Here is a 72,089-nt window from a genome sequence, read left to right on the forward strand (position 1 = left end):
ACAACCAAACACCTACGATGCTGTACAAGTTGAGAGGAACATCACAAGAGCGTGAAGGAAGTGCTGTGAGAGCACAGCCCAGAAGAGCTCAGTATAGTCCATGCAGGTGGAGTCGTGCAGGTGTACTGGGAGGAGGAGGTGGAAATATGGGACCATGTGGGTAGGATTTGGGGAGGAACTGGAAAAAATGAGTATGAAGTTCACCTGGAGGAATACGTCTGTGTCAGACATAGAAAGTTTGAAATAGAAGAAGAACAATGAGGCAGGAGGTACTGATCTACAAGCAATGTTATAAGGAATTAGATCATGGAGAAAGAAAATAGTCAGCCAAACAAAAGGTTTTACATGGGATTTAGCTTTGAGGGAAAACTATACTACATATACTAGAAAGCTCTAACATGTAGGATAAAGAACAGTGAAATTCTCTCTTACTCTTCATGAACACACAATAAACTTTTAAGAACAGCTCACTTGAGTGTTGAATCATCCAAATCAGCTAATACTATGTTGGAAACTTTGTTAATTTTCAAACCAACCAGGGTAGAAAAACAGGTAATTTGGGCATAAAGGCCTTTTACAGGAAATAAAAACTAACACGTTTCATTAGTACTGGGAGCATGTCTCTCTCTTTGTCCTTAGGTGACCTTGGAACTAGAATAATAAGGCAGTTAAAGCACTTTACCTGAGCAAGAAACTCTAATGTGCCCATGTGTCTTCTCCCAAATTCCTTCCTAACCTGTTTCTGCAATGTTCACTATCTTGCGTTCAACCACCCCCACCATTGGTACATACACACACACAGGTCAATATTAGTCTCCTATCTGCAATAAATTTAAAACCCAGGAAGAAAGATGGAAGAGAGAGAGAGAGAGAGAAAGAAAGAGAGAGAGGGGAAGAAGGAAAGAAAGAAGAAAGAAAGAGAGAGAGAAAGAAGGAAGGAAGGCAGGAAGGCAGGAAGACAGGAAGGAAAATGATTCCTTTAAATCAGCTGACTTTTTGTTCTAAGAAAAAACAACCAACAAAAACAAAAGTGAAACCAGTTTTTCACTTCCTGCTCAGAGGATAAATTCAGGCCTCTCTGCCACAGAGGAAGCAGTCTGGGCTGGAGCTGTGAGTCAGCAACCTACCAGACTCAGGGGAAGGAACCAACACTGCCTTCTCTCTGGTCTCTCTGGAGCAACCTGAAGACAGGAGTGTGGCCTCAAGGAGACAGGTAGGTGAAAAGAAAGGAGAGAAATGAGGTAGACAGAGAGATACAATGACAGAATCAGAGACTAAAATAGAAAACAGAAATTGGTGGCAATAGCCATAGGGAATTGTCAGAGACACAGGCAGATTATGACATGTTAAGAACACAAATATGGGCCGGCTCCGTGGCTTAGCGGTTAAGTGCGCGCACTCCGCTGCTGGCGGCCCGGGTTCGGATCCCGGGTGCGCAGGACACACCGCTTCTCCGGCCATGCTGAGGCCGCGTCCCACATACAGCAACTAGAAGAATGTGCAACTATGACATACAACTATCTACTGGGGCTTTGGGGGAAAAAAAATAAAAAAAAAAAAAAAAAAAAAAAAACACAAATATGAATCTGGCATTGTCAATGTTCCAAAAAACGGCTACAAATCAGGGGGAAAGGGAGTACAGTATCTAAACAGACAATTAAACAATTTGGTAATCTGTATTATGAAATAAAAATAACTCCAGACTGAAGTAAAAAGGGACTTTATTTGCAAGGATTATTGCAATAAGGGGAAGCAGACTATTGCAATAGGAAAAACAGTCCACCCATAGGGCTGCCAGGATCTCAAAGGCCAGGCAGAAAGGAATTTTCTTTATGGAGAAATGTCAGCAAGGTTAGAAAGAACAGGCATGGAAGCAGTGGGATAATCAGGGAATATTTTTCCTTGAGGTTTGCGGATTCTAGGACAGATCACTAAGTGGGGATTGTAGGCTGGGTCAGGAGGAGGGTGGGTCAAAGTTCAGGGGCCCAGAGAAAGGAAAGAAGCTTAACTAAGGTTCAGTCAAGTTACAAGCACTTTGTTTCAACTGATCAGTGGGACAAATAGCTCAGCTAATATTTTAGGGGGCAAAGAATGGGAATTTAAAGGGTCTGTGTCAGCCTCATAAGTAATAAAGGGAGACATTTGTGAGTCTTACCCAAGTCAATCATACAAGGAAGAGTGGTTCTTTGCAGTCAGCCATTTCTCAGAACACATAAGGGTGGATGGATTTCTTTATCCATCACTGTTTTCCAAGAGTAAAGACTCAGGAAAAGCTTAACATTGTTATGATTCATGCAAGTAACAGGTGCTATTGTAAGCATAGAGAAGAGAGGTATTATCTCCACCTGGAAGATGAAAGGAAGGCTTCACAAGTAAGGAGAAACTTGCACTGGGTCAGGAGTAATAATTGGCTGGTCTAATTATTAAATTGACATAAGACAGATTAACAAGAAAAAAACAAATTTAATTATCTATATACCAGAACCCCATAAAGGCATGATGACTCACAGGCAGTCAGGCAATTGAGGCTTGTATGCCATCCTGAGATAAGGAGAAGAGGGTAGCAGTCTGGGCTTCAAAGGGGAGGAAGATGAGAAGAGCAAATGTTTAGTAAACAAATATTTGCCATGCCATACAGATGAGTCTTTCTGATATAAAAGTTCTCTCTGGTAATAGCTCTCTTCCAGGTGCAGGCCCCATATCTAAATTATTTTAAGCACTTAAGGGAGAAGTAAAAAGCTTTTCCTGAGTCTGTCAGCTCTTAATGTTACCGTCCAACGTGGGGCCTTCTGCTCGCAGCAAGACATGCCAATAGTCAAGAGACAAGGTGGTAGGAGGAAAAGGACTTTTTATTACTTCTTGCTAACAAGAGGGAAGATAGACGACTGATGTCTGAAAAGAAAACTATCTTAAGGGGCACAAAGTCTCACAGCAATTATATAGGCTGGTGGGTAACAGGGGAGGAGGTTAGGAATGTTGACCTTCTGGTGTTATAGACTGGGAGATGCCCCACCAGATCATTCAGCTTCATTGTTGACGGCTATCAGCATAGACTCTCTGTTCAGGGGTCATCACATTCCTAAGGAACTCAAAAGAACAAAGTTATCACCTTATCGGCCAGGAGGTACATGCACAAGCAGAGGTCGTAAAATCAACATAGCAGTTAGATCTCCTGGAGGGTGCGTATCTAGCTGGGTTAGTTTGTCAGAGGTCATTCAAAGTTACAATAGAGCTTCTTTTCTACAATGGCTTCCCTCATGTCAACCTTGTCTTGCGCTGGTATCATTAATTGCCTTCACCTCAAACAATCCACATACCAAAGTGGCACATTTTTGGGTGGCATACTCTGCTCCCCCTCAATATGCAGAGTTCAGAAAACTATGAGGTTCAGGAAAGATGGCAGAGTGTAGTTTCTAAGGAAAGAAAGTGAGCTAGAAGGTAGGAAAAGGAAAAAGAGTGGTTGTGAAAGGAATTATGTTGATTGTTGCCACATTAGGAGGGGTCTTGAAGGTCAGGGCCAAGTAATTTGATCGTATCATAAACCAATGAAGAGTTTTCAAAGTTTTGTAAGCAAGTAGATGACATAAATATGAGTTTCAGGATGCAACGTGAAAATGGACCACAATAGGGAGACAGACAACAGATTCAAGAGCTTCTCACAGAGAGCAGTCAAATAAATAGGCCAACTAATGTCCAACATTTAATAGGTATCCAACAGGGACCACAGTTTAGGGGAAGAAATAGGAAAAATGGGCTTCCAAGAGATCAAAGTTGCCCATATCATCATTTCCTTATCAAAGTTGGATGGATACCCAAAAATGGCTAGAGCCAAGAAGTTAGGATGAGTTTCTAATTGGAGAAGCCATTCTACGTAGTTAATCAAGCAAGTCCAAAGAGCAGCTCCAAATACAAAAGGAATAATAAGACCTAGGATAAGAGGCAGACTAAGAGGCAAGCTAAAATTTTTTACATTTTTTTCTTTTTTTATTGAGATATAATTGACATGATATTATATTAGTTTTAATTGTACAACATAATGATTCCATATATGCATACATTGCAAAATGATTACCACAATAAGTTTAGTCAACGTTCATCACGACACACACATATAACTTTTTTTCTTGTGATGAGAACTTTTAAGGTCTAGTATCTTAACAGCTTGCAAACATACAACACAGTATTATCAACTACAATCACCATGCTGCATATCACATTCCAAGGACTCATTCATTCTATAAAAGGAAGTTTGTACTTTTTGACCACCATCACCCATTTTGCCTGCCCCTCACTCCCCACCTCTGGCAAATACCAATCTGTTGTCTGTATCTGTGAGTTCAGTTGATTTTTTTTGTTTGTTTGTTTTTTGTTTTCCACATACAAGTGACATCACATGGTAATTGTCTTTTTCTGTCCAACATTTCACTTACCATAATGCCCTCGAGGTTCACCCACCTTGTTGCAAAAGACAGGATTTCCTTCTTTTTTATGGCTGAATAATATTCCATTCTATATTTACCACATTTTCTTTAGTCATTCATCCATTCATGGACACTTCGGTTGTTTTCATGTTTTGGGACTGTGGGCTGATATCTTCAAGACCTCTATCAAGCAGGGGAGGAGGGAGGACCAAGGGCAAGTAAAAGGCCACAACAGTCCCCTCCCATTTTTAAGTTGCTCTTTTTTTGATTCAGCATTCGTTTGGTTCCTATAAACTTTTTATTATTGTCCCAAGTTCCAACAAGGTTGATTCTGTTGGTTTTTCTCTTGCTCATTTATTGTTTCAGTAGTAGGAGTTATTCATCCCGTTATATTTGCTGATGACTTCTATAATATTCATTTTTCATAATGGCTGTGCTTAATAAATGGGTTACAAAATTCCTGAAAATGTAACAATTGGTTCTCATCACCCAGTACAAGCTGGTTCCAGCATACCACTGAAATATATGGTCCCTGAGGGTGTAACAGAGGTTTCTAGAGGTCACTGAGAAAGCATTGAGATGGTGTTTATAGGAGAGGTCCCCCAACACAGCCAAGATGAGATGACCCATGACTGAGATTTTATTCCTCCCTAAAAAGATTCTTGGACTCTTTTCTATCCCTCTTATCAACTATTCTCCTCTCCTACACCTAACTAGCTTCTCAGAGAAGATGCACCCACACCCACTCTAACTCCCCGTTATCACAGTTCCTCAAGATCTTAGGCACCTTTTAGCAGGCAAAGTAATAGAAGATTTCAGTGTTCCCATATGATAGATTTCCAAGAATATCCTAAACCAAACTTTTGTGGAAGAAAATGCAAGCACAAAAATTTCATAGGCTCTATTGTAATGTTAGACAAGTATAATTATAGTCACAATTAGGATCATATTATGTAAAAAGAGTACTGACCAAGCAAAAATGTTTATTTCTAGGAAGTTAAAAGAAACTTAGAGAGATAAGATTGAAATTCTATTTGAAGAATGAAAGCCAGACAGTATTCAAAATCCATTGCGACATTTCCTTATGAAGAAAAGTTTTCTATCCTTCCCAAAGCATTTCTCACTGAAAATTAAAAAAAAAAAAGTTTCTGGAAAACAAGACAGATGCAGAGAAATAAACTAAAAGCCTTTCCACAGCAGTGGGTAGAAAAGAAGGAGGAGGTGACACAGCCAGCTGGGTGATGGAATGGGCTTATATATGTTATGCCCCACCCAGGGGCACATGCACACACACGCATACACACATACACACACAGGACAAACCACTTTATAATTAGTAGTCCTCTTCTTGTGATCATTTATTTTTTTATTTTTTTTATTTTTTTTATTGCAGTAACATTGGTTTATAACATTGCAAAAATTTCAGGTGTACATCATTGTACTTCTATTTCTGCATGGACTACATCATGTTCACCACCAAAATACTAATTACAACCCATCACCACACACATGTACCGAATTATCCCTTTCACCCTCCACCCTCCCCCCTTCCCCTCTGGTAACCACCAATCCAATCTCTGTCCCTATGTGTTTGTTTATTGTTGTTATTATCTACTACTTAATGAAGGAAATCATACGGTATTTGGCCTTCTCCCTCTGACTTATTTCACTTTGCATTATACCCTCAATGTCCATCCATGTTGTCACAAATGGCTGGATTTCGTCGTTTCTTATGGCTGAGTAGTATTCCATTGTGTATATATACCACAGCTTCTTTATCCATTCGTCCCTTGATGGGCACTTAGGTTGCTTCCAAGTCTTGGCTATTGTGAATAAGGCTGCAATGAACACAGGGGTGCACGTACCTTTGCAAATTGGTGTTTTCAAGTTCTTTGGATAAATACCCAACAGTGGAATAGCTGGATCATATGGTAGTTCTATCCTTGATTTTTTGAGGAATCTCCATACTGTTTTCCATAGTGGCTGCACCAGTTTGCACTCCCAACAGCAGTGTATGAGAGTTCCCTTCTCTCCACATCCTCTCCAACACATGTTGTTTCCTGTCTTGTTAATTATAGCCATTCTGACAGGCGTGAGGTGATATCTCATTGTAGTTTTGATTTGCATTTCCCTGATAGTTAGTGATTTTGAACATCTTTTCATGTGTCTGTTGGCCATCTGTATATCTTCTTTGGAGAAATGTCTGTTCAGGTCTTTTGCCCATTTTTTTTTTTTTTTAAAGATTTTATTTATTTTATTTTTTCCCCCCAAAGCCCCAGTGGATAGTTGTGTGTCGTAGCTGCACATCCTTCTAGTTGCTGTATGTGGGACTCGGCCTCAGGATGAACGGAGAAGTGGTGCCTCGATGCGCACCCGGGATCCGAACCCGGGCCGCCAGCATCGCAGCGCGTGCACTTAACCACCAAGCCACAGGGCCGGCCCTTTTGCCCATTTTTTAATTGGGTTGGTAGTTTTTTTGTTGTTGAGATGCATGAGTTCTTCATATATTTTGGAGATTAAGCCCTTATCAGATGTATGGTTTGCAAATATCTTCTCCCAATTGTTAGGTTGTCTTTTCGTTTTGTTGATGGTTTCCTTTGCTGTGCAGAAGCTTTTTAGTTTGATGTAGTCCCATTTGTTTATTTTTTCTATTGTTTCTCTTGCCCGGTCAGATGTGGTGTTTGAAAAGATGTTGCTAAGACCGATGTCGAAGAGCGTACTGCCTATGTTTTCTTCTAGAACTTTCACAGTTTCAGGTCTTACATTCAAGTCTTTAATCCATTTGGAGTTAATTTTTGTGTATGGTGTAAGGTAAGGATCTACTTTCATTTTTTTGCATGTGGCTATCCAGTTTTCCCAACACCATTTGTTGAAGAGACTTTCTTTTCCCCATTGTATGTTCTTGGCTCCTTTGTCAAAGATTAGCTGTCCACCAGAGTTTTATTAAACATGTAATTCAAGATCCTTGGGCCTTAACAAGATAGTAACAAATGTTAAAACACGGTGAAACCAGTTTTTTAGCTTCCTGACCTTACTTAAACTCAGGCCTTCTGCCACACAGGAAGCCAGAGCCTGGACTAAACCTGTGAGTAATAGCTCTAAGAGACTCAGGGAAAGAACACGCTCTATATCCTCATCTCTCTGGAGCAACCTGAAGACAGGAGGTTGGCCTGAAGGAGAAAAGTAGACGAAAAATAAGAAAAGTGGAAGAGAAAGAGGTATAAGACCTGACACAGAGACTGAAAAAGAAACAGTGATGAAAAAAGTCAAAAGTAGCAGAGACTAAAACAGAGACACAAGGATAGAGTGTAAGACTTATTGAGGACAAAATATGAATTTGACGTGGTCATTGACCCATAACAGCTACAAGTATGACAAGAAGGGTAGTACATGATCTAAACAGATATTTAAGAAACGGTTTGAAAATCTATATAATATGTGTATAGCACAATACATACAAAAGTACAAGGTACTATTGACAGCACAGAAAAGAGAGGTACTAACTCAACCTAGAAGATTAATGGAAGGCTTCACATGTAAGGAGAAATCTGAAGTAAGTCAAAAGGAATATGGAGTCCCATCAGAGAAGGTGGGGAAAGCCTAATGCAATGTAATATTTAGAGTCAAGAGATGCCATGAGAATGAAGGAAGATGGCAGAGTGTAGTTAAGGGAAGAGAGTGAGGTAAGCATTAGGAAAAGGAAAAGGAGTGGTTGTGAAAGGAATTGTCAAGATTGATTGTTGTTAAATTATAAAGACCTTGAATGCCAGGCTAAGTAGTTTAATTGTATCAAAAGGCAATGAAGAATTTTCAAAGTTTTGTAAGTAAAGCAATAAATGATTTAAATTTGGATGTCAGAATGTTGACTCTGGATTCAATGTGGAAAAGGAATTACAAGAGAGAAAAGGAATTCCAAAAAAGAAAATTATTGAATACACCAAAGCGGAAAAGATGAGAGCCCAATGGCTGTGTGAATATAGAACAGGTAACAGATTAAAGAGCAAATCAATATGGTCAAATATATAGGAGAACTTATGCCTGATATGTAGTAGCTGCCCAACAAGAAAAGTTATAGATGGAGAACTAAGAAATAAGGTATCCAGAAAACAAATGTGCCCATATCACCATCCCCCCAATTCTAATTGGGGGATATATGCAGTCTTAGAAGGGAATCTGGACAGGAATCTAGAGCCAGAATCGAGAATGAGTAACTAAAGTGAGCCATCATCCTACCCAATCCAATAAGACCCACTACCCACACCAAGTTCAAAGTGAAAGAATAGGATCACAGATAGAAAGTGGGCACCAAAAACAAAACAAAACTCTAATAGAAACTAGAAAAGTTAGAAACAACAAGGTAGGCCTCAAAAACCTCCCCTGATCAGCACGAGAACTCCAGGTCATGACTCCAAAGTCAACTTCTCAAACAGGCATTCACTATTCACTTAATCTAAAGTGCTCACATTCCCTCTCAAATTGCTGTCCATCATATCATTCTTTTCACTTCCTTCATAGCATGAATCACAGACAAATTATTTTGTGTATTTATTTATTTGTGCATGGTCGGTCTCCCCTACCCTGTATGAGCATGTAGCATCTCAGTCTTACTCAGCAGGCAATCCATAGCACCTAGACCACTACATGGCATAAGGCAAGTATGGGTAAATACTCCGGAATAAATGTTGGAACTCCTTGGTATATTTTTGCTATCTCTGATCTATGATAGTTAAATGTATAAGACTAGCTTAGGTGATGATGTTGGGGTGGGGAAAATCCCCTTTCTTCCCTTCTTGTGTTCTTATGACTGGACTAATAATAAAATTGACACAAGACTAGATTAACAGGAGAAAAACCCGGTTTATTATGCATATATTGTAGATCATAGAGAAATGATGCTCAAAGAGTGAATAAAGCAGGCAATATATATGTTTTTGATACAAAGAAACATAAATTCGTGAGGAATTGACAGGACAAAGAAACCTAGGTTTGGGTATGTAAATAGTGAGGAATTTAAGCAGAGTTTAGGCTGTAGGTAGTAAATTAGCAAAGTTTCTTTATGCAGGTTTCTCAGCCCTGAATTTCCAACTCTGGTGATAAGGATGCAGGGAGAGCATGGGAGACTTATTTCCTGCTTTTAGGGGGCACAGAGACAGGAGAGTCAGAATGTCCTTTTTGCTTCTCAAGTAACTTTAATTCAAGATAATCAATACACTATTGTGGGATATTTTGAGGTGGCTTGCCCCAGGCCCCAACAATGATGAACACAAGAAAGGAGGAAACGGTGGCATTTGTCTTAAGCATTAGTAAGACGAAGACAGAGTACCAAGAAAAGGCTAGGTAACTTGGTAACTAGAACTTGAAGGACAGGACTGTGGAAAGACCTTTTAGAGAATATGGAAACAGAAGTCATACTTCACAATGAAAATTTATGAAGAAATAGAGACAGTGAACATTCATTAGCTAAATAAACTATAAACTATAATCATAGAGGCATATTTATTGAGGCAAGTGTTTAAATTTTTCAGAAATCTTGTAGTGATGGGAATAAGGAGATTGAGAGCCTAAGGAAGAGAGAAACTCCAGCCTGCATTTATTTAAAATGGGGATACCTGAGCGTGTTTGGAGGCTGCTGTGAGACAACCAAGGGAACCAGATAGATGCAAGCAAAGAAAGAAAGGATAAGTGAGAGAACAAGTCTCAAGGAAGGTGGATGGAGCTTCTGCATTTTCTAGAGAATCAAGAAGTGAAGTCATCTAGTGAAGATTATAGGATCTCCAATTACAGCTTTGTTTCTCCCTCCTCCCAGACTACTCTTATGTTTTTCCTCCCTCCTAGACACATGCGTGACCCTCTCTCATCATGTCTTTTCCATGCCTGTAACCCCATTTCCTAGCAGACCACCTGGCACATGTTGCTGTTATGTGCTGCCAGGTCTGCTCTGACTCCTGGAGACTCCATAAATGAGTGATATCCTCAATGTCCTGTCCTTAACAGCCCTACTCAGCTTCTATAGACTCATGCCTATGGCTTCCTTCCTTTATGGAGTCAAACCATCTCATATTTGTTCTTCCTCTTTCTTGTTGCCTTCTACTTTCCCATTATTGTGTCTTCCAAAGAATCCTGCCTTCTCATGATGTGCCCCTCCAGTGATAGTTCAGGCTTAATTTGCTCTAGGGCCCACTTGTTTGTCTTTCTGGCAGTCCAGGGTCCCTGTAGAGCTCTCCTCCAAACCATATTTCAAATGAATCAATTTTTTTCCTGTCAGCCTTCTTCACTATCCAGCTCTCGCACCCATACATATTAATAGGAATACAAGGCTGTGAACAATCTTGGCCTTGGTCTCTAATGACCATTCCATACACCTGCTGATCTTTCCTAATTCTTTCATTGCTGCCCTCCCAAGTCTCAGTCTTCTCTTGATTTCTTGGCTACAGTCTCCATTCAAATTGATGACTGAACCAAGGTAAACAAAATCTTTAATAATTTCAATGTCTTCATCATGTACATTCAAGTTGTGTAGTTCTATAATCATGATTTTTGTCTTCTTGATGTTAAAAAACAGTTCCTGCTTTGGCATTTCCTTCTTTCACTTTTGTCAGCAGTCGTTTCAAGTCATTGCTGCTTTCTGCCAGTAAGATGGTGTCAGCTGTATATCTTAGATTGTTGACATTTCTTCCACCAATTTTCACTCCTCCCTCATCTGAGTCTAGCCCAGTTTTTCATATAGTATGTTCTGTGTACAGAATAAGCATATAGGCACATAGTCTATGATAAATACATGTGTTTAAATTGGATGAAATATTTTGAGAATATAATGTCTGATGATAGGGAGTGAAAAAGAGACAAGTCAAAGATGACTACAAATAGTCATCTTTGTAGACACCGGAAAAATTGGAATAGGGTGAATGTGATGGAAAAAGAGCAAGAGGTTTGGAAAGCAGGTAATGAGTGCAATTTGGGACATCCTACTTTGATGCACCCTCATGAGGAGTCCTGGGTGGTGAAGACCATACCTCTGTCTTACGCTGATCCCCAGATTGGCTCTCCAAATGCATATCTTCATGCCCTCACCCCAGGTATTCAACTCTCTTCTCCCCTCTCCTCAACTGTCCACCAACAATCCCCAAACACTTGGCTGTCCCCTGCCCACATGCACAGTTCCTTTGTGCCCAGCCTAAAGGTTTTCTATAAATCATTAGAGACACAATGACAACAATGTTGTGTGCAGTGTTCTACATGTGGACATTAGGTTGGATTGTTAATCATACTGTTCAAGTGCTTTTTATTTTTACTGATTTCTTTGTTGGATTATTTTATCAGGTACTAAAAGACATACTAAAATTTTCCTGAAGTAATTGTAGATTGTCAATTTCACCAAGTAATTCTGTAAAATTTTCTTTATTTTAATAGACTTTGTTTTTTTAGACGAGATTTAGATTTATACAAAATTGAGCAGAAGGTACAGAGATTGCCTGTATACCTCCTGCCCCCACACACGCATAGTCTCCCCCATTATCCACATCCGCCAGCAAAGTGGTACGTTTGTTGATGACAATGTGTTGCACTGACACATCAATATCACCCAAGGTACATAATTTATATTAGGATTCACTCTTGGTCTTGCATGTTCTTTAGGTTTTGACAAGTGTATGATGAAGTATAACCAATCTTATAATGTGTCAAATAGGTTCACTGCCCTAAAAATCCCCTGTGCTCTGCCTACTCATCCCTTCCTTCCCCTACCCCTTGGCAACCACTCGTCTCTCTGCTGTCTCCATAGTTTAGTCATTTCCAGAATGCCATATAGTTGGAATCATACAGTATGTAGCCTTTTCTGTCTTGCTATTTACACTTAGTAATATGCATTTAAGTTTCCTCCATGTCTTTTCATTTCATTTCATTTCTTTTTAGAACTGAATAATATTCCATTGTCTAAATGTACCACAGTTTATTTATCCATTCACCTACCAAAAGACATCTTAGCTGCTTTCAAGTTTTCAAAATTATGAATAAAGCTGCTCTAGATATCTGTGTGCAGTTTCTTTGTGAGGACATAAGTTTTCAGATCATTTGAGTGAAAATCAAGGAGGAGCGTGAATGCTGGATTGTATGGTAAAAGTATGTTTAGTTTTGTGAGAACCAGCCAAACTGTCCTTCAAAGTTTTATTTCTTCCTTCCCAGTCTGTATATCTTTTGTTTTCTTTTCTTATCTTAATCCATTAGCTAGGATTTCCAGTAGGGTTTTTGAATAGGAATAGTGAGAAGGGATATGCTTGCCTGTTCCTGATTTTAGGGGGAAAGTTTCTTTCTCAACAATAAGTATGATGTTAGCTGTAGAATTTTTCTAAATGTCCTTATAAAATTTAGGAAGTTCCCCTCTTCCTAGTTTGCTGAGAGTTTTTATAATGAATGGGCGCTAGATTTTGTCAAATGCTTTTTTCCCATCAACTGATATGACCATGTGATTTTTATTCTTATTGATGTGATGTATTACATTAGTTGATTTTCAAATGTTAAACCAGCCTTGAATACCTGAGATAAATCCCACTTGGTTGTGGTGTATAATTCCTCTTGTACGTTACTGGATTCAATTTGCTAATATTTTGCTGAGCCTTTTTTACGTCTATGTTCATGAGAGATATTAGCCCGTAGTTTTCTTTTCTTGATATGTCTTGTCTGGTTTTGCTATTAGGGTAACATTGACCTTATAAAATGATTTGGGAACTATTCCTTCTGTTTCTATCTGAAAGATACAACTAATCAAAGTCCACTTTCAAATAGCACTACACTGCTTCATGACTAGTGTAAGTACCTTATAATAACAAGACCATCCTAATTTCACTCTTCTGGCCCTTGTATCATTGCTATCATTCATTTCACTTATCTATAAGCATACACAGCATATTTATACACACATAAGATATATACATAGCATACATATTCAAATATATTGTTGCTATTACTATTTTGAACAAATCATTATCTATTAGGTCAATTAAGGCTAAGAAAAATACATTTTTATTTTACTTCTACTTATTCCTTCTCTCATTCTCTTCCGTTCTTTATGTAGATCTAAGTATCATTTTCATTTTCTCTAAACTTTTCTCTAAACTGTTAAACTTCTCTTAACCTTTTTTGCAAGGCAGTTCTACTGGCAACAAACTGCCTCAAAATTTTTGTTAGTCTGAGAGAGTCTATTTTGCCTTAACTTTTTTGTGTGTGTGTGAGGAAGACTAGCCCTGATCTAACATCTGTTGCCAATCCTCTTCAGTTCTGCTGAGGAAGATTGGCCCTGGGCTAACATCCGTGCCCATCTTTCTCTACATTATATGGGATGCCACCACAGCATGGCTTGACAAGTGGTGTGTTGGTGCGTGCCCAGGATCCAAACCCGCAAACCCCAGGCCGCTGCAACGGAGCGGGTGCGCTTAACCACTGTGCCACCGGGCTGGCCTCTCCTTCATTTTTGAAGGGTAATTTTTCAGGGTACAGAATTCTGAGTTGGTGAGGTTTTTTCTCTCAACACTTGAAATATTTCACTCCGGTCTCTTCTTACTTGCATGGTTTCTGAGGAGAACTCAGATGCAGTTTGTGTATTTGCTCTTCTATAGATAAGGTGTTTTTTCCTCTGGCTTCTTTCAAAATTTTTCCCTTTCTAATTTTTGGCAGTTTGAATATAATATGCCTATGTATGGTTTTGGTGGGCATTTATCTTGCTTGGCCTTCTGGTTTCTGGATCTGTGGTTTAGTGTCTGATATTAATTTGGGGGAAATCTCAGTCATTATTGCTTCCAATATTTCTTCTGTTCCTTTCTGTCTTTCTTTGCCTTTTGGTATTCTCATCACACATATGTTACACCTTTTGTAGTTGTCCCACAGTTTTTAGATACTCTGTTCTGTTTTTTTCAGTCTTTTTTCTCTTTGTCTTTCAGTTTGGAAGTTTCTGCTTAAATAGTCTCAGGCTCAGAGGTTCTTCTCTCAGCTGTGTCCAGTCTGCTAATGAGCCTATCAAAGGCAATCTTCATTTCTGATGCAGTGATTTTATCTCTGGCATGTCTTTGTTATTCTTTCTTAGAATTTCCATCTCTCTGCTTACATTGTCCATGTGTTCTTGCATGCTTTCTACTTAGTCCATTAGAGGCCTTAAGATATTATTCATAGTTATTTTATATTTCCAATCTGATAATTCCAGCATCCCTGCCATATCTGAGTCTGGTTCTGATGCTTGTTCTGTCTCTGCAACCTGTTTTGCTTTTGTATGCCTTATACTTTTTATTAACAGATATGATGTGCTGTGGTAAAAGGAACTGCTGTAAATAGGCCTTTAATAACAATGTGGTGGTGAGGTATGGGGGAGGAGAAGTGTTCTATAGTCCTACGACTAGGTCTCTCTTTCAGTGAGCCTGTGCCTCTGGACTGTGAATTCACAAATGCCTCTCAGTTCTTTTACCCCCTTTGGTGGAAGATAATGGCTCGAGTGGGCTAGAGTTGGGCGTTTTCCTTCCCCCGGTAGAATGGTAGAGTACACTGGCCTTGGATAGTTCCCTTTCCCCAGGTCAGTCTGACTCTGAACAAAATCTCAATAACTCAGGTACTGGTAAAATAGTTTCTCTTCAGGGTAGGCCTTATTAAGAAGAGAATACTCTGACCTATTTCAAAATGGTTACTTTCCCCCTCCTTCTCCATGAGGGGATTTTTCTCCAATATTCACTGTGAGAACCTGGTTAAGCTCCAGGAGGTAAAACTCACAAAAGCATGAAGGCCCTCTATGACTGGGTCCTCCTGGAGTTTTTGATGCTCAGACTTGTCCACAGCCTGCAGTGATTTTTCAGTTACTTTAGGTTTTCCTGCCCCAGCACTAGGTCCCATGGAGGTTTCTGCTCTTGTGTTTCTCCCACAGTAAGTTGTGATTCTTGGTATTCACCTGTCTGTCTCTCCAATTTTGGGGGCAACAGATTGCCCTGTGAGCTCACTTATCTGATGGAACTAAGAATTGTTGATTTTTCAGTTTATTCAGCTTGTTACTTGTTGTTAGGATGGAGTGATGTCTTACAAGTTTCTTACATGCCAGACTGGAAACCAGATGTCTTGCTTTTTATTCTGGGGTCACGTTATTAGATGATACTAATGTAGGATTGTTATATCTTCTTTGTGAAAAATCTTTATCATTATAACTTAAGATGTTTCTCTCTCAGGAGGCTTTTTTACTTAAATTCTACTTCTCTTTTATTAATATAGCTGGCTACTCCAGCTTTCTCTTGGTGCTTGAATTTTCTCTCTTTACTTGCACACTCTCAGTATCTTTATGTTTTAGATATGTTAGAGTTTTGTACCAAGTTTTGTTACTAATTCATTCTTATAATCTTTGTCTTTCACTGAAGCATGCAGTGTACTTATACTTAATATGATTACTCATATATTTGTGTTTGTAATCTTACTATGTGATTTCTATTTGAACCACCAATGCTGTGTATCTTTTTCCCTCCTTACTTGACTACTTTTGGATTAATAAAGTATTAAAAGTAGAAATTAGCAAAGTATTAATTAATAGATTTTATTTTTAGAGCAGTTTTAGATTTACCAAAAATTTGAGTGGAAAGTACAGAGAGTTCCATATATCGCCACCCCACACACAGTTTCCCCTATTATAAACATCTTGCATTAGTCTTGTTACACATGCAAATGTTACACATTTGTTACAATTGATGAGCCAATATTAATGCACTATTATTAACTGAAGTCTATAGTTTACACTAGAGTTCCCTCTTTGTATTATACATTCTATAGGTTTCGAAACATATATAATGACATGATCTACTGTTACAGTATCATAAAAAACAGTTTCACTACCCTAAAACTCCCCAGTCTCTACCTATTCTCCCCTTCCTTTGCCCAACACCAGGAAGCCACTGATCTTTTTACAGTCTCCATAGTTTTCCTTTTTCCAGAATGTCATATAGTTGGAATCATAGATATGGAGCATATTCAGACTGGCTTCTTTCACTTAGCAATATGTTTTTAAGGTTCCTCCTTGTCTTTTCAAGGCTTGATAGTTCATTTATCTTTTTACTAAATAATAATCTATTATATGGATGTGCCACAGTTTTTTTTATCCATTCGCCTGTTGAAGGACATCTTATTTGCATCCAAGTTTGCAATATGAATAAGGCTTCTGTAGACATTATGTGGAGGTTTTGTGTTCATGTAAGTTTTCAACTCATTTGAGTAAATGCCAAGTAGTGCGGTTGCTGGATCATACAATAAGAGTATGTCTTGTTTTGTAAGAAACTGCCAACGTGTCTTCCAAAGTGGCTGTAACATTTGCATTCCCACCAGTAATGAATGAGAGTTGTTATTGCTCTGCATCCTCAACAACATTTGGTGGTGTCAGTGTTTTGGATTTTACCCATTCTAATACATACATGGCGGTATATCCTTTTAATTTGCAATTCTCTAATAACAAAGATGGTGAGCATTTTTTCATATGTTTATTTGCCATTTGTATATGTATTTGGTAACACATCTGTTCAGAATATTGGCTCAATTTTTATTTGGGTTGTTTCTTTTCTTATTGTTGCATTTTAAGGGTTCTTTGTACATTTTGGATACCAGCCCTTTATCAGATATGTATTTTGCAAAGAATTGCTCCCAGACTTTGGCTTATCTTTTCCTTGTTTTAACAACATCTTTCACGTAACAGAAGTTTTTAATTTTAATTAAGTCCACTGATCAATTTTTTCTTTCATGGATCATGCCTTTGATATAGATAAAGAGTTATCATCAATACCAATGTCACCTTGTTTTTCTCCTGTGTTATCTTCTACGAGTTTTATAGTTTTGCATTTTATATTTAGGTCTATGATCCATTTTGAGTTAATTTTGTGAAGGGTTTAAGGTCTGTGTCTAGATTCATTTTTTTTGCCTGTGGTTGTCCAGTTATTCCAGCAGCATTGGTTAAAAAGACTATCCTTTCCCCCATTGGATTGCCTTTACTCCTTTCAAGATCAGTTGAATATATTTGTGTGGGTCTATTTCTGAATCTTCTATTCTGTTCATCAACTCTATTTGTATATTCTTTACCACTACCACAATGTCTTGATTACTTTAAAGCTTTACAGTAAGTCTTGAAGTCTGGGAGTGTCAGTATTCTGACTTTGTTCTTCTCCTTCAATATTGTGTTGGCTATTCCGGGTCTTTTGCCTGTCCTTGTCAACTTTGGAATCAAGTTATTAATATCCACACAATACTTGCTGGGGTTTTGATAGAGGTTGCATTGATTCTATATATAGGTCAAGGTGGGAAGAACTGATGTCTTAACAATATTGATCCTGAAATATCTCTCCATTTATGTAGATCTCCTTTGATTTCTTCCACCAGAATTTTATAGTGTTCCTTGTATAGATATTGCACATATTTTGTTATGTTGATACCTAAGTATTTCATTTTCAGGCTGCTAATGTAAATTATATTGTGTTTTTAATCTCAAACTCCAATTGCTGATTGTTTGTATATAGGAAAACAATGATTTTTGTATGTTTACCCTGTATCCTGCAGCCTTGCTATATTCAATTATTAATTCTTGGAGACTTGTTAAATTTGGGGGTTTTCTACATAGACAATCATGTCATTTGCAAAGACAGTTCTCTTTCTTCCTTCCCAATTTGTATATTTTTCATATTCTTTTCTTATCTTAATCCACCAGCTAGGAGTCCAGTAGGATGCTGAATAAGTGTTAAGAGGGGATATCCTTGTCTGTTTCTGATTTTAGTGGAGAAAGCTTCTAGCTTCTCACCATTAAGTATGTTAGCTGTAGGGTTTCTGTAAATGCCCTTTATCAAGTGTAGGAAGTTCCCCTCTATTCCTAGTTTGCAGAGGGATTTTATAATCAACAGGTGTTAGATTTTATCAAATGCTTTTTCTCCATCTATTGATATGATCATGTGATTTTTTCCTCTTAGTCTGTTGTGATGTATTTCGTTAATTTCTTTTTGAATGTTGAACCAGCTTTGCATGCTTGAGATAAATCCCTCTTGGTTGTGGTCTATAATTCTTTTTTACATCGTTGGATTCATTGTCCATGAGAGATATAGGTTTATAGTTCTCCGTTTTTGGAATGTCTTTCTCTGGTTTTGGTGTTAAGGTAATGCTGACCTCATAGAATGAATTACAAAGTATTCCCTCTGCTTTTGTTCTTTGAAAGAGATTGTATATAATTGGTACAATTTCTTCCCTAAGTGTTTGGTAGAATTCACCAGTGAACACATCTGGGCTTGGTCCTTTCAGTATTGAAATGTTGTTAATTATTGGTTCATTTTTTTAATAGATATAGGCCTATTCAGATTATCTATTTCTTCTCATGTAACCTTTGGTAGATTGTGTCTTTCAAGGAATTGGTCCATTTCATCTAGGTTATCAAATTTGTGAGCATAGAGTTATTCATAGTACTCCATTTTCTCCTCTTAATGTCTATAGGATCAGTATTCACAATCCCAATTGATTTCTGATATTTATAATTTGTGTCTTCTCTCTCTTTTTCTTAGTTAGCTAGACTTATCAGTTTTATTGATCTTTTTAAAGAACCAAATATTGGTTTCATTTTTTTCTTTACTGATTTCTTATTTTCACTTTCATTGATTTCTTCTTTAATTTTCATTATTTGTTTTCTCCTGCTTATTTAATTTTTTCTTCATTTCCTAAGGTGAAAGCTTAGGTTATTGGTTTCAGATCTTTATTCTTTTCTAAAGCATGGATTCAATGCTATAGATTTATCCCTAAGCACTATTTTCACTATTATCCCACAAATTTTGATACGTTGTGTAATCAAGTGTTTTTATCATTTTGTTTTTCTTTTGTTAGTTTGACAGTTACACATTCTTTTAATGTGCTACTTCGAGATTATTCTAGAAATTGCTATCCTTGATTTAACAAAAGATACCAAAATCAACAGACTATTTGACCCACCTGCCAAATACTGCAAGGACCTGGAGGCACTTTAAATCAATTTGACCACACACTCCACCCTGAATGCAATTGTTGTTATGTATTTTAAACCCCACTGTTTTATGCATTTATTTAGATTTATCTATATTTTTATTTGTTTTGTTGCTCATTGTTTCTTCCTGCATCTCTGACCTTCCATTGGTGATATTTCCTTCTCCTGAAAAACACGCTTTAGTAGTTCCTTCAATATGAATTTCCTAGTGACAAATTCTGTCAATTTCTTTTTTGTTGTTGTTGTTTTTTGCTGAGGAAGATTCACTCTGAGCTAACATCTGTTGCCAATCTTCTTCATTTTTCCCCCTAAAGGCCCCAGTGCATAGTTGTATATTCAATTTGTAAGTCCTTCTAGTTCTTCTATGTGAGCCGCTGCCACTGCATGGCTAGTGACAGACGAGTGGTGTCATTCCATGACTGGGAATCAAACCTGGGCCACTGAAGCAGTGAGAGCGCCAAACTTTAACCACTAGGCCTTCGGGGCTGGCTCTCAATTTCTTGTTTTTAATTTTGTTTTTTCCTCCATAATTCTTTCAGGATGCCTCACTCTGTATAGAAACCTAATTTGTCGGCTATTTTCTTTCAATGGATTAAAGAGAGAACCAATGGGTGATGAAAAAGAAGTGAGACTGAAGAGATTTAAATGGGTAAATTGAAAAGACATGGTGAACTATGTTCATGTTAGTAGGAAGAAGGATGAGTAGGACCCCTGTTGGCCTGGAAGTATGGTAGTGCCATTCAGTAGGATAGGAATTATAGGAAGAGGGGAAACCTGAGTAATGCTTAAAGTTGAGACGTGAAATCTCATCTTATCTACTGTGCAAGGACATATCCTGAAGGCAATGGGGGGGTGGGGAACAAAACATTGATGAAACATTGAATACAAGAGAGCATTTGGGTCTACATACACTGATTAGGATGACATCAGTATATAAACAGTGGTTCATAATACATACACAGTTCATAATACATACAAAGTGCACAATACACACACGGTTATTCATAATACAAAGATGATATTAACTAGGGGCAGATGAAGAGTAAGAAGAGAGTGACAAGCTTAAACCAGGTTAGAAGTGCAATTTATTTAGTTATGTTTATCGAGATATAATTGACATATAACATTGTGTAAGTCTAAGGTGTACAATGTGTAGATTTGATACATTTATATTTTGCAATATGATTACCCCCATAGAGTGGTAATAATTCTTTCCTGTCACATAACTATCATTTCTTTTTTTGTGGTGGGAACAACTAAGATCTAGTTTATTAGCAACTTTGAAGTTTATAATACAGTATTATTGTTTACAGTCACTATGCTGAGCACTACGTGTCCAGGACTTATTTATCTACTGATTGCAAGTTTGTACCCTCAAACAACATCACTCTAATTCTCCCACCTGCCAGCCCCTGGTAACCATCTTTCAACTGTCTGTTCTTAAGATTTTGTTTTTTTAAGATTCTACATATAAGTGATATCATACAGTATTTTTCTTTGTCTGTTGTATCTTACTTAGCATAATACTCTCAAGGTCCATCCATGTTGTCACAAATGGCAGGATTTCCTTCTTTCTCATGACTGAATAATATTTTGTTGTGCATGTATATGTGTTTATATATATATATGTATATCACATCTTCTTTATCCATTCAGCCATTGATTGACACTTAAGCTGTTTCTATATCTTGCCTATCGTGAATAATGCTGCAATAAACATGGGATATATCTTAGATATCCTGTTTTCACTTCCTTTGGATATTTACTCAGAATTGGAATTGCTGGGTCATATGGTAGTTCTATTTTTAATTTTTTGAAGAACCTTCCTACTGTTTTCCATAGTGGCAGAACCAATTTACATTCCCACCAACGGTGCACAAGGGTTTCCTTTTCTCCACCTCCTCACCATCACTTGTTATTTCTTTTTTTCTTGATGATAGCCATTTAAGAGGTATGAGGTGATATCTCATTGTGGTTTTGATTTTCATATCACTGATGACTAGTGATGTTGAGCATCATTTCATGTACCTGTTGGCCATTTGGATATCTTCTTTTGAAAATGTCTGTTTAGTTCAACTGCCCCTTTTTTAATTGGATTTTTTGATGTTTTTTGTTATTGAATTGTGTGAGTCTTTTATATATTTTGATATTAACCTCTTATCTAGTATATGGATTATAAATATATTCTCCCATTCTGTAGGTTACCTTTTCATTTATTTTTTTGATTGTTTCTTTTGCTGTGAAGATTTTCAGTTTGATGTAGTCCCACTTGCTGATTTTTGCTTTTGTTGCTTGTGTTTTGATGTCATGTTGAAAAAAACGATTACAAAGAGCAATGCCAAAAACCTTCTTTCTTATGTTTACTTCTAATGTTTTACAGTATTAGGTACTATATTTAACTCTTTCATCCATTTTGAGTTAATTTTTGTGAGTGGTATAAGATAGGGGCCTAATTTCATTTTTCTGCATGTAGTCATCCAGTTTTCCCAGCACCATTTGTTGAAGAGACTATCCTTATCTCATTGAGTGTTCTTGGCTCCTTTGTCAAATATCAGTTGACTGTACACACAGGGGTTTATTTCTGGGCTCTCTATTCTTTCTCATCGGTCTCTGTGTTTTTTTTTATGCCAGTCCCATACTGTTTTTTATTTTTATTTTTTTTTAATTTTTTGTTTATTGCAGTAACATTGGTTTATAACATTGTAAAAATTTCAGGTGTACATCATTGTACTTCTATTTCTGCATAGATTACATCATATTCACCACCAAAATACTAATTACAACCCATCACCACACACATGTACCCAATTATCCCTTTCACCCTCCTCCCTCCCCTCTTCCCCTCTGGTAACCACCAATCCAATCTCTGTCCCTATGTGTTTGTTTATTGTTGTTATTATCTACATACTGTTTTAATTGACATAATATTGTAGTATAGTTTTAAGTTAGAAAATGTAATGCCTCTGGCTTTGCTCTCCTTTCTTAGGATTGCTTTGTCTATTTGGGGTCTTTTGTGGTTCATACAAATTTTAGGATTCTTTTCTCTATTTCTGTGAAAAATGCCACTGGAATTATGATGATGATTACCTTGAATCTATAGATGGCTTTGGATAGTGTAAATATTTTAACAATATTAATTGTTCTGATACATGAACATGGGATATCTTTCCATTTGTTTCTGTCTTCTTCCATGTCTTCCATCAAAGTCTTGTAGTTTTTATTGTATAAATCTTTCACTTTCTTGGATTAATTTATTCCTAAGTATTTTATTGTTTTTGATGCTATTGTGAATGGATTAGTTTTCTTTATTTCTTTTTCAGAGGTTTCCATTGTTAGTGTATAGAAAGGCAACTGATTTCTGGATGCTGATTTTATATCCTGCCACTTTACCAAATTTATTGATTGGTACTAACAATTTTTTGGTTAGTCTATCATCTGCAATAATGACAATTTTACTTCTTTCTTTACAGTTTGGATGCCTTTTATTTCTTTGCCCTGCCTAATTGCTCTAGCTAGGACTTCCATTACTATGCCAAATAAGAGTGGTGAGAGTGGGCACCCTTGTCTTGTTCCTGATCTTAGAGGAAAAGCTTTCAATTGTTCACCATAGAGTATAACATTAGATGTGGGTTTGACATTTACAACCATTATTATGTTGAGGTATGTTCCTTCTACACTCAATTCGTTGGGGGTTTTCATCAAATTCTTTTCCTGCATCTATTGCAACAATCAGTTGATTTTTACCTTTCATTCCATTAAGGTGATGTAGTACATTTATTGATTTGTATATGTTGAAATATCCTTGCATCTCAGAGATACATCCCACTTGGTCATGGTGTATAATCCTCTTTAATGTGTTCTTGAATTTGATTTGCTAATATTTTGTTGAGAATTTTTGCATCTATATTCACCAGGGATATTAGTCCATAGTTTTCTTGTAGTCCCTATCTGGCTCTGGTATAAGGGTAATGCCTGCCTCATAAAATGAGTGTGGGAGTATTCCCTCCTCTTCAAGTTTTTGGAAGAGTTTGAAAAGGCTGGTGTTAATTATTCTTTAAATGTTTGTAGAATTTCCCATTGAAGCCATCTGGTCATGGAGTTTGCTATGTGGAGTGATTTTTGATTATCAATTCAATATCCTCACTCATTATTGGTCTTTTCAGGTTCTTTTTTTTTCTTCCTGATTCAGTCTTGTGTTGGTTGTGTGTTTCTAAGAACATATCCATTTCTTCTAGGTTATCCAATTTATTGGCATATAATTGTTCATAGATGTCTCTTATGATTCTTTGTATTTATGTGGTATTAGTTTTAATGTCTCCTCTTTCATTTCTGATTTTATTTATTTGAGTCTTCTGGGTTTTTTTTCTTATTCTAGCTAAATGTTTGTCAATTTTCTTTATCTTTTTGAAAGACCAGTTATTCATTTCTTGGATTTTTTCCTTTGCTTTTCTTATCTCTCTTTCTTTTATTTGCGCTCTTACCTTTGTTATTTCTTCCTTTGTGCTAACTTTGGGCTTAGTTTGTTCTTATTTTTTTAGTTCTCTGAGGTTTAAAGTTAAGTTGTTTATTTGAGATTTTTCTCTTTTCCTAATATATGTATTTGTCACTAGAAAATTCCCTCTCAGAACTGGTTTTGAGGCCCAGTAGGTTTTGGTATGTTGTGTTTCCATTTTCAATTGTTTTCAGAAAATTTTTGATTTCTTTTTTGATATTTCTTTGACCGATTGCTTGTTCAGGAGTCTGTTGCTTAATTTCCACAAATTAGTAGATTTTCTAGCTTTCCTCTTATTGGTGATATCTAGTTTCATACCATTGTGGTCAGAGAAGGTATTTGGCATAATTCCAATCTTTCTAAATGTGCTGAGACTTGTTCTGTATTCTATCATATGCTCCATCCTGAAGAATATTGTGTATGCATTTGAGAGGAATGTATATTCTGCTGCTATTGCATGGAATGTTCTATAAATGTCTGTTTGGTCCATTTTGTCTAATGTATGTTTCAGATCCAATGTTTCCTTGTTGAATATTCTTGTACCTAAAGAATAATCTCGGCTGACAACTTTTTTCTTTCAATACTTTGAACATATCCTCCTACTCTCACCCGTTCTTTAGAGTTCCTGCTGAGAAATCCACTGATAGCCTAATGGGGGTTCCTTTGCAGGTCACAATTCTTTTTCCCCTGGCTGCTTTTAAGATTCTCTCTGTGTCTTTGATTTTTAACAGTTTCATTATAATGCGTCTTGGAATCAGTATTTTTGCATTGAGATAATAGGGTGATCTCTTAGCTTTGTGAATACGGATGTAGAAGTCTCTCCCCAGGTCTGTGACATTCTCAGCTGTTATTTCTTTAAATAAACTTTCTGCACACTTCTCCTCCTCTTCTCCCTCCAGAATCCTGATTATTCTAATTTTTGTTCTATATATGAAATCTCATAGATCATGTAGGCTTTCGTTGCTCTTTTTCATTCTGTTTTCTTTATTCTCCTTTAATTGGGTTATTTCAAAATTCCTGTCCTATAACTCACTTATTCTGTCTTCCATTTGCCTTGCTCTGATTCAGATGATTTCTATTGCATTTTCCATTTCATTCATTAAATTCTTCAGCTGCAGAATTTCTGTTTCTTTTTATGATTTTTATCTCTTTGGTAAACATCTAATCTTCTCATGTATTTTTTCCCTGATTTCATTGAATTGACTTTCTGTATTTTCTTGTAGCTGAGTTTCTTTAAAACAGCTGTTTTTAAATCTTTATCAGCCATGGCACAAAATTCCATGCCTTTATGTAAGGTTATTGGAGAATTATTATTATCTTTTGGTGATGACAGGTTTCCCTGATTTTTCTTGCCCTTGTAGTTTTGCCTTGCTGCTTTCACATTTGAAGTAGCAAACACATCCTTAAGTCTTTACTAATGGCCTTCAAATGGGGTATTCTGTTTGTTGGTGCTGGGGTTTCCTCTGCCTTTGTATGGGTATGCCTGCTCCACTCTTCCAGCTCTCTCTTGTGGCAGAATTCTTATGCTTTTATATCTTCTCTGGTTCTTACAACTCACCAGGCTGGCTACCGGAAACTTCTCTTTTGTTTTCCAGATGGTGGCACTATACTTCAAGTGTGTGGTTTCTCCCTTATCCACTGCTCTTGGTCTCTTTTTCTAATATCGCTCCATTCACAGACTGGCTCTTACTACTGAAATCAAGAGTGCACACAAGGAGCCAGCCACAGACTGAGGGGAGTTGTGGGTTTAGCACTCGGGGTGATGGGGTTGCCCACTGACCTGGTTGGGAGATCTGTGGGTGAGGTTCTCCCACAGTATCATGGGAGGACTTGCTGCTGAAGTCCTGAGTACAAAAAATAGGGACTGTGTCTCCTTAATGTCCTTTGATATTCTTATCTGCCTCTTTCCCAATCTCTTCCCTCCTCCCAGTCATGGACGCCCTGCTTCAGCATTCTGGGTGCTTCTGGAAAGAAATGGGTTTCTCTAGCCATGTCCCAAACAACTAGGATAACCAGGCACTCACTCACCACTCTACTTTTCCCCCATTGGAGAGGTCACAGCCACACAATAGTTTAGCCCCATGAAATGTCATCAAATCTGCTGGAATCTCCATTCTGGAAGGCTAGACTTTTGCAAATTTTCTCCCATCATTGGGTGTCTGCCCAGGTCAATACATTCTAGGTTCCTTCTGACCATGGCAGAAGGGATTGGGGCAGGTTCGTCAGCTCCACTGGTTCAACTCCACCACTTAGGTCTTCTGCCTTTTTACCAGATGCACAGGTCTTCTGCCTTTTTATCAGACTCCTCTCACATCCTTTGACATATGGTGCCAGATACCACAACACCCACAGAGGCACTTCTGTTTGTGGATGGATGTCTAATTAGTTGTTTTAAAAGGTGCACAGACAAAAAGGAAGAGTATCTTGTGTCACCATGACGCTGACATCTAGAAGAGCATTTTAAAGGACAGCAGACTAAATAAATATCATGCAATGGCCTAAGAGGAAGTGACAGAGAGACAGGAAGGAAATCATTCAACAAAGGTGTGCAAGAAACTAATAGAGGAAAGACGATGGGTAGTACCACTCTTGATTTTAAAGGAAACATCAAGCTATCAAACTCATGCACACTTTCAAACTCCAACCCTCAGCTTATGCTCTCCATGCAACTGATTCTGTGTAATAGGAAGTGCCAAAAAGCCAGGCTATTAAGTTGCAACTCACCATGACAACTAAAAAAGGCAATCCATGCTCAGAACACCTACAAAGATGTCTTGCACACAAGAAATTCAAAGATGGTGTTAACAAATATATTTGTTGAAACAGTGAAAGGAGGGGAGGAGAAAGCCTTGAACACTTACTTCTTTAGTACACTCACACTTTTGGCCATGAGGCTGACACTTCCAAAGTTCATGACAGGCTAACTATGTGTCTTTTTTTCCCACAGCCATGGGCACAGCAGAGTCCATCCCTGATAAGCCCCTGCTCAGAGGCAAAAGGAGGCAAGATCTCCAAGAGATGCTGAGAGAAGTAGGACTGGAAGTTGAGTACTGGATACCCAAGCTGCAGGAACACCTGGGTGTGACCTGTGCCCAGGCCTTACAACACCTAGAGGAAAAAGACCTCCAGAAGCTGAAATCCCAGGCACAACATCCCTGGGAGAAAAGGGCCCTGGAGAAGCTGCTTAACCTGTCGCACTCAGATAGTATTGCAGAGTTACAGGACTCTCAGGTGGAAATGATACAGAAAAAGCAGAAGCAGGCAGAGCAGGCACTGCAGGAGCTAAGAGACTTGCTGTCTGAAGGGAGGCAGCAACAGGAAGAGGCAGTGAGGAAAAAAGAGGCAGAGCTGAGGCAGGCAATGGAGATCCCCAAAGAGTACTGGCCACCCCCTGAAAAGTCCCTAAGAGAAGTCATGGAAAACATGCAGAGACAACTCAACCTCATGGGGGAGACACTGTCTCACAGGCAAACCCTCCCAGATAGAGATCTGGTGAGATGGGCATCTGGAGGGCTGGCCCTGCGGGGAATTTACAAAACAACCTACCAAAGGGACCTAATAGAGAGGAGAGAGGAGTTACTCAGTGTCCCCAAGGAGTTCTCACTCTCTGGACCTGAGCAGGGCACACGGATGGAAACAAAGGAATTTACATCTTCTCAAGCAGAATCTGTGTTCACCCAGACCATAGAGAAGCTGGGCTTCAGTGTAACCACCTCTGCCAAGGGCAAAGCTTGGGGATTTAGCCTGGAAACTGGTCTGGATCACAGCACACATTCAGAATCCAAGGGGATTGGACAATCACATTCTGAGAACTCTTATTTCTGCTCAACCAAGTTTAGCTATGTCCCGCTGGCCTCCTGCAACTTTCCCATTGATCAGCTCCAGCTCTCCAAGGCTGCTCTCCAGGAATTGCAATGCATTGAAGACCTTCTGGCTCAGCCTGCAGGCTCAGACAGACTCCCCTCGCTGAGGGACAGGACCGCAGACTTCTTCCAAAGGTTTGGTTCTCATGCTAACCAAGGCCCTCTGCACCTCGGAGGAATCTACTGGTGGAAAGCCATTTCAGAGGGCTTCCGATGTGAGCAGCTGGCAGAAGTGAAGCAGCAGTCAGCAGAGGCCCTGGACAGTTACATAAGGGGCAACTACAGTGGCTTTGGAGTGACAGTTGCTACAGGTGTGGATGTGTCAGGTTCTCATTCAGAAGCCGCCTCTCAGAGCACAAACTTCCAAAATCTCCAAACCAGAGTCCAATTATCTGTGGCCCAGACAGGTGGCCCACCAGAAGCAAATGGCCTTTTGCAGTGGAAAGTTGGCCTAGTTGCCAATAATCAAACCTGGTGTGTCATTGACCGGGGATTTCAGCTAGTGCCCGTTTGGGACATCATCCTCTCCAGCCACGGAAGCAATTTTAAGGATCCTTTTCAGGTAGCTAACTGCCTGAAAGACAGCTATGTTTCTCTGACTGGCCTCACTGCCCAGATCCAGGATGGAGAAGAATTACTGAGCGCTCAGAAGGAGGCTAGGGTTTTCCTAGATAATGTGAAATCCTGGGAGGTATCTGATCCTGAAGGACAGCTTAAAATACTGATAAATTTCATGCAAATGTTGATAGAAAAAACAGAAAGTTATGACACTTGGATTAACATATGTCTCACAGATTGGGGTCTGCAGAATTTTCTGGTAAACACTGTCAACTTTGGCAAAAAGTCTTCGATTTATAAAACTGAATTTATTAAATCTCAGTTGCGCAGCCTTCTGGATCCTCACATCTACAGAGTGACAAACTTTCCTCAGGCTCATTCCATCATGCAGTGGATCTTCCAATCAGAGTCAGACCAAGAGCACGTCAACATCTCCCACTTTTCTGAATTAATTAAAATCTTAAAAGAAACCCAGAATGACCTCATGGCAGTGCAGGCCAAATCTGAGTCCCCAGAAACAGTGGAGGAAGCACAAAGGAAAGCAACTTATGAAGTGAGCTTGTCTCTTGGCTGCTTCTTGAATTACCTCCAAGTAACAGAGCAGCCAGACACACAGGTCTTGCTACTTTCCATTGCTGCTGGTGCAGGATATCATGTCGTAAACAATACCTTTCAGTATCTGCTGGGGTGTGATCAGTTAGACTACCTACTGGATGAAATGCAAACTGCCCAAGATAAATACCAGGAGCTCAAAAATATTTGCAGCTACAGGGCTCAAGCATTCCTGGTGCTCACAGGTCTGACAGCTACTGTTGGAGTCACAGCTGTTTCTCCAGATGAGAAAACACAACGCTTGGCATTCATAAGACATCATATGGGGCAATCTTTGTCTAAAGAAGTTGTACATGTCCTCACCAAACTCGGAGCAGATCATGACTGGGAAAACCTAGAAAAAGACTTGCGATTGCTCATTGATGGGAATTATGAAGCCACCGTGTCTTCGTTGCAAATGGATGAGGTGAGAAAACAATTACAAAGTCTCTTCCATGAAAAGAAACGGCTCCATAAACCACATGATAAAGAAAATAGCAAATCGGACGTCATAGAAAATGGAGCCTTCCTAGAATTACTACAGCGTCTAGGCCTAGAGCATTATTACCCAAAAAGGATGAGCAAAGCTGACTTCCATCTGATCTACAAGACTTCTGTGTACAACACCCAGCCTAGCTCTGAATGTGAGCTTCCCTTCTATTTTCTGCAGAAACTACTGATGCTGGATTATGGGCTGAGATACCTGGTCTTCAAAGGTGATGGAAACACAGAGAATCAAGTCTGTTCAAGAGCCTCAAATCAGGAAAATGAGGCTTTTGATCCATATGAAGACTTTTTGGAAGACAGTGATAGCCCCACTAATCCTGCAGCCACAAAACCCAGGCCCCATATTCACCCTATGGACATTCAGATGGCAGTACTTCACTGTGCAGATGATTTTGCCAGACAATATATTTTGACCAAACTTTCCATTTGTCAGTTTGCCCTCCCCCTTCTCATACCTAATCCTTGTAATTCTCAAATTGAATTCTCTCTCTGGTCTCTCAGTCAAATTAGAAGAAGCTGGCAGCAAGCAAAGAAATCACCAAAAGAGGAGAAGGACAATTACAACAATCAGCAGATGAGTCGTGTCTCTACCCCCATTGTGTCCTTTATTAGAGTTGGAAATGGCTTCTCTGCTTCCAAATCTCAGATCATGAACTGTCTTCTCAGTAATCGTAAACATGATGTCTTTTTTCACCGACACTGCAGAGAGAGCAACAAAGACTGTCTCCTGATGGAGGGTGTAGTGGAAGTCTGCTGGTTCTGTCCTGGGGGGGGCGATGAGGACAGATTTGGCACTTGCTTGACTTTCACCAATCTTCATGGAGATGCAAAGGATCATGAGAAGCAACTCACTTTCCTCCATGAGGTCTCTTCTCTCATTGTGGTCCTCATGTCAACTTCTGATGACAATAAAGAAAACCGAAAAGTTGTCCATGACCTGTGTCAGTCATCAAAACCTTTGATCTGTTTGCTTGATGACAAAGAAAAAACCATGGCCAATAATTCTGGCCTAAGAGTGAGATTTGGGATCAGGAACAGAAATGAGGCAGAATTAACAGAGGAGCTCACAACTGCAATCCGACGTTTGTTAGAGCTCTCTGGCACTGCTCTCAGCTTAGAGGACTGTGCCCGGATTGCTTGCAAACAAGGGTTCCTTATTGATGAAGATCAGAGTGATTGCAGGGAAGCCAAAGAAAAGGCAGAGATTCTAATGGCCCTGTTAAAAGAAACACAGATATCTCAGATGAAGGAAAACTTACTACCCCTTCAAGGAGAACTGTGGCACCTTTGGTGTAAAAAGGACAAAGAACTCTACCATCTGAGAGAAAAGGGGAATCGGAGCATTGAACAACACAAGAATGAGATTGAGACAGATAAACAAATAATACGGCACCGACAGTTGACCAGAGCCTTTCCTCTCAATGATTTAATGCGGTCTGTCCTCGAGACTCTAAAAGAACATTCAGAAACTCACATCAAACTGTACTTCTTGCAATGGCTGAGTGTGTTTTTGGACAACCTGACCACTGGACACTTGGAAAAACTGAATGAAAAGAAAAAGTCTTTATACAAACAGGTACAAACAGAAAAGCAAAAGGCACCAAAGAGCAGCAACATAAAAGACTGGCAAAATCAGATAGAAGCTCTCTCTGCAGAGATTAGTAAGTGTACCTTGGGAATTGAGCAACTTCTCAGAGAAGTTGGCCAGATCTATGAAGCTCTAGAAGAATCTTCATCCACCAAAGATAATCTTTTTCTCTCCCTTCCCCAGATTGCCGCAGATCTGATGATATCTGGTGTTCATGTTGAACTCATGGATGGGGATGCTTCCTATGTGCCTCTAAAGTGGGTGGCTGCTGTGTTTGACAAGGTCGCTGAGAAACTTGGAGACAAACGGCTGTTTGTTCTCTCTGTCCTTGGCCTGCAGAGCTCAGGGAAGTCCACCCTGCTGAATGCCCTTTTTGGGCTGCAGTTCACTGTGAGTGCTGGGAGGTGCACCCAGGGGGCCTACATGCAGCTCCTGAAGGTGGAAGAGACATTCACAGAGGAACTTGGCTTTGACTTTATGCTTATTGTGGACACAGAAGGACTTCGGGCCCCAGAACTCGGCAACAAATCCCAGAATCATGACAATGAGTTGGCATCTTTTGTCATTGGACTTGGAAACTTGACTCTGATCAATATTTTTGGGGAAAATCCATCAGAAATGCAAGACATTCTACAAATTGCTGTTCAAGCCTTTCTGCGGATGAAACAAGTAAAAATCTCCCCAAGTTGCCTCTTTATCCATCAGAATGTGGGGGAAGTTACAGCTAAAGACCAAACTATGGAAGGACGAAGGCGGCTAGAGCAGAAACTAGATGAAATGACAGCAACGGCGGCTGAACAAGAACAGTGCTCAGATGTAACCCACTTTAGTGATGTCATCAAGTTTGATGCAAATACTCATGTCTACTACTTTGCTCACCTCTGGGATGGCAATCCCCCAATGGCCCCTCCCAATCCTCGCTATAGCCACAATGTCCAGGAACTGAAAAGTAGAATTCTTGAGATTGCCAAAGAGGAACCTAGGGGAAGGATCATGAAAATATCAGATGTAAAATTCCGAGTTCAAGACTTGTGGAGAGCTCTGTTGAATGAGAACTTTATTTTCAGTTTCAGGAACACCCGAGAGGTGATGGCCATGAGCAAATTGGAAACCATGTATAACTACTGGACCTGGGAGCTAAGGAGTCATGTGCTGGGCTTGCAGAACAAGCTGATCAATCAGATTCAGAATGGAAAAATCCAGATGTTCAGAACAAGCAGATTCGAGGCTCCAGTTACAGAAAAATATGAAGCCATCAAGCAAGAATTGGAGAAATATTTTAATGAAGATCCAGATAGTGAAATACTGGTTCAGTGGAAAGCAAATTTTGAAAATAAGCTGATAATCCTTAAAGAGGCACTTATTTCAGACAGCCAAAGAAAAGCCAATGAACTTATTAGTTTTAAGAAAAGTCATGAAAAACTGGACAACCAAAAGTCAGCTTATGAAAAGGAATTATTGGAAAAAAGCCGAAAGTTAGCTTTAACTGTGAAGGGCAAAGAACTGAGTGAGGAAGAGCTACATGAGAAATTCGATCAACTTTGGAAAACATGGGTCAGTGCCGTGTCCTCAACTCTCCCTCCAATCACAGAGCCTAAAGTTGATGTGGATTCTGAAGACATCCTTTTGAATTATTTCAAACAGGAGAAAAACATGGCGGACATACTGAAGGAATATTCTGGAGACAAGTTTCAAATCAACTATGACAAACATGTAAAAATTACTAAGAAATTTCACTTATTTAAAAGGGATTTAGAAATCCGTGATAAAGAGTCCATAAATATGAGTACTGAGCACATTATTTCAAAATTTGATGAAACTCTTAATAACATTAGGCGGCAATGGTGTGATTACAATCCCAGTTATTTCCATGAAATTCTGAGAATAATAGATGAGGAGGTGAAATCTGCACCCACTAATGAAAGATACACATTTACAAGTAGATATAAAATTGACTTAACTCTATGTTTATTCCAAAGAGCATCAGAGAAATTTAAGGAGATGCACATGGCATTCAAGATAGCAAATGATCCTGTAAACTATCTGGAAAGCAAGAAAGATGATTTCTTCATGAGTTTTAAGATTTCTTGTCAGGGAGCAACCTCAATCAAAACATTTGTCGATTTTCTGTGGCAAAAACTCGCTCCTGCTGTTTCCACCACCATATGGGAAAAAATGACCCTTAACATTGCTGGAGACATACGAGCTACCTGCCCGACATTCAATGGAAACAGGGCTAACCTGGAGAAACACATTCTCATATCTCTAGCAGAAGATGAAAATTTTGATAATTACTGGCATTACATTCATAATCCAGAATCATTTTTTAGGAATTACATTAAAAACCATGTTGAAAGATATTGTTCAAACAAAGGAAGTGAAAAAATGAAGTTTTTTTTAAAAATAAGTTTAGGTGACATCAAGAGTGCCATTCTCTCAGCTATTCATGAATCCACAGCAATAGCCAAAGATAAAAACAGCACTGCATCTAAGTGGTTGGATTTGTTCTGTGATCATCTAGGGAGTAACTTGATCTTTCCACGAAAAGACTTGATAAGCATTGAACACCAGGAGATTAAAGATATTGAGTTTCTCAAAGAAGCCATGAGTGAAGCTTTGGATCCTGCAATGGAGAGAGTAGAAAAGAACGATTTGAGTATGTCTGTAGAAAAAATGTCTCCTAAAATCCAGAAAATGCTCTCTGAACATCTCTCTGGGTGTTGGAAACAGTGTCCCTTCTGTAAAGCAGTTTGTACAAACACATTACCTGCGCATGACGGAGACCACAGTGTTCCCTTCCACCGTCCTGAGGTTGTCAATGGAATAAGCTGGTATAAAACAGACCACTTTGCGATCGAGTGCTGTAGCAGTCTGGTAGCAAGTGATTGTCTTCTTGTTTTGAGAGATGACTGGCAAATCCCATATAAGAACTATCGACAGGCAGGAGAGGAGTATGCCACATGGAGCATCACCCCAGACTCATCCACCCAGCCATACTGGAAATGGTTTGTCTGTCACTTCAGATCAAAGCTAGAAGAAAAATATCAGAAAAAATTTATAGGTAAAGGTGAAATCCCTGATGCCTGGACCAAAATCACGAAACAGAATGTGCTTGATGACTTGAAAAAACAATAATATTCAATGACCACAAAAGAGCGCCAGTGTCTCAACAAAAAGGTCACAGTACCTGAACAATCCTAAAATACCTGCTCCTCACGATGAGAATCCTCATTATTTTCACTTTTCAAATGACATATCTAAAAATACATCAAGTAACATTTCAAGAGTTGAAGATTTCCTGTGAAAGGACTTCGTTTTTCTTTGCTTCTATTCCTCCTGGTTTAAAAACAAATTACTAAAATATATGAACATATAATAAAATCAAACAGAATCCACTTAAAATAATGACTTCATATTTTAAGCTATTATTCAGAATGTTGGTTTTAATTTTAAATTATATAATGTTACATAAAGCCTCAGAGAAAGTCATTTTTATAGAGGGAAATCAAAATCATTGCAGACTGCTACAAATTTCTATAGAATAACTATATGGATATCTCAACCAGTATACAGTTCTTAGCTGGAAGCTACAAATTGCCTTTTTTTTTAAGTGTATTTTTTCACCCTCTGAAATTATGTGGAAAAGTTACTAACCGTTGATTGGAAAACATTCATGGAAAGTTCCTGATTCCCAAGCATAGTGATATTTAGGCATATTCTGTTCCAGGAAACAATAAAAAACAGAATTGGCCAGGATAGAGCCTGCATCAGTTCAGGAAGTGTTATCAAGCAAATATAGAAAATAGAAATCAAATAACTGTTTTTTTCATTTAACCATCGCTCACTTCTTCCCTGGCATCTTGGCACTTTCCTGTGCATGTTTAAAAGAAAAAGGTTCACAAGAGCTTAGGTATTCAAAGCCTAGTGCTATGTACAAGTCTGAAAAGAAGTGGCTTTTGGGAAAAGATTTGTGACCAGGTCAAAAGGGCCAGTGTAATCAAGGCTGTGGACAAGGTCAAATTTGATTAAGCCATTATTGATTAAAAAGACTATTTCTCCAAGAATAAAATATCAAAAAGTATACAGTTTTTAGCTTCTGATATTTTAATAAGAGATTCTTCTTTATCTATTAAAATGTCAGGAAATACTTGTCTCCAAATCAGGCGCCCTTGTGACTTCACACTATTTGAGCCATAGAGTCATGATCCGAATAAAAATGAAGAACACTCTAATGCCAACCAAGGACCTTAGAGGGAAAACAAATCATCGTTCTACAAACCTGCATCTTCTGAAACAATGACTTATATTAGGTTCTCAACACTGATGATCTAAAGGAATTCTGATACAAAAAGGTGAATTTCTTCATTTTGGACATAAGGGCATGCATTGGCTTCCATTTACAGGCACACTCTCTACCCCTCAATAGCCAGTGAAAACAGACAGTCCAGGGAACAGCAGTCCAAGGATTTGGATCTTCAGAGCTGGGAGACAGGAGTGCTGACTCTGCTGTCTTTGTCTCCTCAAAGGGCTTTGAGAATAATCTCAGTTTCAGGTAAAATGACCCATGACTCCAGAAGAAATCCTGAAACAGAAAAATTGCGAAGGCAACAGGTGTTCTTGAACAGTATGGTTTTCTTTTTGTTCTCTGGAAAATAGTCTCTGTGAGAGTTGGAAGGACCTCCTAGTATGATAAAGTTGAAATGGAAATAGAACACCTGCATAGCCTGGTGCCTGTCTCTCACATCACTGCATCCTTGAAAACTGCACTGTTCAGTTAACATTTGCTGAGTGTTTTTTGTATTTGTTTAATGAATCCATAATGGCCTTTAACTAAGAAGTATCATATATCACATATTAAATTTGATTTTCAAGCCAAAATTGTTGTATATAAAGAAAAAAGATCTTTCATAAATTCCTCAGTCATTTAAGCAGTCTGATTATTAAATGAGATTCAGAGGCTGTGCCCAATAGATCCCAAAACCAACTGGCAAGAGGTAAATTGGGATAGAGAGAAGATGACTATGTACGAACGGGGTTTTCTCTGATAGTAGTGGAGAGTAATACTGCCATCAAGATGGGGTCAGGATTAAGGAGATTATGGTGTCAGTGAGTTGTGGTCACTGAGGGAGGAGACTTCAGGAACAGTGGAGTAGGGCGGAATGGAATCAGTAGGGATGAGAATCACATGATCATCAAGAGTGTCAGACACTGGGGTCCAGCTCCGGTGGCCTAGTGGTTAAGTTCAGCGTGCTCCACTTCGGCGGCCCAGGTTTGGTTCCAGGGCACAGATCTACACCACTTGTCTATTAGTGGCCATGCTGTAATAGCAGCTCACATACAAAATAAAGGAAGATTGGCAACAGATGTTAGCTCATGGCAAATCTTACTCAGCAAAAAAAAAAAAAAAAACAGTTGGGGACACTGGGCCCAGGTGTAGGTCACAGGATTAGAGGTGGCCAGATTGTAAAGTCAGTAGAGGTAAGGTTCACATGGTCAGTGGAATGGGTCTCTCAGAATTAGTGAAAGTGAGAAACAAGAAACACAGGAATTGGGGGTCACCACCTCAATAGATTTAGGGGATTTCTAGAATACATTAAGTAAGAGATTCCAAGTGCAGTGGGAAAGAAGGCGTCATAAGGCCTGTAGGGATGGGGCTAGGAGGATGTGGATTCTAAGACAAGATCAAACCACATGATCAGATTAGTACCTTTATAAGAAGAAACACCAGAAAGAACTCTCTTTCTTCATGTGCATGAACCAAAAGAAGGCCATGTGAGCACACAGCAAGCAGGTAGCCATCTGCAAGCCAGGAAGAGAACCCTCACCAGGAGCTAAATCAACCAGCTCCTTGATCTTAGATGCTCCAGAACTGTGAGAAATAAATTTCTGTTGTCTGACACACCCAGTCTATGGTATTTTGTTGTGGCAGCCTGAGCGAAGACAGGGTGTGTCTAAAAATTGACCCCCTTAAGTTTTGGCATGCTCTTTCCTTGGACCATGGGGAAAAACACAGGAAACATACAATTTTTATTTTTTCCCTTCCCTCAAGATTGTAATTCTCTTTAATCATTCTAACCCTTCAGTAAGTTCTGAAAAAGCCAGTCAGCCCTTTATGGTAGTGCTGTGGTGCATAAGTAGACAAAGCAGTGAAGGGAAGAGTGCATACTACACCTGATACTGTCATGATAATTAGTAATACTGCTATCTTTGTAGTAGTGGTTCCTATGAGACCTTGGGCGTGTAATTTAACCTCTCTGTTATCTGTGCCCTGTCTGTAAAATAGTACATTTGTCATGCTGTTGTTGGGAAGAATAACTGAATTGCTATACATAAAGCATTTAGGACAGTGCCATACATAGAGTAAGTACTCTAGAAATGTAGATTATTATGAGGTTATACTGCCCTCTCAAGTTCCTTCTTCCTTTGTCTTTGGATAACACTTGATTAGAAACACATCAGTAGGTTAAGATAGTCTCATCTGAGGTTCATTGGCAGGAATATTCAACAAGGACTCTTTGGGAATTCACAATTGAGAACACAGTATGTTCTCAATAAATGTTATCATAACATGTAGCTCAAAATGCACCTCAAGATATGGATATCCTTTATCAGTTGTTACCCTTTTTCAGTAGTTACAACTATTTCAAATACTAATCAACCAATCAAAGGCATAGAGAAGTCACGGGCACAATTCTTTAGCAGAGTGGAAGATAATATGTCTCAAGTTCCTCAGAAGCAGGCGTCGGACATAGATTCACATGCAAGTGATTTATTAGAAAAGTTATCACAGTGAAAATTAATAAGGGAAAGCAACAAGGGGAAGGTTATTTAAGGTGAGGGAATAAATTACTAGGTCTAAGTCAAGTTTTGAGAGTTAGAGAATGCCAGCTTGCAGTTGTAGTTAAGAACAAACTCGGAAGTTAGAGTGCTTGGCTTTGCATAGTGCCTCCACCATTTGTATTTGTCATACAACATTGTGTAAAGTTTTTTGCGTGTGTGAGGAAGATAAGCCCTGAGCTAACATCCGTTGATAACTCTCCTCTTTTTGCTGAGGAAGATTGGCCCTGGTCTAACATCCGTGCCCATCTTCCTCTACTTTATATGTGGGACTCCTGCCCCAGCATGGCTTGATAAGCGATGCGTAGGTCCGCACCCAAGACCCTAACTTGCGAAACCGGGGCAGCCAAAGTGGAGCTGATGAACTCAACCGCTACACCCCTGGGCCGGCCCCAACATTGTGTAAATTTAAGGCATATAACACGTTAATTTATTACATTTATATATTGTAATATGATTACCATTTTAGCAATAATTGCTAAAACCTCTATAACATTACATAATTATCATTATTTTAGTGGTTAGAATAATTAAGTTCTAGTCTCTTAGCAGGTTTGTTGATATAATACAATATTGTTGTCTATATTCACTGTGCTGTGCATTTGATCCCAGGGCTTATTTACTACTCATAAGTTTGCACCCTTGAACTTCATTTCTATTCACTTTCCACATCAACCAACATATTCCAGTAATACTGAGTTTTATTCAGCTCAGCAAATGAGGAATATTTTCTTCACAAATGCAGTTACCTCTGTTAAGCCTTTTTCCTCTCTTCCTTCCCTTCATAAGAAAATTTCCTTTAATACTTCGGGTCTCATTCCATCTTTCAAGAAACCTTCCCCAAAAATCTCATGTCAGAGTTAAGCCTTTCTCCCTAATTATTGTTTATGGTAATGCAGAGACAAATATGTAAACCCCTGTGATATTGGATTAACTCTTGACTTAAAGTTCTATATACTCCTTATATTTCTCTGACTAATAAAGTCATTTCTGAACTCAGCATATAATAATAAATTGTTAAGAAAAACTTTGGAAAAATAAGAGATATAGATTCATGATGCTGCTAGGAGATAAGATTATAAGCTATATAAAAATTATAAGCCTGATAGGTAAAAATAAAATCTTGGAGTATATAAAAGACACTGTATGTCTTTTTTGTATTTCACAAACATCCTGATATATTTCCTGACATTGAAAAAGTCTACTTGACAGTTTTGAATACAATCTCTCCCTCTCAACAAAAAATCAAGATTTCAATGAATATAATCTCTTATGTAAGCTTTAATTTTAATGCTATACCTATACTTGGTCATCACAAAAAACTCTATCACTCCAGTGTTTTTATTTTCTATAAATAGTTGTTATACCTTCATTAGGGTGAAAAATAATAGTACTTTTCCAGTTTTTCTGTCTTAAAGCTTGATTATATTAACAAGTGATGAGTATGGTCTGCATGTGTCACCTCCAAATCCATATGTTGAAATCCTCACTCTCAAGGTGACTGTATTGGACTCAGGTCCTTGGGAGGTAATTAGGTCTGCGGGCAGAGTTTTCATGAATGGGATTAGTGCCCTTATAAAAGAAGCCCTAGAAAACTTCCTTGCCCATTGTTGGGGAGGAAAAAGTTTTCCTTGACCCTCTTAGGGTCTCTGGCTGGGTCTGAAAATTAAACTGACAAACACTGATTGACAGGAGAAAAGCATACAAATTTCTTTAATATAAGTTTTACATGACAAGGGAGCCTACATAAGGAAATAAAGGGCTGAGGAAACAGTCAGACCTGAGTACTTTAATGCTAGTTTTGATGAAGAGTGGACAGTTGTGGAGGAATATGTAAGTCAAGTAGAATGAGGTAAATGCAGTAAACTTGGGGAAATTTAGCAAGGCCTGTTTCTTCAGATCCTTCTCTGTGTCCCTTGTCCTCAGAGATAAGGATGCTGCTTTCCCCCAAGTATAGGGAGGACACCTCTCACAGGAGGGTTTTATGACCTGTTTCAGGGGACAAGGGTGGGAGGAACATCAAAGCAACCTACCTACTTCTGCCATTTTCTCAAACTCCTTCAGCTTAAATTATTGAATATGTCAAGGTGCTGTATTTTTGAAGTAGCGAGTCCTGAACCCCATCACTTTCCACCATGTGGGGTTACAGTGAAAAGATGGCCGTCTAAGAAATGGGCCCTCAACTGATACCAAATAGGCCAGGCCCTTGATCTTGGACTTCCCAGCCTCCAGAACTGAGAAAAATATATTTCTGTTGTTTATAAGCCACTCAGTTTATGGAATTTTGTTATAGTGGCCCAAAGGACTGAGACAATAATCAATTCCAAAAAAAAAACACCAAAAACATAACAATTTCTTTAAGAAACAGTATGAGACAAGTTCTAAAAGAAACATAGTCAAAATAACAAAAGCTTGAATCCTTTGGTTATGGTTATCCTGTTTTCTACTACAGGCTGCTTTTATTACCTCATTCATTCCTTGTACCAAAACCAAACCAAGATGCGTCATAATCATCTTTCTTCTCTACTATCCCTTTCTTAATTACATCAATTACCACTGAGACCTTTACATACGGGTATCCCTCACTAGCTGAAATTTTATTATCTGAAGCAACGTGTATGGAACTTCTTAGCACTTGCAACTTGCTCCACGTTCTGGCTGAGCATGCCCAAGTTGAGATTGCTGGTGCTTGAAACTGAAAGCTGGTGGCATGTGTATGGGAAGAGGGTGTGTGTCTAGGGGTTATGGGTTGGGCACCAATAGCCTCTGCTACAATGGGAAAGGGGTGGCCATTTTATTACTGTCTACTTTTGTACAAGTTTGAAATTCATCATAATAAAAAGATTTTTAATTAAAACAAAATAAAGGCCTTATGTCATTGAGGAGGACAGGCTAATCGATGTTGAGGGAGAAGAAAGATGAGGGAAAATTTTGAGGGAAATTAGAAACAGAGGAAAGATTCAGGTGCTCTAAAAATTACTGTGGCAGTATCCTGACATGGTAATAAACCTCAGAGAAAACAGCTCTTGATGAACAAAAGATGCCAGATCTTAAGAACTGGATTCCCAAACTGTACAAGGATAATTTAGTCCTACTTGATTCAAGGGATCCAGAGCCTGAGAATTCAGAAGCCATAGACCTTGCAAAATTGGAGATTTTAAAATGGTCTTGATGAATGAAGAGTAGAGGTCCTTTACCCTTTATCCAGAATTCATATAAACCTTCTGTATTCTGGTGAGGCCCAATAATACCTGATATTAAAATACTAGACCGCCTGCTGGAACCATGGCTCAGGCTAAATTTATTTAATGAAAATTTTAAAAAGAACATTTGCACATACGCTTTTATGAACAGTTTCAAGTATGTCATACTGTAATTCAAAAATCTTTGGTGTTATTTGTTTAATGTTCATCTCTATCATTAAATACTGAGCTCCAAGGGGATCAAAGGTCACCTCTAATGTTTTCATCCTTGTAAACTCCATTCTCCGCAAAGTGCCCAGCATAGAATAAACAATAATTATCATGGGATAAATAAATGACTCTTAGAAGTGCTTCTCTCATTAAGCTGGGAAACATAGAAAAGAAACAGGTTTGAGAAGAAAGATCACGATTTTTATTCTGGTCATATTAAGATATATAAGAGACATCAAATGTGGAGTTGCTAACATACAGGGTGCCTATATATCCTAGTTTTCACAAAACAGTCGGGATCTGCTCTTCTTGTCCTAGGGTCCCGAGGACTTCAGCATTTGCCCCACCATCTTTCAATCTCAAAAGTGCCCCCATTTTAAAAGCAAATTATGTGGTCACCGAGTTATATGGGTCTGGAACTCAAGACTTCCAGTGGCTGTGTCCTGTGTCCACTTAGCTAAGCTGAAACTACCTTTCCTAGAATTTCCTTCCCTGTATAGTTCAAGGTTAGTGTAGACAACAAGAGATATTTTGTGTGAGATTTGGAAGGCAGAGGTGAAGCAGTAGCTGTATTCTTTTTATGTGGAGAAAGCTGATAAGGGGTACTATGGCAGCTCACAGATGTTTTCACTGACTCACCTTGTAGATGTGGGGCAGTGCTTCAGCTGAAAACTCCTTCAGCTCCCACCCAGATCTCCTCCTTCATCTTCTCTGACTCTTGGGCCAGGTAGGAGTATAACATTATGACAAAGGGCAGCAGCTTCTTTTGCAGATCACTTGCATCATCAAAATTGGAGGACTGGATGATTGGATGCAGTGAGAGACCAACACAGTTTTCAGCTCATCTCATGGATTACAGTCATGCACCACATAACAAGGTTTAGGTCAATGATGGACCACACATACAACAGTAGTCTCATAAGATTAGTACATATAGCCTATGTGTATAGTAGGCTATACCATCTAGGTTGGTGTAACCACACCCTATGATGTTCACACAATGACAAAATCACTCAATGATGCATTTCTTAGAACATATTCTCAGTATGTCTGACTTAAAAATCCTTATTTCTCTTACCATTGAGGATTCCACACCAAAAGAGAGGGAGACAGAAGGAAAAAAAATAAAAAGCAAAGCCTGTTTATTGAGGCCTTTGCTAAGCCCATTATACTATTTGTTTCCTTTCGTGAAACAATTTGGGCATTATTATTCCAATATATAGCTGCAGAAACTTCAATTCAGAGAATGTTGGAGAGAAAAATCATCACTCCATTCAGCAATCATTTCCAGACCACCTATTATAGTCCAAGAACTGTGCCAGCTGCCAGCAGAATGAAAACGAATATGATAGCATCCCACCCTTAGTGGGAGTGATAATGGGAAGATAGACAAACAAAAGTTACCAACAAGATCATGTAGCCACTTATAACATTGTTAAATAGATGATGTCAGATCAGAGAGGGAAAGAGAGAGAGTCTATAAGTAGTTCCCTACAGGTGGATCTTTGGCTAGACAAGATACTAAAAACTATATTCAAAATTCATATGAAAATTTGACCAAAAAATTATAAAGATTACCTGAAAGAATAGTTTTATAAGAATACCCATTAAATAACAATTAAAAATTAATGATGATGGGAAAATTGCCATTTTATGCTATATTACACTTATTTATAGAGCACAAGCAATTAAAATAGTATGCTACTAGAGCAGAAATAGAAAGACCAAAGGAATCAATGAAAAAGACCAAAAACAGAAATTTGATATAAAGCAAGCACTTCAAGTAAGTACAGGGAAGACAGGTGTTCAACAAATGTGACTAGAAAAAAAATGGCATATCATTCAGAAAAATATTTGTTAGATCATTACCACATACTTTACACAAAATGAAAATGCAAATGTTCAAAAATCTCATAGCAGTGCAAACTATTTGGAGTAATTTATAATCTTTCAGTGAGAAAGACCTTGTAATAAAAACAAAGTCAGACAATATTAAGGAAAATATTAATAGATTTTATTTCACATAAATTTAAAATGTTTGCATAGCAAAAATAAAATTAAAAAAAATCAAATTTAAAGATATGACAGACATCTTTCAACATCTTTTCAAACACCACATCTGACCGGGCAAGAGAAACAATAGAAAAAATAAACAAATGGGACTACATCAAACTAAAAAGCTTTTGCACAGCAAAGGAAACTATCAACAAAACGAAAAGACAACCTAACAATTGGGAGAAGATATTTGCAGACCATACATCTGATAAGGGCTTAATCTCCAAAATATATAAAGAACTCATGCATCTCAACAACAAAAAAACTACCAACCCAATTAAAAAATGGGCAAAAGACCTGAACAGACATTTCTCCAAAGAAGATATACAGATGGCCAACAGACACATGAAAAGATGTTCAAAATCACTAACTATCAGGGAAATGCAAATCAAAACTACAATGAGATATCACCTCACGCCCGTCAGAATGGCTATAATTAACAAGACAGAAAACAATATGTGTTGGAGAGGATGTGGAGAGAAGGGAACTCTCATACACTGCTGGTGGGAATGCAAACTGGTGCAGCCACTATGGAAAACAGTATGGAGATTCCTCAAAAAATCAAGGATAGAACTAGCATATGATCCAGCTATTCCACTGTTGGGTATTTATCCAAAGAACTTGAAAACACCAATTTGCAAAGGTACATGCACCCCTGTGTTCATTGCAGCGTTATTCACAATAGCCAAGACTTGGAAGCAACCTAAGTGCCCATCAAGGGACGAATGGATAAAGAAGATGTGGTATATATACACAATGGAATACTACTCAGCCATAAGAAACGATGAAATCCAGCCATTTGTGACAACATGGGTGGACATTGAGGGTATAATGCAAAGTGAAATAAGTCAGAGGGAGAAGGTCAAATACCGTATGATTTCCTTCATTAAGTAGTAGATAATAACAACAATAAACAAACACATAGGGACAGAGATTGGATTGGTGGTTACCAGAGGGAAGGGGTCGGGGGAGGGTGAAAGGGATAATTCGGTACATGTGTGTGGTGATGGGTTGTAATTAGTATTTTGGTGGTGAACATGATGTAGTCCATGCAGAAATAGAAGTACAATGATGTACATCTGAAAAAAATAAATAAATAAAAGACGAGTAGAAAGATCAAAAAAATAAATAAATAAATAAAATAAAATAAAATAAAAATAAAGATATGACAGAACGGGAAAAATATTTGCAATATATAATAAAGACAAAAATTTGCTATCCTTCGTTATGTAAAGTTTTTCAAAATGTATAATTAAACATAAAAAAATAAACACATCCAAAGGAAAATGGGCAGAATATTAAAAAGCATATCCAAACAGCTGAAATACAAAATTTAAATAAATATATGAATAAATCTTAAATGTCTTTAATATCCAAATAAGTATAACACGAAGCACAATAAAAACAAAGTTGGCAAAGATTAAAATAAACAATAATGTTAATGTTAGCCAGTATATGTGGAAATGGAAAAATTTATATATTGCTGGCAGAAATATAAACTAGTACACAGAAAGGCAATTTCATAATGTGGGTCTAAAGTTTTAATAAAGAGCATGATGTAACAAATCCACTGGTAGGAATTTATCGTAAGTAATGTATAAATATATACAAGACAATTGTATAAGGTCTTCATCGTAGAATTGCACATAAAAAGAAAATTTAGAAACCATTTAAATGTCCATTACTTAGAGGTTGCTAAGCAGAAAAGGGGTCTATTTTTTCAATAGAATTTAATACAGAAATCAAGAAAAATGAGGCAACTCCTTTTATGTCCACATAGAAAGATGTGAAAACATATTAAGTAAAAAAGTAAGTTACAAGCAGGTGTATATAGTATGATCCAGTTTTGGTCAAATAAAGAAAATATTACTATTTTATATAGTCAATTAATTATTCAAAAATATTTCTTGAAAATAGAAATACCATATGATCCAGCTATACTACTACTGTAAACTTATCCAAAGAACTTGAAATCAATGATTTGAAGAGATCTATGCACCCTTATGTTCATTGCAGCATTATTCACGATAGCCACGACATGGAAGCAACCCAAATGCCCACCAACTGATGATTGGATAAAGAAGATGTGGTGTGTGTATATATATATATATATATATATATATATATATATATATATATATACACACAATGGAATACTACTCGGCAATAAAAAAGACAAAATAGTCCCTTTTGCAACAACATGGATGGACTTTAAGGGTATGGTGTCAAGTGAAATAAGCCAGACAGAGAAAGATAAATACTGCATGATTTTACTCATATGTGTAGCATAACAAATACATGGATAAAGAGAAGAGATTAATGGTTACCAGAGAAGAAGGGGGTGGGGGGTGGGTGAAAGAGGTAAAGGGACACCTATGTGTGGTGATGGACAATAATTAGACTACTTGGGATGACCGTGATGAAGTCTACTCACAAAATGATGAACAATAATGTACACCCGTATTTTCACAATGGTATAAACTGTTATAATCTCAACAAATTTACTGGGAAAAAGAAATATTTATTGAGCCCCTACTATATTCTAGCTACTATTCTAAAAGTTGGGATTTAAAAGTTAAAAAGAGAAAGAGATAAAGTCTTTATTTTCATAAAACTTACATTCTAGTGAGAAGAGACAATAACTAAACAAGTAAATAAATAGTATGTTAGATGGTGGCAAGTGCTAAGAAGAAAAAATATATCAAAGTAAAGGGGATAATGAGTGCTGGGTGTACAGGATTGCTATTTAACATAGGGTCGTCAGGGAAGGCTTTTTCACGTAGAGTGAAATATGAGCTGAATTCTGAAGAAAGTGAGGGAGTGAACCATGGACAAGGCTGGGAAAGAGTTTTTTGAACACAGTGAACTAGAGCAAAGGCCCAAGGTGGGAGAATGCCTGAGGTGACTGAGAACCATCAAGAAAGCCAGTGCAGCTGTAGCAGAATAAGCAAGGGTGAGAGTGACCAGAGGTGAAGATGATGGAGGGCCTTGTGGGACACTGTAAGGATTGTTACTTTTGCTAAGAGTGAGTTGGGAAGCTCTTGGAGATTTCTTAGCAGAGGAGAGACATCCAACTTTCAGTTTAAAAGGATGCTTGTGGAGAACAGACCGAGAGAGGAGTGGGGGAGAGTACAATGACAATGACAACACAGGAGAATGAGTCAGAAGACTGTTGCAACCATCTGGGAAAGAGATGATAGTAGCTTCGATTAGGATTATGGTTACTGTCATACATGGTCAAAAGTGGCCTGATTCAGGACATATTTTTGTGGCAGAACCAATAAGGTTTTCTTGAATTGGATATGTAAACAATATGTCTGGGTTAACCAGTTTGAGGGTTCAAATATATTCCCCTAAAATGGCAGCCAAATTACATCAACTCCAATTCTCGATTTCACCAAACTAACAAAAACTCTGGATGAGCATCCTCCTCACATATCACCCCAAATCCCATGGGTACTTTTAGGTCAGCACAGGTCCATGAAGGTGGAGTTGTGCAGATTTACTGGGAGGAGGAGGGGAAATATTGGACATTGTGGGCAGGATTTCTGTAGGAATTGGAAAAAATAAATATGAAGTTCACGTGGAAGAATGTGTGGGTGTCAGACATAGAAAGTTTGAAATAGAAGAAGTACAATGAAGCAGGAGGTATTGATCTACATGCAACATTACAATGAATTAGATCATGGAGAAAGATAATCAACAAAACAAAATGCTATATAAGATTTAGGTTTGAGGGAAAACTGTCAGAAATAACATTACTAAAAAGCACTAACATAAAAGATAGAGAACAGTAAAATTCTCTCTTTCTCATCATGAACACACGATATACTTTTAAGAGTTTAGCTCACTTGAGTGTTGAATCATCCAAATCAGCTAATATGATGTTGGAAACTTTGTTAATTTTCAAATCAACCACTGTAGACAAAGAGGTTAACTCTGGCATAAAGGTCTTTTACAGGAACTAAAAATTAAAAAGTTTTGTTTACACTGGGAGCATGCTTCCCCCTTTGTCCTTGAGTGACTTGAGAACTAGAACAGTAAGGCAGTTAAAGCACTTTCCCTGAAGAAGAAACTCTAAAGTGCCCAGGCCTCTTCTCCCAAATTCCTTCCCTAACCTGTTTCTGCTGTGTTCATTACCTTGAACTCATCCACCCCCACCATTGGTACAAACACACATAGATCAATATTAGTCTTCTGTCTGCAGTAATTTTGAAACTCAGGAGTCACAATGAAAGAAAGGAAGAAAAGAGGAAGGAAGGAAGAAAGGAAGGGAGGGAGGAAGGAAGGAAAGAAGGAAGGAAGGAAGGAAGGAGGGAAGGAGAGAAGGAAGGAAAGAAGGAAGGAAGGAAGAGTAAAGGCAAATAATCCTTAAACAACCTATAAATCAAAATTGGGGTGAGTTTATTATGAGCCAACTTTGAGAAACATATAGCCTGGGAGAGTCCTTTTACAAACAAAGGGAACACTCCAAAGAAGTGGAGGTGTACAGAGCAGTTATATACCGTCAATGAGCATGTACCACATATGATTGAAATGTCCCTTTTACAATAGTCACAAGATTGCTTTGCCACCTCAGCAATTTGGTGAACACACTGGGTTGGTGGTCTCAAGTTGGGTGGTCACAAGGATAAGAGCAGCAGGTCAGCACTCAATCCTTAGTTTAGTAGAGATGCTTATCCTTAAGGAAATGCCAATGTGGAGGAAGTTTCATCCTTATCTTTAAGGGCATTGTTCTTGTCTTTGGGACATGGTAAATACTTAAAGCAGATATACAATGCACATTCAACGGCCACATCAGGCCCTTTTCGAAAAAACAAGTTCAGGCCGAATTAGTTTTAAGCCAAATGGCTTCCTCATATACTCCAATATCTTATTGCTTGTCATTTATTTATCATTTCCCCCCTTTTGATGTATAATCTTTCAATAGAAAGATTGATTGATGATCAAAATATTGTCCCTCAGTGCCAGGGTGGTTACTGCCTGCTCTGGGTCCATCATGTCCTTTGGTGCCAGGCTTTTAAGTCATTTATTTGCCCAATTGTCCATATTGGGAGGAAATAATTGGATATAGTGGACAAGCATAGAAGTATATATATATATATTAACAGAGGAAGCATTTCATAGGTTTTTTGATTAATTTTAGGTTGTTGCATAAACATTGTACATATGTTTTTGTATGACTCCTTATGTTTACATTGTTCTCAACTATAGAACAAGTACAATAACAATGATAATAATTCAATATATTTGAAAAGATTAGTTTAAAATGAGTTCTTAGACATAGTCCTTATCAGAAAAGGAAATTTGTCCAGGGTTATAAGAACGATTGACCATCTCAAGTGTCTGAGCAGTCATTACTCTAGCTTGCATGCCAGTCTTACAACACTGAGTTAAAAAAAAAAAAGCTATTAGTTGGAATATTATGACTAGTATACGAATTCCAAGAATTAACAGAAATAGGAATTGCAGTCTGGATCAATAAAGGGAACGGATACTGGAAGGGAGCCAACCAAACAAATCAAGACTGGGTGTAGGATTGCTTAGGGCATTCACCTGTTTTTTCTTGTGCTTTAGCAGAAATGACACATTGGAAGATTTGTCAGGTATTAAAAAACAATATTCAATTTCAATGATTGCATAGGTGGCACTTTGGGATGCTATAAGAGTATTTAAGGCCATGCTAGTTTGAAGGACAGCCTTTGTCATTAAAGACATTTCAGTACGTAATAAAGCTATTCCTGCTTGAGTATCATGACGGGCTTGTTGAGTAAATTTAATCAGAGCCTCTGTATGTGATATGACATCTTCTAGCCCCAAGGAAGAGACAAATATAGTCTCTGGTTTGACCAAATATAGTCTCTGGTATAGTCACTGGTATGATCACTAGGTGGTCATACCAGTGAAACACTGAATGAGCCCATCTGGCCTTAAGGAGAAGGAGATTGGAAACAGATGTTAGCTCAGGGTTACTCCTTCCATGTATCCAAGGGAAGCCCAGGGTGTAGCGCCCTAGCCATCTAGGTGGCAGCCAAGGCCAGAAGTTTGATCCACATAACCACTGAGTTCCACTAGGAGCCACCCAATAAATGCCTGGTCTCCCAGACCAGTCTGTTCCAAACCAATCACTTTCTTTAAGCATGATCGTATTCTGATATAACTTGGGGAGTATGCAGCCCATATTTCAAGTGTAATTTTATAGATTTTGTTTGAAATCATTTCTTTGTTCCCAATATAAAGGTGCTGATATGGTTAAAGATCCATGGCTAGGAGTAAACCAAACATATCCAGCTCAAATTTGTGTAAAACCTTCCATAGTTCTCACTGTAATATCTGGTTTCTTGTGTTAATTTGCAAATTGTTGGGATAACTGGGTGGTCTGAGTAACAGCAAAAGAGTAACCCTGCCCTGTATCATTAATAGTATGGGCTATTGGCCATGTTTCAGGATAATAATTAGTAATATCAGAAGAGCTGCAAACATTGGAACCAGATCTTTCCATCATCATAAATTGCTTTAGAGGTTTCCAATCTGAGCCTTAAAAGGGAGAGACCCAGCAAGGCATCCCAGAGGTGCTAGAAAGTGGAAGTTGGCGACATATCCAACAATTGGACTGATTTTTTTGTGTGTGTAGTAAAGGAATGTGCCCATTGTAGAAAAACGTTGCCATCAGAGGCCCATTTGGATGTGGATTGGAAAAACAAACATAGTATTAGGAAAATCTTAAATGGCATTTTTGTAATCAATTAAAAGTTTTGTAATTAGGTTCTAATCTATCTTACAAAGTTGGGGGTCAAGTATTGGGGTAGGAAAAAGGTAAAGCAATCTAGAAATTGATTATTTTAGCAATTACATAAAGTGTAAAGATTACAAGTGTTTAAATGAGGAGATAGAAGTTTAGGAATACAGGCCTGGTCTGGAGTCTTGGGACAGCTGTCTACAACAGATGTCATCTTCTCGACCTGGTTTGGAGATATTCCTCTTGGTCAGTCGAAGTCAGGTGTCAGAGACTGGAGGTGAAGCCCACTTGGGTGGAGAAAGCTTTTTAAAATGAGAAATGTGAATCCATGAGTCTATGCCTTTTGATTTTGCAACACACGGGTTGGTCCAAAGCACCTGAGATGGTCCTTTCCAATGGGGCTGCAAAGAGTCTTTTATCTGGTGTCTTTTCCAATAAGCAAAATTTCCGGGTTGTAATCCATGATCCTTAAGCTCTTCATCTCCTGGGAGCTCACTGTGAAAAGAATCAGCTACCAATATCTCATTTCCTTAAAGTGCCTCAAGGAGACCTTGCCAATACTGTAAAATATCTCCTTTAAGTAAAGTTGGTTCATACATCCCTTTGTCCAAATGCATAGGTTGTCTAGTTATTATCTCGAAGAGAGACAGCCGATGTTTACCAAAGGGTGTAGATCTAAGATTGAGGAGCACTAGTAGAAGAGGTTTTGGCCCTGAGAGATTAAATGCTTCTCCAAGCTTTGCCAATTGAGTTTTTCTTGCATTTTTTTTTTTTCTCGGTGAGGAAGATTAGCCCTGAGCTAACATCTGTGCCAATCTTCCTCTATTTTACATATAAGATGCCACCAAAACATGGTTTGATGAGAAGTGTGTAGGTCCACATGCAGGATCTGAACCCGTGAACCATGGGCTGCTGAAGCAGATCGTGCAACCTTAACCCCTACACCACCGGGCCAGCCCCACCAATTGAGTTTTGATTGTGCCATTAGTTCGTTCCACTAATCCTGAGGATTGGGGATGATAAGCGCAGTGGAAATGCTGTATTATCGGCCAAATCTTACAAGTAGATTTAATTATTTGTCCACTGAAATGAGTCCCCAGTCACTATATCTCAGTAAGAATTCCCCAAACAGGAATTATTCTCTCCAATAGTAGTTTACCTACTGTTAGAGACTTTGAGCTTCTGCAAGAAAAGGCCTCAATCCAATGCGAGAACATACAGATCATCACCAGGATATATTTATATCCTTGAAACGGTGGAATTTGGACAATGTCCAATTGCTATACCTCAAAGGGTCCCTTTGGAAGGGGAAAGTGGCCTTGTGACCCATGAAGTGGTTTCTCTGGATTATACTTTGGGCATATAACACAGTGAGTAGAGGCTTTATGGGCCACCGTGGGAGAAAGTTTCCAAAGTATAGTTTTCCCCATAAAATCATCTTTTCAGGTGCCCAATGGGTTAATTGATGTATATGCTGGAGCAGTGGCAACTGTGCTCCAATAGGCTCTATGTATTTCTTATTGGGCCCAAATCACAACTGTGAGGGGGTGTCAAAAATTCCCCCCTTTGACTGCCATATCTGTTTCTCTTCTTTCGTGGTGATTTCTTGAGCCTGTAGAAGGAAATCTTTTACTGGATTAGCAGAGTTAATAAGAAGCAGCAGGCATCCTCAACACTGGATAAGGCAAGCCTTCAAGGCTGCTTGTTTAGCAGTTGCATCAGCAAGTCAGTTTCCTTTAGCTTCCAAAGTATCAGATTTGGAATGTCCTGGTATTTTAATAATTGCTAGTTGTCTCGGTAGCTGTATAGAATTTAATAATTATGCAACTGTTTCCCATCCTTTGTAGGTTGACCTGAAGGTTTAAAAACCCTGGTAATTACCACAGCATTGCAAAGTCATGTGCTACTCTGAAAGCATAACGGCTGTCAGTGTAGATATTTGCTACCCGGTCTCTGGCCAATTGACAAGCTTGAGCTAAAGCAATTAATTCAGCTTGCTGTGCTGTTTTTGTCTCTGGTAACTAAGAATTCTCAGCTATGTCCACTGAGGACGCTACTGCATATCCAGCCTGATAATGTCCTTGTTCATCCTCTAAGTAAGACCCATCTCTAAACCAGATTAGATCAGCATGATCAATGGAAGTTTCTTGCAAATCATTCCTAAGGTTAGGTAGGTAATCAGCTAATAAAATGCAGTCATGGGCATCTTCCTTCTGTGATGCTGGAAGTAAAGTTGCAGGGTTAAGATTATTACATTGGGCTAAGGTAATATTAGGTTCAGAGAGCAAGAGAATTTCGTAGGAGGCTAGTCGGCTTACAGAGTAATGCTGACTGTGATGAGAATTTAGGAGAGACTCAACTAAGTGAGGAACATATGTAGTGAAAGGAGACCTCATCACTATTTCTTCGGTGGTCTTACGGAAGGGGGCTGCTGCTGAAATCACTCTTGTACAAGGCAGAAGCCCTTTTACCACTGAGTCTAACTGCTGACTATAGGTCAATGTTGATCTCCATGTTTTTGAGTTAAGATACCTAAGGCATTTTCTTTATCTTTGTGTATGAAGAGAAAAAATGACATGCTATAATTTGGGTGTCCTGATGCTGGTGCTTGAGCCAAAATAGACTGTGAGATAGTTACTGCCTTCTCTCCTTCTAGTGTCCATTCAATTAAATCAGGCTGGTCAGACTTTAGTAATGTATTAAAAGGTTGAGCAATAAGTGAAAATCTAGGTACCCAGTGCCTGCAATATCCAGTTAGTCTTTCTTTGTCTTAGGGAGAGAAAAAGCTAAGATTCCTTTAATACTTTCAGAATCAATCAGTAGTCCATCTTTAGATATTGTGTCCTAGATATTTTACAATAGACAGGCAAATTTGTAGTTTGTCTTTGGACGCTTTATGCCCCTTAGATGCTAACTGTTGTAATAGATAAACTGTGTCCTTCTGAGAATCCAATTTAGTCTTTGAACATAAGAGCAAATCATCCACATGTTGAGTTAAAGTGGAGTCATTAGGGAACTCCATATTGGCTAAATCAGCCTTGAATATCTGGGAAAAGTAAGTGGGGCTTTCAGTACAGCACTGTGGCATGATAAGAGATGTTCACATATTAAGGTATATGGGGTAACTATTCGGGTTCACTATTGATTTGTCTTGAACTAAAAAAGCCTGACTTATGGCCTATCAAATATACATTGCACTTCTGCTCAACCATTAAAGAATGCACTCTCTTAAGATAAGAATGCATACTTCCCTTCCTATGCCCTATATGTAAGGCCTGGATTAGTCCCCTTCCCAACATCAGGGTAATGTTCACCTGCTAATTTGCGACTGAATACCTCTTTGAAACTTTAATGAATATGTATCCTGGGCATGTTTAATGTATGTTCTTTGTTCTAAAAAGATATAAGACTGTACTGAAAACCATGCTTCTCCAGAACACTCTCTAAGGCCTTCCCCAGTTATAATCCTCACTCTGGCTGAAGTAATATTCACCTTATTTCTCTTATCTATAGAATGGTTATAGGTTATTTTATGTTGACAGGCATAACTGTCCAGGTATACTGCCAATATTCCCATGTGAAGGCAAAAAGATACTGACTATCCTTTTCTACAGAAATGCTGAAGAAGACACAGCCTAAATCAATAACTGAGAAATAGCAGCTGTTAGTTGGAATGGCTGAGAGCAAAGTGTGTGGATTTGGAACCACAGGATGCTGGAGAATCATGATGTTATTTATTGCTCTCAGATCTTGAACAAATCTCCAGCCTTTCTCACTCAGCTTTTTTACTGGCAAGCTAGGTGTATTACACGGACTAGTATAAGGAACTATAACTCCTTTTTCAAAAAATTCCTGAATTACAGGCCTTATCCCATTTAAGGCCTCTGGTTTAAGTAATATTGCTGTATATTAGGTAGTGGCTTAGAGTCATCAACAGTCACCTTAACAGGAATGGCCGATTTAATTTTCCCAATATCTGAAGAGGATGATGACCATAATTCTCTAGGCACTTGTCAAAACAGGTCATCAGTTTTCTCATATTTTATTTGAGTCATTGACTTCATAATCATCAACCTTTTAGTAACTACATTTTGGGCAGCATCCCAATTTTCTAAACTTAGAAGCGTTTCATTCTTTTGTGAAAAGACAATATGGGCATTGCAGGCTTCTAGAAGATCTCATACAATCAAATGAATTGGAGCATATTTTACCAGAAGCAACATATATTTTCCTGTGATGGTTCCTAATTGAAAAATTATTGGTTATGATTTAAAAACCTATGTTGGAAAATTTGAACCCCCCTCTCATTTGAACCGTCTGTTTACTCTGAGGGAGAGGGCAATGAATACGGGTAGAGTTGAGGATAGATAATGTAGTCCTTGTATCTACAAGGGCCTTTGAAGTTCCCCTCCAATAGTTATTTCAATTTCCCCTAAGGTATTTGTGAGGAAGAGGGGAAATACCCTCTCTTAACCCTTGGAATATCCCTATTCCTGTTTACTATTATCACACCCTAAATCCCATTTGAGTTTATGACAATCTCATTTGAAATGACCAGGCTTTTTGCAGTAGTAATAGACAGAGTCATTTCATTTCTGGTTAGATTTTAAAAGGATGGCTTTTGTTGGGCCGCTAAGCTACTGTAATTGTATACTCATAACCTTAGTGGCTTTTTCTTTTTTCTTTAAGGTTTTAGATAGTTTATCCACAATTGTGACAAGAGTACTGGTGTGAAATTAAAGTCCAATCCAATTCATGTCTCTTTTTTTTTTAAGATTTTTATTTATTTTTCCCCCCCCAAATCCCCAGTAGATAGTTGTATGTCATAGCTGCACATTCTTCCAGTTGCTGTATGTGGGACGCGGCCTCAGCGTGGCCAGAGAAGCAGTGTGTCAGTGCGCGCCCGGGATCCGAACCCAGCAGCAGAGTGCACGCACTCAACCACTAAGCCACGGGGCCGGCCCTAATTCATGTCTCTTAATTAACTTTGCTAATTCCTCATCTAATCCCTCTAAGAAAATTGAATTTAAAATGGGATCAATTTGATGATCTTGAAAACTTTCAGGAGCCTTCCTAGAATGCTGTTTGAAGATTTTCTAAATCCTTTCAAAATGATCAAAGATAGATGCTTTGGATCTATGCTTGCATTGGTGGACTTGAGTCCAATATATTTTCCTGGGAAAAATTACAGGAATAGCTCTATATAAGTTTTAAGCAATATCTCTACACTGCTTAAGGTCATGAGGCTCATGTTTGTGGAAGTCCTCCAGGGACTCCACAAACTCCAATTTGCCTCTTTTATCCATTCCTTTGCCTTGCTCTCAGACACCAGCAAGTACACAATCTGATATAAATCTGAATATCCTGGCACAAGTGTTCTAACAATTAAATCAAATTCTTGAGCAAACCCTAAAGGATCTTGCAAAGGGTCTGGGAAGTCCTTCATTAAATTCTGAAGTTTAGTTCTTGTCCAGGGAGTATACACAAGAACAGGCTCACCTCTCTCAGTATCAGGTTTCTCCTTAAAGGAGCCACTATAACTTTAGGACTTGCAATATCTCTCCCTGAGAGTTACTCCTTGTTTTTTCTAGGGGTGGAGGAGGAGGGGGGTGAAGGAGGGGGAGGAGGAGGTAGAGTGGATAGGTCGGGGTACAGAAGTTCAAAAAGGAAAGGATATAAGGATGCTGAGGGAGAAGAAGGAGATGAACTCTGAGGTGCCAAAGGCAGCAGCAGAGGAGATGGAAGAGATAAAGGGGGCGGGCTTCTGACTTCTCTCTCTTTAATCACACACTGTCTCTGCCAATTTACAGTTAGTCTCCTGTAAAGAAGTCGTGTTATCATTGGTACATTTTGAAGCCTCTAAATGCCAATCGTAATAAGCTTCCCATTCTTTTGTGTTAGTTTTATAGCCGGCTTTTTCAAATTGTGTGTGCAACTATAGTAGTTTTGACAGGTCAAACGTTCCCCACTTTGGCCATTTAAGACATGTCATCCTTATTTATCTTCCTCATTTTTTTTTTTTTTCTTAAATTTTTATTTATTTATTTTTTCCCCCAAAGCCCCAGTAGATAGTTGTAGGTCATAGTTGCACAACCTTCTAGTTGCCGTATGTGGGACGTGGCCTCAGCATGGCCGGAGAAGCGGTGCTTCGGTGCGCGCCCAGGATCCAAACCCCGGGCCACCAGCAGTGGAGCGGGCGCACTTAACTGCCAAGCCACAGGGCCGCCCCTATCTTCCTCATTTCGTTAAATACTTGCAAGCGTTTTTTCCTTATGCATTATACATGAAATCAGCTGGCGTGCCAGTGGGGGGTGTCCATCTCGGAGCTGGCCAACTTTAGAAGCACAGTTTCCCATTTTCTTTTTCTTTTTTTTTTAATAAAGTCTGAACAATTTCTAAGGACAGTGTAGTGGGTCAAACGTGTGCAGCTTGTTAGTGTTACTCCCTAAAGGAAGGTCATAACCACTCTCTTATGTGTCTGTTTCTCCTGCTGGCCATCTCATACCACCATGGGGTCTCCCAGCACAGGGAACAAACCTTTATATCTGCTTCCCCATCAGAGCCTTTAATTAATTAATATGAATGATAGTGGAGTTCCCTATGGGACAGCTATACATCTCAAGGATTTGACCCTCTGACACTCCCACTAAGGTTCTCAATCACCTGAGCATGCCTTTCTGCTGGGAAGAGCAGTGTCCATTTTCTTCAGAACCAAACACATTCAGACTCTCATCTCTCTATCAAGCATTTTTTTCAGACCTTAGAAATGCAACTCTTTCCATTTAAAGCCAAATTAAAAGGACAACCAACCCAGTTCACTCTGAGTTTCTCCTAAGCTCCCCTGGCCTAGGAAATACCCCCTAGATTCCTCTTCACCTAGGAAACGTACCGGTACCCTTCAAATTCTCAAATTCTTCAAATTCTCTAGTATCAAGACCTTAAACATCTCACATAAACTCTTGAAATGTCAACTTAAGGAAGTCTGGGTTTCAGGAGAACTCACTGGGGTCACTTGAAGAATGCGGTTATTGAAGGGGGCTCAATGGGTCCCTGTGGTACCAAGCACCAGTTCAGTGTAAATTCCAAGTGGTCTCTGGTGCGTTTCTCTGAAATACTGCCATAACTACACCAAAAAACGTTGATGCAAATAATCCATAAACAATCTATAGATCAAAACTAGGGTGAGTTTCTTATGAGCCAACCCTGAGGACCATACAGCCCAGGAGAGTCCTTTCACAAAAGAAAGGAACACTCCAAAGAAGTGAAGGTGTACCAGGTGGTTATATACCATCGAAGAGCATGTATCACATATGATTGGAATGCCCCTTTCACCATAGTCACCAGATTGCTTTGCCATCACAGCAATTTGGTGAACACAGTGGGTCAATGGTCTCAAGGTGGGTAGTCACAACGTGAGAGCAGCAGGTCAGCACTCAATCCTTAGTTTGGGGAGAGATGCTTATCCTTAAGGAAATGCCAATGTAGGAGAACTTACATCCTTATCTTTGAGGGCATTGTTTTGTCTTTGGGACATAATACATATTTAAAGCAGATATACAATGCATGCTCAACGGTAATGTCAGGCCCTTTTGGGAAAAAAAATAAGTTCGGGCCAGATTACTTTTACACCACATGGCTTCCTCATATACTCCAATATCCTACTGCTTGTCATTTATTTATCATTATGAATTGTAGAGGCCCATTCTGAAGATCTCATAGGGCTCAGACAGAACTCCTACAGCTCACGCAGCTGCAGTGAGCTCAGACCACTCTGGCCTGAGCCAGGCTGATTTTATTCCAGGATCTGGCAGGAATGATTTCGGATCCATCTAATCTCTTGAGGGGGTGGGGGTTTGGACTGGTTTATAATGCTCTATCCCAGAGAAGCTGATCACTTCAGACGGCAAAAGGGACTGTTCCTATGTTCCTTCCTCCTCCCGCCGCTCTGCCTTCTCACCATTCTCACCCTTCCCTAGGACAGGAGCTCTGAAGAGGAGGGCTGGACTGGGAGCCCTTCACAGCCAGGGCTCAGGTCAGGAGGCATTTCTTCTCCATCCTGAAATATGGTTTCAGAGTCATCTCAGAGATCTTGCCCCATGCTGCAGGCTTCCACTTTTCCAAGTCTGGTCTCTGGAATCCTGTGCTTTCACAACATTTGTATAGTAGCTGCCACCTTGTATGATGTTTAGGTATTAGGAGTTCCTGGAGGGTCTCCAGCTTCTAGCACAGTGTAAACATACTGTAAATGTTTAAGGGAGGGAGGTTGTTGAAGAGACAACATCCCCATAACTTCACAACATCTTGAAATGATTTCAAATACATCGAGAGAAAATACTTTAGCATTTTTAGGTTTAGGAACAAAGAATCCATTAAAATTTTTGCAGGTGCCCAACACATAATATTTCTAGTTGCTTTTATATGAAAACCGATTCACAAGAAGAGACACCAGACTGGAAAATTCCCTTCCTTTTGAAACTATAGCACTCTGTTTTAATAATTACTATGTTCATAATGAAATCGACAAAAAAAAAAAACACTTTAAAACAGCATCAAGCACGTCACGTACATTCTGTAGGTAGTGATCATGTCAGCATTCTCTCTCCAGTTTTATATTATCCACTAAATAATGAGCATGAAGGAATTATTCTAGAGTGAAAGAGACAAATATAGAGTAGCGATGCAGAATATTGATTTAGATTTTTATTGATTTCAAAAATTTATATGTTTTCATTCAGAAGTCAAACCCTCTGAGACGTTACCATTTTGTATCCATCAAGTTGTGAAGGAAAATTCTGTTATTCTAAAGGAAAGTTCTGTTATTCTAAGAAGCTTAATCTTCGAATAGCCTTTTTCCTTCCTTCTCTCAGCTATTCTATCCTCTGTCTGTTTTTAATTACTTGGTTTCCTCTATGATGTGCATATTTCAGTATTAGACCAGTTATCTTTGGTTTTATCTTCCAGTGGGCAAAAGGCTCTTCTGTTGTCTCCCAGTAGGGCAGATGCCCATCAGTACTCACCTTTAGATTGTCAGGCAACTGGTGAATACACCCCCAAGTGGGTTTTTTTTTTGCTGAGTTTTATTGTTTATGAAATAATTGCTTTGGTCTGGTCAGTATCTGCTATGCTAGGTAAGACTGCATTCACATGCATGAATACACACACGCTCGTCCAGATTTTTGAGAGTATTTACTGCCACAGGATTGTTCCATAGTTTATATTTATCTTTGAGTAGGTCTCCAGGTTGTTCCCTTCCTTTTCTAATTTAATGATAGATGGGAAAAGCCAAGGTAAGCCTTTCTCCTTTTGAAAAAACAATTCTAACCATTTCACAATTGAAAATACCTTAATGTAAAAGGTGGGGCTATCCCTGTTTAAAAGTGAATCACTGTAGTTATGATGGATTCTCATGCTGAAATTTCTTCCACAGAATTGTGAGTTTGACTCTTAGAAAACTTTCTGAACACACATAGTTGGGGAATCTTTCATCCCCAGAACTAGATTTTATTGCATTTGATGTTTTGGAGGGTTGATTGTTAGTTGCTGAGCCGGGCTACTGCTTCTTTGGTATAATAATAATGGTTATGATTTTTGAGCACTTACTATGAGCCAAGCACTGTGCTAAATCATTGAGCTCAAATGATAATAACATTAAAATCATACATTTGCATTTTATTTGCAATTCCTGTGCTTAAGTAATAAGTAATACATTATCTCATCTGAGCTGTATAATAATCAAATCATGGGCCAGGTATCCCTATTCTCAGGTGAGAAATTATAGTCCCAAGTTAAATAACTGGTTATAGGATAAATTAGTGACAAATCCAGGATCAAAACCTAGGAATTTCATTTTCCATATATCTTTAAATTGTCTTAGTAGACATAGGTGTTTCATAAGAAACATTTTCATCAAAAAAAGAAAATCAAAATACTAATTATATATTTTTTTCTTTCTCAGAAGCTTTGCTTTTTTAGCTGCCAAACTCATTGTTATATATATTTAGTCAGTGATATCTCTTAGGATTTTCCTCACTTGCTAGAATAGTACCTAGTTGTCTCTGAAAAACAATAGTAGATCTTTCTTTTAAAAAATAACCCATTCCAGCCCTTACAACATGAAAATGAAGTAATGACAGCAAGAGAAAACAACTTGGATGCCAAGGAGTACTTAGAGAAAATTGATGGAGCAGAACTAGTATTGCTACATTACTAAGTTCAGAAATCACATCTATGAAGATAATAACAAATAGATCGCAGTCAGGGCCACTTATCATAATTCAGTGTGAACAATAGAGAGAAATTCTTTTTTAGTCAAAGAAATCCAAAACTTAAAAAAAAGTGCTGGTGTTATGGCCCGTGGGATTAACAGTCCTTATTTATTATTCATTTAAAAATGTGCTTGGTTACACTGTTTTATAATAAGAGATGTAAAAAAGAAATAGTCAAGTCTATTTGCTACTCACTTATTCAATACTGTGTATTGTCTGCCAATTTGTACTTCATCCACTTTCCAGGAATTACAGGTATGATAGTAAACAATACAGAATACTTATCCTCAAAAATTGTACCAAATAGTGAAGGGATACTGTCAATTAAATAGATAATTGTAATAGAATTCTTATAAGTAGTATAAAAGGTACAAGTATGATGAACTTAGCACATAGAAGGTTTTTCTAATTCAGTCTTACGTTACCAGAGAAGGCTTTCTAGAGGAAGAAACATCTTCAGTTGAATCTTAAGAAGTGAAAGGTAGCTGAATGAAGAGAAGAAGAATGTCTCATGAACGGGGAACAGCACATTGAAAACCCTAGAGCTAAAGCCTATGGAGCGGTTGGGGAGCTGGAAGTTGTTGCATGGCTGGTACATGGAGGACAAGGAGGTCAGTGCAAGAGAACATTCTGCACGGGTTGGAACTTGAAAGGCAACGTAAGTCATGTTTCAGAGTTTAAAGTTTATCCAAAAGTCCATGGGGAGTCTTTAAAAGGTTTTAGCAATTATGTACAATAATCAAAATTTGTATTTCAGGAAGATCCTCTGGTTGCATTTTACAAAATTTCAAGGCAGAAACACCAGTTGAAGGAACGTAAGAGAGATGTTAGTAACCAGAAATATAATAGTACCCATAGAAGTATATGCAGGAGGAAGAGTCTAAAAGATTTGGTGAGTATATCAAGATACAGGCCAACTTGTGGTACCAAAGAAATTTTTTAAAAATACAGTAGCTTATATATGATTGAAGTTTATTTCTCTCTCATAAACAGTCCAGAAGTGATCCAGCATTGAATTCTAAATACTTGCTTCCACTTGTAGTCCAGAGCAGTTACTACAGTTTTCTTTGTTTCTCAGTCAGCAGGGAGAGGGAAAGGGTTCAGGAGAATAGAATGATGCCTACCCACTTGGAGGGAAAGACCTGGAGGTGACATACGTCACTTCTGCTCACATCCCATTAGCCAGATCTTATTAACAGAGAGAAATATAATCTAAAGTTAGGTGGCTATGTGCCCGCTAAGATTCCATAACACTGGAAATGGGAAGAATGAATATTGGATAGCAACTAGCAGAATGCCTTAGTAACCGATGGGACATGGAGGATGGGAGGAGAGAGAAGGCAGGTTTTCTAGTTTGGACAACTAGGTAGATTGTAGTGCCATTTCCTGCACTGAAGCTGAAAACCATCCAAATGGAATATTGGCTCAAAACCTCAAGAACTTTCCAGGGGAAACCTGAAACTGGACCCCATACATAGAGGGCAAGGAGAGACCAAAGAAAGAGGCAGACCACTCCAGATTAGTAAGTAGCAGATTTAATAAGCAAAGGAACTTCCATACGAGGCTTGTCTTGGTCAACTGCAAGACAAGTAGATGTCTGCACCCACCTGAAAGAATCTTAAAAGTTTATATAGAGCCTTAACTGGGTTCAGTCACATACACCATCCAGATGGTCTCAACAACACATTGCTCTCTCAAGACTATGTCCCTGAAACAGCTCCTAACATGGGAATAGTGGATGGGATGTACATTCCAAGGACAAGGGTGGAGATGAGGAGCCTCTGATTGCCCAGGTCCAGCTTGGACGTCAGTCAGCAGTCACATTCTCTCAATGACCTCCTCCAACATGGAGATATCTTGTGGGTCTGAAACTTAGGACAGATAGCTGGGCTTGAGATCATCAGTGAAGCCAAGAACCCTGAGGAGTAACATCATGTGACCAGATGGTCAGAAGCTAAGGAGTTGCCAAAGACGTGAGGGGAAAATCAGCATATTGTGGTGTCATGAAAGCCAAGACAAGAACCTACCTCCAGAAAAACGGAGCAGTTAATAAACCAAACACCACAGGGAGATGAAGTTGAGGCAAGAAAAAGGCTGAAAGTATCAGCTAGGTTCACCAACAAAGAAGCAGTTGGTGGCCTTGTCTAGAATTCTTTCTTTAGAGTAATGAGTACTATGACCAGATTGCAGGCAGTTGAAGAGTGAGTGGGCAGTGATCTAGTATGGACAATACCTTCAAGAAGTCTGGCTGGCATTGACATGATGTGTTAATTAACTAGATGGGGGGAATCATTTCACAACATATACATACCAAATCACCAGGCTGTACACTTTGAATATCTTACAGTTTTATTTGACATTGGTCTTGGAAAGATTTTTTGGATTTGACATCAAAACCAAAGGCAACAAAAGCAAAAATAAACAAGTGAGACTCCATAAAACTAAAACTTCTGCATAACAAAGGAAACCATCAACAAAATGAGAAGACAACTTACCTAATGAGAGAAAATATTTGCAAATTGTGTAACTGATAATGAGTTAATATCCAAAATATATAAAGAACACATACAACTCAATAGCAAGAAAACAACCAATCTGGGCCGGCCCCGTGGCTTGGTGGTTAAGTGCACGCGCTCTGATGCTGGCGGCCCGGGTTCGGATCCCGGGTGCGCACCGAGGCACCACTTCTCCGTTCACCCTGGGGCCGAGTCCCACATGCAGCAACTGGAGGGATGTGCAGCTATGGCATACAACTATCTACTGGGGCTTTGGGGGGAAAAAATAAATAAATAAAATCTTTAAAAAAAAAAAAAAAAAAAGAGATATGACTACAAAATGTAATGCTTGATCTTTGATTGGATCCTGAGGGTTAAAAAAAAAAAAAAAGAAAAAATTTAAAAAAAAAAAAAGAAAACAACCAATCTGATTTAAAAATAGTCAGAGGATCAGAATAGATGTTTTGCCAAAGAAGATGTACAGATGGCCAAAAGGTACGTGAAAAGGTGCTCAACATCGCTGAGGCAAATCAAAATCACAACAAGATCTCACCTCACACCTGTTAGAATGACTAACAATAAGACAATAAATAACACTTGTTGGTAAAGGATATAGAGAATAAGGAACCTTAGTGCACTGTTGGTGGGAAAGTAAATTGGTGAAGCCACTATGGAAAACAGTATGGAGGTTCCTCAAAAAGTTAAAAATAGGGGCCAGCCCCGTGGTGTAGTGGTTACATTCACATGCTCTGCTTTGGCAGCCTGGGGTTCACAAGTTCCAATCCTAGGTGCGGACCTACACACTGCTCATCAAGCATGCTGTGGTGGCATCCTATATACAAAGTAGAGGAAGATTGGCACAGATGTTAGTTCAGGGACCACCTTCCTCAAGTAGAAAGAAGAAGATTGGCAACAGATAATAGCTCAGGGCCAATCTTCATATACATATATATATATATATATATATATATATATATATATATATATCACATCTTCTTTATCCTTTCATCCATTGATGGACACTTAGGTTGTTTCCATGTCTTGGCTATTGTAAATAATGCTACAGTGAACATGGGAGTGTAGATATCATTTCGATTTATTGCTTTCTTTCCTTCAGATAAATATCCAGAAGTGGAATTGCTGGATCATACAGTAGTTCTATTTTTATTTTATTTATCACATATATGTACATATATACACACACACACACAATGGAATATTATTCACCAATAAAAGAAGGAAATTCTGCCATTTGTGACAACATGGATGAACCTAGAGGGCATTATGCTAAGTAAAATAAGTTAGACAAAGACCAATACTGTATGATCTCACTTATGGTGGAATCTAACCTTCCCCTCTTTAAAAAAAAAACAAAAGTCGTAGATACAGACAACACGTTGATGGTTGCCAGAGCTGAGAGTTGGGGGTGGGTGAAATGGGTGAATGTGGTCAAAAGGTAGAAACTTCCAGTTATAAAATAAATAAGTCCTGGGGATGTAATGTACAGTATGGTGACAGTTGATAATACTGTATTGTATATTTGAAAGTCGCCAAGAGAGTAATCTTAGAGGTTCTCATCACAAGAAAAAAAATACGTAACGTTGTGCTGTAATGAATGTTAACTAGACTTATTGTGGTGATCATTTCACAATGGATACAAATATCGAAACATTATGTTGTACACCCAAAGCTAATATTTCAATTATATCTCAATAAAAAAAATCACTTCTACTTGTGCTATAGATGATCTAATTGTGTACAGAAACCAGTCTAAGGAGTTTTGGACTTCCAAGGATGTGAATCATAGATAGATCCAGGAGGACTGAGGTTCATTAAAAGTCCTTCATCAGTTTATTTTGGATCTTGTACCAGATATCTCCTATTTGCCTTTCTAAATCCACTCCCCACCCTTCTCCAACACTGGGAGGCTGACCTGAATGGACTATATCAATAGGCCACCTAGCCCTCCGGCTTTGACCAGATCTGGCCATTGGGGAGCCCTGACAGGACTGGAATGTTGATTTTGACTGCCTGTTTTTCTAGATCTGAAGTCACAGCTCTTACCAAAGTGCCTTCTTTACATGGCTCTTTCTTTTTAGTTTCTGGTGATGGCTCCTTCCTCTTGCCTCTTCAGGCCTAGGGATAAAACATCCCCTTGCTACTATCTCTGCAGTGCTTCCATATTTCTTGTAGTTTCCCTCAACTCTGCCCACACTTCTTTAAATAGTGCCTTATTATTAAACCATTATCAAATTATCCTAAAATTAGGTACGACATCTGTATCCTGTTGGGACCCAGACTAAAATAATTACTGAGACCAAAGTGGTCCTAGAAAATAGACCCTCTAAATGGGATTCAGGATTGGGTTACTGGGAGGAGCCCAGGGATAACCTCCTTGCTGGAGGGAAGATAGAACTTGAGGGCATGAAGATTTCTCAAATTGTCGCTGGTGGTAGAATTGAATAAAAGTGCAGGCAGAGGGCAAGGTGTTGAGACATCAAGTGACTATGGCATCCAGTTGCTATGGTGAAAATAATGATTTTAAAGATTTGAAGCCATCTGGATTCTCCTGTCACCCTAGAGAATGAACAAAGGGGACAAGACCAACCAAGAACTGTGAGCATACAATGAAGAACCAGAAGAGAATAACCTGAAGGCCCTTATGGCAGTTCCTCATTTTCAGTGGCTGCTAGGCAAACATGGCTGAGCACCAAACCCCACTGTGATGGAAACAGTTGCAGAATTGCAGCACCAATTAAATTCACAACCTGGTCAGAGAAATGATAAGAGAACCGGTGAAGAACATTGGATAAGGCATTTGTGTAGACATCAGTGAGACTAAGGACATGCCCACCCCATTCCTCTGGACATCTCTTGTCAATGAAAACGGTCAGTATACCTTTTCCACTTGTTTGAGGGTGTCAGACCTCCTCTCCATTAAAGCTTATTCCTGACTACACCTGGGGCACGTACCTCACAAGCTGATACCAAATCTCTTCAATGCCCATGCCCATCACTGTCATTGGCTTCAGGCCCATAATGAGACTTAGATCCCAGCATAACCCTGATAGAAAAAAATGCAAGCATCCCTGCCCCTAGAGGAGACATTTATTACTGTAAGAATTACGAGATCTCAATAATTATGTTAGCAAGAGCCTGGAGAACAAGTGTGGGAGTAGATTCTAAGATGGACCAAATATAAGTTACATTTGAGTTGAATTCATTGCCATGGGTGCAAACATCTGGGACCTGGGATAGAGTGTGTTGCCTTTAACACCAGAAAGAGCAACCTATTAAGTTGGCTAACTAAAGCCTGAAATCAAACGTGACCTACTTCTACTAACATAATTTCTCACATACCATAAATCTATTCAGAAGTGCAGGGTGATGGACTATTGGAATGGATTTATTGTCACTCTCTTCACCAGAGTTAAGAGATGTTTTGAAAGAGAGGCAAAGGCATTCTTGAAGCACTTTGTAGTGTCTGTTTTATGTAGACTGGAGATGATGGTGAAAATGGACAATTGAAATGGGTTTCTTGATCTTAATGGTAACCATATTTTTCCAGAGTGGCAGAGGCCAGAGGGGCTTGTGTCAGAAACAAAGCATCATAATTATCACAATATATTACAGGAGTGGAGGAGTAACCAGAGTGTTTTATTCCAGAGTAATCTGTGCCAATGACAACTTGATCACAGATCACTAAATATGAAATAGGTGGACAGCCTATTAAAGTGCTTATTGATATCTTTAGGTAGAGGTAAGAGAGCCTGGGTGATGTGTTTGCCTTACCGCTAGCTCCTCATCTCTGACCTAGTCCCTCTGTGGTTGTTGCTGCTGCTGAGCGTCTGATGGTTCTTGAACCACACCTGTTTTTTGCTGTCTCTGCACAAAGGATAAGCCCTGCAGTTACTTCCTCCCTCTTTGTAGGATGGATGCCTGGACCTTTCTGCAACTCTCCTTGCTCTTTCCTTTTGCAGACTGTGCATTCTGTGCTGCCCTTTGGGAATGATCAGACATTCTTGAGGTTTTTGAATCCTTAACTCCTCCTCTCTTCCCTTCTGTGTATTGACTTTTTAAAGGCTCTTGATATCTGTTGTCAAATTGGCTCTCCAGAAAGGTAGTAATTATTTACATTCCCGTTAGTGGTTATGAGTTACCATTTCTTGAGAGTCCAGCTAAAATTAAATGTTATTATTCCTTTTATGCTATCAGCCCCAAATGTTATCTTTTTATGTTTTTATTAGTGAAAATAGTACTTTCCCTTGTTTATTGGTTATCTCTTTTCATGAATTGACAATTAATTTTTTAGACCATTTTCCACAGATGTTCAACTTTTTATTTTTGCTTTTAGTAGATTATCAACCTATATTATATATTCATATATTTAATGCATCCGCAATGATATATATGTAATATTTTTTCCACACCAATTTTAAGTGACAATTAATGATACACTAAATTCTTGTAAACATTTAGGTCTAGTTACAATCAATTCTGTCCCAGAGAAATCAATTCCTAAATTATGACCAAACATGTTACTAGTATAGTAATAAGTTTCCCATTATTGCCTACCTTTTAAAAAATGTTCATAGCCTCAACGTCCATCCACGTTGTCACAGATGGCTGGATTTCATGGTTTCTTATCACTGAGTAGTGTTGAGAGTATTATGCTAAGTGAAATAAGTCAGACGGAGAAGGTCAAATACCCTATGATCTCAATCATTAGGTAGTAGATAAAAACAACAACAACAAACATATATAGAGAGAGATTGGATTGGTGGTTACCAGAAGGGAAGGGCGGAGGGAGGAGGGCAAGAGGGATAATTAGGCACATGTGTGTGGTGATAGACTGTAATTAGTATTTGGGTGGTGAACATGAGAACATGATGTAATCTATGCAGAAATAGAAGTATAAAGATGTACACCTAAAATTCATACAATGTTATAAACCAATGTTACCACAATAAAAATAAAAATGGTTATAGCTATTTTGTTACTTTTACAAAATAAACTTTATAATCACTTTGTGAAATAATCTTCCCAATGATAATAGTTGATTAGAATTTTTTTTATAGTTTAATATGGGGAGATTCAATTTCTCTAGAATAGTCCATCGGATCAAAGGCTTCAAAAAAGTAGGCCAGGAACTACTTACTAATGAGCTACCTCAGAGTGAAGGTGTTGGTTGGAGGTCTGGGGGTAAGGTACAACTCCTCTCCACCCAGCAAGCAGTGCTGAGCTCTGCTGATGTGTGCTGCTACAGAAAGGAGGTAGTGCACCAATAATATGTTTTTCAGTGCCTCATCCTTCTGTCCCTTTCCATGAGCTATACCCAGAAGATTTCTAGTCCACTGGGACATCAGGGTGAACCCTGATGGGCCTCCCACCCTCTGTGTGCCAAGTGAAGAGTGTGGTGGATAAATTGTTTGGCAGAAAGAGTAAGCAATGGTCTGAAGGTGGGACCTGAACACAGTCTTTATGGATAAGCTTGATATTTAATAGAGATACACATTTGTTCGTGTGTTTTCAAGAGCTGACCCTGTGGTAATCTATTTCCGTAACCACAGATTAAGATAATTGGGCTATAGAGACAGAGATTGGATTGGTGGTTACCAGAGGGGAAGTGGGGAGGGAGGAGGGCGAAAGGGATACTTCGGCACATGTGTGTGGTGATGGGTTGTAATTAGTATTTGGGTGGTGAACATGATGTAATCTATGCAGAAATAGAAGTATAATGATGTACACCTGAAATTTATACAATGTTATAAACCAATGTTACTGCAATGAACAAAAAATTTAAAAAAAAAAGATAATTGGGCTAGTTCACAAATCATTCTTCTTTCCAATGTTACAAGATCTGCCTGTCCTTGTACTATACTTGTGCTCTCTCCTGCCTCCCCTCTCTTACCCCTCTAGGCAAAGCCTGCAACAATGACTGATATTTAGAGACCCTGACCTACCAAGTGACCTAAGACCAGGGATCATATCCAATATTCTCAAACTCTGTGGATATGTTTGTCATGAATGTACCTTGGCTGTGCAAGCTGGGTGTCCACAGATGTGTAGCCTGTTGGATAAGTGCCTCTTGCCAGCAAGACCTTGAGATCACAATTATCTACCCCTGACCTATTTCTTGTGGACTGCAAAGCTCCAAGGGATTCATTAATTCAATTGTTAATCCATATTCATTTAATATTCATGTGTTCGCTGGTCACTGTCCTAGGCCTTGGGTTCACAGTGATGAAGGACAGAATCTTTTTTTTCCAACTCTATTGAGAAATAATCAACATATAAAATTGTGTAAGTTCAAGGTGTAATCAGGATGATTTGATACAAGTATATATTGTGAAAGGATCACCACAAATAAGGATACCTAATACCTCCATAGCCCCACATAATTATCATGTTTTTGTGTGTGGTGAGAACATGTAAGACCTTTTATGTCAGCAACTTTCACATATTTAATAGTATATTGTTAACTATAGTCGCCATGTTGTACATGCAATCTCCAGAACTAATTCATCTTATACCTGGAACTTTACATCCTTTGACCAACATCACCTCAAGTTTTGTAAGACTGTAGTGTTGTGGAGAGAAATCTCAATGCGTGAGGGGGCTGTGCACTGGGAACAAGTGCTGTTGAGGTACTTGACCCAGCTTTGGTGAGACGTCTTCCAAGTAGAATATTTAACCTTGAATCAGCAGACAAAGATTGGGGAATGGGCATAATAGCAAGAGGGGAGGGAACACGGAAATGCAGGAGTGATTATAGTGTGTGTGGGAAGCAGGAACTAGTAGAATATGTCTTGAACATGGCATACCAGTTAGAGGGTAACAAGACACTAGGCCAGAGTAATAGGTAAGGCTCAATATATCAAGTGCCTCCTATGTGTGATACCAAAAACATTCCCATTTTCATCGAAAAACAATTGGAGAGTCATTAGGAATTTTATAAGAATTATGTCGCTCCGCTACTGGCGGCCCGGGTTCGGATCTTGGGTGTGCACTGACGCACCACATGTCCAGCCATGCTGAGGCAGTGTCCCACATACAGCAGCTAGGAGGATATGCAACTGTGACATGCAACTATCTACTGGGGCTTTGTGGAGAAAAACGAGGAGGATTGGCAATAGATGTTAGCTCAGGGCTTGTCTTCCTCAGCAAAAAGAGGAGGATTGGCATGGATGTTAGCTCAGGGCTGAACTTTCTCACACACAAAAAAAGGATTATGTCATTTTTTAATTTCCAGACTCTATTCTGAAGAAACTGTGTTGGATCAAAGGACTACAGCAAATGGATCACCCAAATATTAAACTTTGTTTCCATTCGGACAGGAAACAAAAATCTTTGTGCAATGAGTTTCTAATTAAACAGGTCTGGATCCAGCAAGGGAGAGACTATCAGTCTACGTTCATTGATAAAGGAGCTGGGAATGACACGGATAGCGACATACAAGGATTTCATTAGGTGAGTGAGAGTCAGGGGTGGGAGTGCATTTTGATTCTGGGAGACTTTCATAATAAACAAAGAAACAACAAAAAGACTTTGATGCAAATATGTGCTTCACGTTAGAAGATGACTCCATATTAACAGAAGTAATTTTATGAGTTCATTCACAGAGAAAACTGATTTACTAACTTGTTTTGGTCTCTTGTCTGGTGCCATAGGCATCTTCATTGTTTGCGGTACTGTCATAGAAGACTTCAATACCTCTCAGTGCTCTTAGCCATGCTGGAGAAAAACAAAATTCTGGTCAGTGTATTCATTCTGGTGGGCTTCCCCACTGCCTCATGGCTTCAAGTCCTCCTCTTTTTCCTCTTTCTTGTGGTCTACCTGCTGGTGGCAGTGGAGAATCTTGTCATCATGCTCACCGTGTGGGTCACTGGCTCACTCCATAAGCCCATGTACTATTTCCTGAGTATCTTGTCCTTCCTGGAGGTCTGGTATGTCTCCGTCACAGTCCCCAAGTTGCTAGATGGATTCCTCCTGCAGAGACGGCACATTTCCTTCACCGGTTGCATGACCCAGCTCTACTTTTTTATCTCGCTTGCCTGCACAGAGTGTGTGCTTCTGGCAGCCATGGCCTATGACCGCTATGTGGCCGTCTGCCACCCTCTCTGATACCTGGTCATCATGACTACAGGTTACTGTGCATAGCTGGTGGCATTCTCCTATATGACTGGTTTCATGGTCTCTGTCATCAAGGTCTATTTCATTTCACACGTCATCTTCTGTGGTTCCAATGTCGTGAACCACTTTTTCTGTGACATCTCACCAAACCTCAAACTGGACTGCAAAGACACATCCACAGCTGAGTTAGTGGACTTTGCCTTTGCTATCATCATTCTTGTCTTCCCTCTCACTACCACTGTCCTTTCTTATGTCTGCATTGTCTCTACCATTCTGTGTATACCCTGCACTCAAGGAAGAAAGAAAACCTTCTCCACCTGTGCATCCCACCTCACTGTAGTCATAATTTATTACACAGCCATGATTTTCATGTATGTTCGGCCCAGAGCTATTGCATCATTTAATTCCAACAAACTAAGTTCAGCTCTGTATGCAGTCCTCACACCCATACTAAATGCCTTCATCTACTGCCTTCGGAACCAGGAAGTCAAGAACACTATCAAAAAGACTGTGGGGATTGGCCAGTGCCTCCTGCTTCGCTGAGTTCTGCTGCCTTGAGGAGGAGTCAGTGTCCTAGCAAGGATGTCATCCTTATGATACTTATCATGGTTCTGCATAGGAACTTGTTCTATAGACCTAGATTCTTAAAGAAATAACAGCATAGGAAGGGAGAAAAAAATTGAAAATATAAACAGGACAAATTATATATTGCTTTAATCTTGAATTATTTTTAATACACACTCTATATAGTTCATAAATACTTTGAAATTACAAAGTAATAAATATTTTACAAATATAAGTTGGTGTTATTAGTACTTTATACATAACAGTCTATTTTATTCTCATTACACCTCTATGAGTTAGTTATCATTACTTATCTGATTTTACAGATCAGGGAACTGAAGCACACAAAGAGAGGTTAAATATCTTGTCCAAGATTGCACATTTCGTAAATATCAAAGCGGTTATTTACCCTGGGAATCTAGCTCTAAAATCCACTGTTGGAGTCTCTCTATATCTACTAGTCTACGATAGTGGCTCTGGGGGCACATTAGTTAACAAACATTGATGCCTGGACAGAATAAGCAATCCAGTCAGTAAAATCTGTGTAGATGTGATGGTAAGTGACAGTGGTGTGGT

General features: G+C 38.7%; 1 protein-coding gene and 1 pseudogene across 1 annotated transcript; both read left to right on the forward strand.

The window, feature by feature from the left end:
- The first annotated feature begins 1,141 nt into the window (after positions 1–1,141).
- Positions 1,142–36,365, forward strand: LOC101403124 (interferon-induced very large GTPase 1-like). Its single transcript, XM_087433280.1, has 2 exons — positions 1,142–1,213; positions 26,853–36,365. The coding sequence occupies exon 2, from the start codon at positions 26,855–26,857 to the stop codon at positions 34,145–34,147; it is 7,293 nt and encodes a 2,430-aa protein (XP_087289406.1). The 5' UTR covers positions 1,142–1,213; positions 26,853–26,854; the 3' UTR covers positions 34,148–36,365.
- A 34,121-nt stretch (positions 36,366–70,486) lies between these two features.
- Positions 70,487–71,520, forward strand: LOC106800869 (olfactory receptor 6B9-like; annotated as a pseudogene).
- Positions 71,521–72,089: the final 569 nt, after the last annotated feature.

Source organism: Ceratotherium simum, chromosome 7, assembly GCF_057802395.1.
Source record: "Ceratotherium simum simum isolate JZ-2026a chromosome 7, ASM5780239v1, whole genome shotgun sequence".
NCBI classification, from domain to species: Eukaryota; Metazoa; Chordata; class Mammalia; order Perissodactyla; family Rhinocerotidae; genus Ceratotherium; species Ceratotherium simum.

What these genes read in the sequence shown, in the direction of transcription:
- LOC101403124 (XM_087433280.1), top strand. Translation starts at nt 26,855, where the DNA reads ATGGGCACAGCAGAGTCCATCCCTGATAAGCCCCTGCTCAGAGGCAAA.